This window comes from Triticum urartu, chromosome 2, assembly GCF_003073215.2.
Source record: "Triticum urartu cultivar G1812 chromosome 2, Tu2.1, whole genome shotgun sequence".
Classification (NCBI taxonomy): domain Eukaryota; kingdom Viridiplantae; phylum Streptophyta; class Magnoliopsida; order Poales; family Poaceae; genus Triticum; species Triticum urartu.
In genome coordinates this window covers 602,759,872-602,831,960 of record NC_053023.1, presented here as the reverse complement: position 1 = coordinate 602,831,960, position 72,089 = coordinate 602,759,872, and the positions used below count along the sequence as shown (strand labels likewise).

At 44.9% G+C, this 72,089-nt stretch overlaps 1 protein-coding gene and 1 pseudogene across 1 annotated transcript in view; one reads left to right on the top strand and one right to left on the bottom strand.

Annotated features, from left to right (window-relative positions):
• Positions 1 to 613, bottom strand: part of LOC125533757 (gibberellin 2-beta-dioxygenase 6-like) — a 2,298-nt gene extending 1,685 nt beyond the window's left edge. Inside the window, exon 1 of the mRNA XM_048697116.1 lies at positions 102 to 613. Within this exon, the coding sequence (XP_048553073.1) occupies positions 102 to 589 (488 nt within the window). The 5' untranslated portion in view covers positions 590 to 613. The remainder of the gene's footprint in view (positions 1 to 101) is intronic.
• A 50,054-nt stretch (positions 614 to 50,667) lies between these two features.
• LOC125537471 lies at positions 50,668 to 62,524 on the top strand (annotated as a pseudogene).
• The last annotated feature ends 9,565 nt before the right edge of the window (positions 62,525 to 72,089 follow it).

Genomic DNA, 72,089 nt, shown 5'->3' with positions numbered 1-72,089 from the left:
ATGTAACTAATTATAGTCAAGCACGTTCGCTAATTGTCTGACAGAGTAAGCAGGGTAACAAGAACAGGCATGCATATGGGCGGGCGTACGTAAGCACGTACCTCAAGGAGCTGAGCTTTCCGTAGTCGCAGTCCTCCCGGGAGATGCTGGCGAGCGGAACGTGGAAGGCCTCCGACCACGAGAGGTGCCGGAGCGACGTAGCCGTCGGGTTGCCCCACCGGTACGAGCCGTTGAGGAGCCCGGCCTTCTCCTTGGTGTCGAACGGCAGGCGGAACAGCCGCGCCTGCTCGCGCCGCATCTCCTCCAGGAGCTTCCGCCCCACGCCGTGGTTGATCACCTGGAAGAAGCCCCACTCCGACGCCGCGCGCGCCATGGCGTCCGCGCACGCCTTCCTCTCCCCCGCGTCGCCGCTCGTCAGGCGCTTCAAGTCGATCATCGGCAGGTCGCGCTCCAGCACGGCCACGCTCTCCGGCACCGCCGGCGACAGCGCGGGCGCAATGCCGCCGCGGCGGAGCTGGTCGGTGCGCAGCAGCGCGCGGTAGCTGTCCGCCAGAGGCGGATCAATGGCTGGCTCGGCGAAGGCCGGCATGGTCGGTCGACGGAGGAGATGGGTAGCTTAGACACGTGCGAGCGTGCGTCTAGCTAGCGCGCTAGTGATGGACCAACCGGTCGTCGTGTCACACGCAGTGCACACTCACTTGCTTAGCTTAGCTACGCTACCACTGGGCCGCTCGCTGGGCAGTGGCTATGGCGAATCGCGCTGCTACGAAAGATCTCGGGAGCGAGAGGCCTATATAGAGAGAGAGGAGGGCCGGGCGCGCGGCGCTAGCTAGTGGTTGCCCGGTGGGCGGAGAGCTGGACATGTGCTCGATCGCACGTTCTTTCTTGCATGGGGCGCTCGCCCGGCCGCCTTTACTTAGGGACGGTGGATCCGGGAATACCCTAGCCGTTTCGAGCGATCCTCTGAGGCGTCGCGCGATTAAGACCGAGCGACACTTGTGTGGGGGCGCAGCAAGTTATGGGGGCCCTGTCTTTGACCGCGCAACTTGTGGCTCCATTCAATGCCAAAAGTGTTTTTGAAGAAGCGGAAGCTCCGGGTAGACTCGGTGCATTGCATGCGTGCGCGACGTTGCAAAAGGTCCTAATTCATAGCTACTCGTTGTTTCTTGAGATGCACATCACGCAATATTGTCCTTCTTCTCCATGGCACTTGCTCTAATGTTGATGTACTACTGTATGTATCGTGTGGGTGCATGTATGACTCAATTAATGCAATTTCTGACGACAGGTAGTAAGTGCAATTTTGATCATTCCGTGCATCACCATTCTTGGTACTAGTACTACTCGCACAGCTTCTACGTAGCTGGCTCTATCTCGAGCGGTTAATTAGATGACGAGCTCAAGCATGATGGTTGCACCACCATATATAGTGTTAATTAGCAGCAGGGACAAAGGTACTACGTCATGACCCGTTTGCATCTTGCCGTTCAATTTTGAGCAATGCTACATGCAGCATGCTGGGCCCTTGTAGGCGGGTTGACAGCCGACAGAGATTACTCTTTAGACTAACGATTTCCATTAGATCCGTCTTTTGGTTGAATTAGCTAGAGTATACACTTCTAGAAGGAATAACTAATTACTTGAAGAAGCCAAGTGAGATTTTTTGTCGACCTCGCTTGGAGAGAAGAGAAAAGCAGCAGGGACAAGGTAGTACGCCATGACCCGTTTGCATCCCGCTGTTCAATTTTGAGCAATGTTGCATGCAACATGCTGGGACCTCGTGGGTGGGCTGACACCTGACAAAGGTTGCTCTTTAGACTTACGATTTGCCATTAGATCGGTCTTTTGGTTGCATTAGCTAGAGCATGCACTTCTAGAAGGAATAACTAATTACTTGAAGACGTTAAGTGCCTCGTTTGGAGAGAAGAGTGAAAGCAGCAGGGGCAAGGTACTATGCCGTGACCCGTTTGCATCCCGCCGTTCAATTTTGAGCAATGATGCATGCAGCATGCTGGGACCTCGTTGGCGGGCTGACACCCGACACATGTTGCCCTTTAGACTTACGATTTGCCATTAGTTCAGTCTTTTGATTGCATTAACTAGAGCATGCACTTCTAGAAGGAGTAACTAATTACTTGAAGAAGTTAAGTGAGATTTTGTTGACCTCGCTTTGGAGAGAAGAGAGAAAGCAGCAGGGACAAGGTAGTATGTCGTGACTCGTTTGCATCCCGTTGTTCAATTTTGAGCAATGCTGCATGCAGCATGCTGGGCCCTCGTGGGCGGGCTGACAACCGATAAAGGTTGTTCTTTAGACTTACGATTTGCCATTAGATAGGTTTTTTGGTTGCATTAGGTAGAGCATGCACTTCTAGAAGGAGTAACTAATTACTTGAAGAAGTCGATTTTGTTGACCTTGGTTGGAAAGAAGAGAGAAAGCAGTAGGGACAAGGTAGTATGTCGTGACATGTTTGCATCCCGCCGTTGAATTTTGAGCAGTGCTGCATCCAGCATGGTGGTCCCTCGTGGGCGGGCTGACACCCGACAGAGGTTGCTCTTTAGACTTACGATTTTCCATTAGATCGATCTTTTGGTTGCATTAGCTAGAGCATGCACTTTTAGAATGAGTAGCTAATTACTTGAAGAAGTTAAGTGAGATTTTGTCGACCTCGCTTGGAGAGAAGAGAGAAAGCAGCAGGGACAAGGTAGTATGCCGTGACCCGTTTGCATCCCGACATTCAATTTTGGGCAATGTTGCATCCAACAGGCTGGGCCCTCGTGGGCGGGCTGACACCCGACAGAGGTTGTTCTTTAGACTTATGATTTGTCATTATATCGTGTTTTTGGTTGCATTAGCTAGAGCATGCACTTCTAGAAGGAGTAAATAATTACTTGAAGAAGTAAAGTGAGATTTTGTCAACCTCGCTTGGAGAGAAGAGAGAAATCAGTAGGGACAAGGTAGTATGTCGTGACCTGTTTGCATCTCGCCGTTCAATTTTGAGCAGTGCTGCATGCAGCATACTGGGACCTCGTGGGCGGGCTGACACCCGACACATGTTGCTCTTTAGACTTACGATTTGCCATTAGTTCAGTTTTTTGGTTGCATTAGCTAGAGCATGCATTTCTAGAAGGAGTAACTAATTACTTGAAGAAGTTAAGTGAGATTTTGTTGACCTCACCTTGGAGAGAAGAGAGAAAGCAGCAGGGACAAGGTAGTATGCCGTGAACCGTTTGCATCCCGCTGTTAAATTTTGAGCAATGCTGCATGCAGCATGCTGGGCCCTCTTGGGCGGGCTGACACCCGATAGAGGTTGCTCATTAGACTTACGATTTGCCATTAGATGGGTCTTTTGGTTGCATTACGTAGAGCATGCACTTCTAGAAGGACTAACTAATTACTTGAAGAAGTTAAATGAGATTTTGTTGACCTCGGTACGAAAGAAGAGAGAAAGCAGTAGGGACAAGGTAGTATGTCGTGACCTGTTTGCATCCCGCCGTTCAATTTTGAGCAGTGTTGCATGCAGCATGATAGGCCCTCGTGGGCGGGCTGACACCCGACAGAGATTGCTCTTTAGACTTACGATTTGCCATTAGATCGATCTTTTGGTTGCATTCGCAAGGGCATGCACTTTTAGAAGGAGTAGCTAATTACTTGAAGAAGTTAAGTGAGATTTTGTCGACCTCGCTTGGAGAGAAGAGAGAAAGCAGCAGGGACAAGGTAGTATGCCGTGACCCATTTGCATCCCGACGTTCAATTTTGAGCAATGTTGCATGCAACATGCTGGGCCCTCGTGGGCGGGCTGACACCCGACAGAGGTTGCTCTTTAGACTTACGATTTTCCATTAGATCAGTTTTTTTGTTGCATTAGCTAGAGCATGCACTTCTAGAAGGAGTAAATAATTACATGAAGAAGTAAAGTGAGATTTTGTCGACCTCGCTTGGAGAGAAGAGAGAAAGCAGTAGGGACAAGGTAGTATGTCGTGACCAGTTTGCATCTCGCCGTTCAATTTTGAGCAGTGCTGCATGCAGCATGCTGGGCCCTCGTGGGCGGGCTGACACCCGATAGAGATTGCTCTTTAGACTTACAATTTTCCAATAGATCGTTTTTTTGGCTGCATTAGCTAGAGCATGCACTTCTAGAAGGAGTAACTAATTACTTGAAGAAGTTAAGTGAGATTTTGTTGACCTCACTTTGGAGAGAAGAGAGAAAGCAGCAGGGACAAGGTCGTATGCCGTGACCCGTTTGCGTCCCGCTGTTCAATTTTGAGCAATGCTGCATGCAGCATGCTGGGCCCTCGTGGGCGGGCTGACACCCGGTAGAGGTTGCTCTTTAGACTTACGGTTTGCCATTAGATAGGTCTTTTGGTTGCATTAGGTAGAGCATGCACTTCTAGAAGGAGTAACTAATTACTTGAAGAAGTCGATTTTGTTGACCTTGGTTGGAAAGAAGAGAGAAAGCAGTAGGGACAAGGTAGTATGTCGTGACATGTTTGCATCCCGCCGTTGAATTTTGAGCAGTGCTGCATGCAGCATGATGGACCCTCGTGGGCGGGCTGACACCCGACAGAGGTTGCTCTTTAGACTTAAGATTTGCCATTAGATCGATCTTTTGGTTGCATTAGCTAGATCATGCACTTTTAGAAGGAGTAGCCAATTACTTGAACAGGTTAAGTGAGATTTTGTCGACCTCGCTTGGAGAGAAGAGAGAAAGCAGCAGGGACAAGGTAGTATGTCGTGACCCGTTTGCATCCCGACGTTCAATTTTGAGCAATGTTGCATGCAACATGCTGGGCCCTCGTGGGCGGGCTGACACCCGACAGAGGTTGCTCTTTAGACTTATGATTTGCCATTAGATCGGTTTTTTGGTTGCATTACCTAAAGCATGCACTTATAGAAGGAGTAAATAATTACTTGAAGAACTAAAGTGAGATTTTGTCGACCTCGCTTGGAGAGAAGAGAGAAAGCAGTAGGGACAAGGTAGTATGTCGTGACCTGTTTGCATCTCGCCGTTCAATTTTGAGCGGTGCTGCATGCAGCATGCTGGGCCCTCGTAGGCGGGCTGACACAAGATAGAGATTGCTGTTTAGACTTACGATTTGCCAATAGATCGGTTTTTGGTTGCATTAGCTAGAGCATGCACTTCTAGAAGGAGTAACTAATTACTTGAAGAAGTTAAGTGAGATTTTGTTGACATCACTTTGGAGAGAAGAGAGAAAGCAGCAGGGACAAGGTAGTATGCCGTGACCCATTTGCATCCCGCTGTTCAATTTTGAGCAATGCTGCATGCAGCATGCTGGGCCCTCGTGGGCGGGCTGACACCCGATAGAGGTTGCTCTTTAGACTTACGGTTTGCCATTAGATAGGTCTTTTGGTTGCATTATTAGAGCATGCACTTCTAGAAGGAGTAACTAATTACTTCAAGAAGTTAAATGATATTTTGTTGACCTTGGTTGGAAAGAAGAGAGAAAGCAGCAAGGACAAGGTAGTATGTCGTGACCTATTTGCATCCCGCCATTCAATTTTAAGCAGTGTTGCATGCAGCATGATGGACCCTCGTGGGCGGGCTCACACCCGACAGAGGTTGCTCTTTAGACTTACGATTTGCCATTAGATCGATCTTTTGGTTGCATTAGCTAGAGCATGCACTTTTAGAAGGTGTAGCCAATTACTTGAAGAAGTTAAGTGAGATTTTGTCGATCTCGCTTAGAGAGAAGAGAGAAAGCAGCAGGGACAAGGTAGTATGCCGTGACCCGTTTGCATCCCGACGTTCAATTTTGAGCAATGTTGCAAGCAACATGCTGGGCCCTCGTGGGCGGGCTGATACCCGACAGAGGTTGCTCTTTAGACTTACGATTTGCCATTAGATCGTGTTTTTAGTTGCATTAGCTAGAGCATGCACTTCTAGAAGGAGTAAATAATTACTTGAAGAAGTAAAGTGAGATTTTGTTGACCTCACTTGGAGAGAAGAGAGAAAGCTGTAGGGACAAGGTAGTATGTCGTGACCTGTTTGCATTTCGCCGTTCAATTTTGAGCAGTGCTGCATGCAGCATGCTGGGCCCTCGTGGGCGGGCTGACACCCGATAGAGATTGCTCTTTAGACTTACGATTTGCCAATAGATCGGTTTTTTGGTTGCATTAGCTAGAGCATGCACTTCTAGAAGGAGTAACTAATTACTTGAAGAAGTTAAGTGAGATTTTGTTGACCTCACTTTGGAGAGAAGAGAGAAAGTAGCAGGGACAAGGTAGTATGTCGTGACCAGTTTGCATCCCACTGTTCAATTTTGAGCAATGCTGCATGCAGCATGCTGGGCCCTCGTGGGCGGGCTGACACCCGGTAGAGGTTGCTCTTTAGACTTACGGTTTGCCATTAGATAGGTCTTTTGGTTGCATTAGGTAGAGCATGCACTTCTAGAAGGACTAACTAATTACTTGAAGAAGTTAAATGAGATTTTGTTGACATCGGTTAGAAAGAAGAGAGAAAACAACAAGGACAAGGTAGTATGTCGTGACCCGTTTGCATCCCGCCGTTCAATTTTGAGCAGTGTTGCATGCAGCATGATGGACCCTCGTGGGCGGGCTGACAACCGACAGAGGTTGCTCTTTAGACTTACGATTTGCCATTAGATCGATCTTTTGCTTGCATTAGCTAGAGCATGCACTTTTAGAAGGAGTAGCCAATTACTTGAAGAAGTTAAGTGACATTTTGTCGACCTCGCTTGAGAGAAGAGAGAAAGCAGCAGGGACAAGGTAGTATGCCGTGACCCGTTTGCATCCCGACGTTCAATTTTGAGCAATGTTGCATGCAACATGCTGGGCCCTCATGGGCGGGCTAACACCCGACAGAGGTTGCTCTTTAGACTTACGATTTGCCATTAGATCGGTTTTTTAGTTGCATTAGCTAAAGCATTCACTTCTAGAAGGAGTAAATAAGTACTTGAAGAAGTAAAGTGAGATTTTGTCGACCTCGCTTGGAGAGAAGAGAGAAAGCAGTAGGGACAAGGTAGTATGTCGTGACCTGTTTGTATCTCGCCGTTCAATTTTGAGCAGTGATGCATGCAGCATGCTGGGCCCTCGTGGGCGGGCTCACACCCGATAGAGATTGCTCTTTACACTTACGATTTGCCAATAGATCGGTTTTTTGGTTGCATTAGCTAGAGCATGCACTTCTAGAAGGAGTAACTAATTACTTGAAGAAGTTAAGTGAGATTTTGTTGACCTCACTTTGGAGAGAAGAGAGAAAGCAGCCGGGACAAGGTAGTATGTCGTGACCCGTTTGCATCCCGCTGTTCAAATTTGAGCAATGCTGCATGCAGCATGCTGGGCCCTCGTGTGCGGGCTGACACCCGATAGAGGTTGCTCTTTAGACTTACGATTTGCCATTAGATAGGTCTTTTGGTTGCATTAGGTAGAGCATGCACTTCTAGAGGAGTAACTAATTACTTGAAGAAGTTAAATGATATTTTGTTGACCTCGGTTGGAAAGATGAGAGAAAGCAGCAAGGACAAGGTAGTATGTCGTGACCTGTTTGCATCCCGCCGTTCAATTTTGAGCAATGCTTCATGCAGCATGATGGGCCCTCGTGGGCGGGCTGACACCCGACAGAGGTTGCTCTTTAGACTTACGATTTGCCATTAGATCGATCTTTCGGTTGCATTAGCTAAAGCATGCACTTTTAGAAGGAGTAGCCAATTACTTGAGGAAGTTAAGTGAGATTTTGTTGACCTCACTGTGGAGAGAAGAGAGAAAGCAGCAGGGACAAGGTAGTATGCCGTGACCCGTTTGCATCCCGCTGTTCAAGTTTGAGCAATGCAGCATGCAGCATGCTGGGCCCTCGTGGGCGGGCTGACACCCGATAGAGGTTGTTCTTTAGACTTACGATCTGCCATTAGATAGGTCTTTTGGTTGCATTAGGTAGAGCATGCACTTCTAGAAGGAGTAACTAATTACTTGAAGAAGTTAAATGATATTTTGTTGACCTCGGTTGGAAAGAAGAGAGAAAGCAGTTGGGACAAGGTAGTATGTCATGACCTGTTTGCATCCCACCGTTCAATTTTGAGCAGTGCTGTATGCAGCATGATGGGCCCTCGTGGGCGGGCTGACACCCGACAGAGATTGCTCTTTAGACTTACGATTTGCCTTTAGATCAATCTTTTGGTTGCATTAGCTAGAGCATGCACTTTTAGAAGGAGTAGCTAATTACTTGAAGAAGTTTAGTGAGATTTTGTCGTCCTCGCTTGGAGAGAAGAGAGAAAGCAGTAGGGACAAGGTAGTATGCCGATACCCGTTTGCATCCCGACGTTCAATTTTGAGCAATGTTGCATGCAACATGCTAGGCCCTCGTGGGCGGGCTGACACCCGACAGAGGTTGCTCTTTAGACTTACGATTTGCCATTAGATCGGTTTTTTGGTTGCATTAGCTAGAGCATGCATTTCTAGAAGGAGTAAATAATTACTTGAAGAAGTAAAGTGAGATTTTGTCGACCTCTCTTGGAGAGAAGAGAGATAGCAGTAGGGACAAGGTAGTATGTCGTGACCTGTTTGCATCTCGCCGTTCAATTTTGAGCAGTGCTGCATGCAGCATGCTGGGCCCTCGTGGGCGGGCTGACACCCGATAGAGATTGCTCTTTAGACTTACGATTTTCCAATATATCGGTTTTTTGGTTGCATTAGCTAGGGTATGCACTTCTAGAAGGAGTAACTAATTACTTGAAGAAGTTAAGTGCCTCGCTTGGAGAGAAGAGAGAAAGCAGCAGGGACAAGGTAGTACGCCGTGATCCGTTTGCATCCCCCCATTCAATTTTGAGCAATGTTGCATGAAGCATGATGGGCCCTTGGGGGCGGGCTGACTCCCGACACATGTTGCTCTTTAGACTTACGATTTGCCATTAGTTCGTTCTTTTGGTTGCATTAGTTAGAGCATGCACTTCTAGAAGGAGTAACTAATTACTTGAAGAAGTTAAGTGAGATTTTGTTGACCTCGCTTGGAGAGAAGAGAGAAAGCAGCAGGGACAAGGTAGTATGATGTGACCCGTTTGCATCATGTTCAATTTTGAGCAATGTTGCATGCAGCATGTTGGGCCCTCGTGGGCGGGCTGACACCCGATAGAGGTTGCTCTTTAGACTTATGATTTGCCATTAGATAGGTCTTTTGATTGGATTAGCTAGAGCATGCACTTCTAAAAACAGTAGCTAATTACTTGAACAAGTTAAATGAGATTTTGTCGACCTCGCTTGGAAAGAAGAGAGGAAGCGGCAGGGATAAGGTAGTATGTCGTGACCTCTATGCATCCTGCCGTTCAATTTTGAGCAGTGCTGCATGCAACATGCTGGGTCCTCGTGGGCGGCTGACACCCGACAGAGGTTGCTCTTTAGACGTATGATTTGCCATTAGATCGGTCTTTTGACAACATTAGCTAGAGCATGCACTTCTAGAAGGAGTAATTAATTACTTGAAGAAGTTGAGTGAGATTTTGTCGACCTCGCTTGGAGAGAAAAGAGAAAGAAGTAGGGACAAGGTAGTACGCCGTGACCCGTTTGCATCCCGCCGTTCAGTTTTGAGCAGTGCTGCATGCAGCATGCTGGGCCCTCGTGGGCGGGCTGACACCCGAGAGAGGTTGCTCCTTAGACTTACGATTTGCCATTAGATTGGTTTTTTGGTTGCATTAGTTAGAGCATGCACTTCTAGAAGGAGTAACTAATTACTTGAAGAAGATAAGTGAGATTTTGTCAACCTCACTTGGAGAGAAGAGAGAAAGCAGAGGGACAAGGTAGTATGTCGTGACCCGTTTGCATCTCGCCTTTCAATTTTTAGCAGTGCTGCATGCAGCATGCCGGGCCCTTGTGGGCGGGCTGACACCCGACAGAGGTTGCTCTTTAGACTTACGATTTGCCATTAAATCGGTATTTTGGTTGCATTCGTCAGAGCATGCACTTCTAGAAGGAGCAACTAATTACTTGAAGAAATTAAGTGAGATTTTGTCGACCTCGTTTGGAGAGAAGAGAGAAAGTAGCAGGGACAAGGTAGTATGCCGTGACCCGTTTGTATCTCGCCGTTCAATTTTGAGCAGTGCTGCATGCAGCATGCTGGGTCCTCGTGGGCAGTTGACACCCGACAGATGCTGCTCTTTAGACTTACGATTTGCCGTCAGATCGGTCTTTTTTTTTTGCATTTGCTAGAGCATGCACTTCTAGAAGAAGTAACTAATTACGTGAAGAAGTTAAATGAGATTTTGTCGACCTTGATTGGAGAAAAGAGAGAAAGCAACAGGAACAAGATAGTACGCTATGACCCGTTTGCATCCTGCCATTCAATTTTGAGCAGTGCTACATGCAGCATGCCGGATCCTTGTGGGCAGGCTAACACCCAGACAGAGATTGCTTTTTAGACTTACGATTTGCCATCCCTGTCTCCAGCCTCGCAGAAGGCACAACAAGCTGGGCAGGTGCACATGAAGAGAAACAGGAACGCAGAGCAGCCCAGAATTAACCAATTCTCAGATTTGCTACTCTAACCGGATTTTAATATCCAAAATAGTATACTTAGTGGCCCCCGGTACTGCTCCAGTATGTTCGAGCCCAGTAGCTGGACTAGAGTAGACAAGAGTATTTTGTTGTGCCAAACAACTGTACATATTAAATACTGAAATAATGTGAGATATTTGCATTTTCTATAGTTGTATAGTGGAGTAGGAGTATATTTTATGATGCCGACTACAGGAATTCAACGGCTTCACACGCTGACACGCACAGTAGGATCACGTGTAGGCTTCGTCGTTAGTACTATATTTTAGGGGCCAACTGCTTTACCAATGCACAAGAGAAGGAGCTGGAAGAAGCCTGACATCGCACGAACACGCCATGTTCCACCGCTAGAAAGGAACATGTACGTACGCGCGCCGCCATACTTGTACTTGATGTGCTCTAGCTAGCCTGCCATATAGGAGTAGCAACAACTGGCACCTCGCCCTTCTGAGATTCTGTACAGCGATGTGAAAAATATCTCTAGGGAGTAGTAGTAGCTAGATACTTCTAGACCCCAGAGGGCAAATCTGCCTCGCAGCTCATGACGACCGAGGTGAGTGGTGGTCTGCACGAAAAAGAATATCTGAAATATTATCCTCCAGTTGTTCTGCAGTGTGAAATGATCAAACGATCGAGCGAGCAAAAAATCACAAAAGTGTGACTAGACAGATATACACGCAGCCGGGGATTCATGTGCTACAGTACTCCCGAGACACGTCAGCACTAGATATGTTATCTATCGGCTTAGTCATACTTCGTTTCTTCTTCTCTTGTTCACTCGGTCACTCCTACTACAAGACTGATGGATACATACAGTTCAAGTTAATACAGTTCAAGAGTGATGGGTATGTTATCTATCGGCTGAGTCAGACTTCGTTTCTTGTTCACTTATGGGAACCACTAGGCATCAGAATGTCCTGCATCCACCAGACTAGCCGCTTGCTGTTGGATTAGTAATTTGTGATGCGTCCGATGAATGAATAGAATGGCTTGAGGTAACGTGGGCCTAGATAATTAGCGTACATGCATGGTCTACTAGTAATTGAGTTTTGCTTCCTTCCAACTACTTCCCTGAAGTACGTGGGATCGATGCTTCGTGTTTTTTTTCCGCAACAGGGATAATTGGATGGAGAGTTTATTTGAAAAAAATGGATGGAGAGTTATTTGAAATATAACAGTCTGTTTCGAACATAGCAAACTTTACTTCCATCACGATTGGAATTTTCTTCAATCTGATTTTTTGGATTTAACGGTTTGTTTTCAACACGGCAAAACAATTGTTCCCGTAGATACAAGAATTTGCTTCAATTGCGACTGAAATTTGCTTCAATTTGACAGAACCTTTTGCCTTATGTAATGGTATATTTTATTTTCAAAAAATCACAAATATTGTTTCGCCAGAATAATGAATACAAATACAAATGTGCTCAGTTTGCTTCCATCATACAAAAATCAAGCTTCCAACACAACAAACCGTGCTTCATAATCCGTAGTCATTTTTTCTCCAAACGACCATGCGAGTATGGTTAGTTTGCTTCCAAGCGGATTACCCTAATACTCAGCAGTGAGATGCATGATCACACGCCGCACGTCATGCCCATGATTGACCACCGTGTTATCCTCACCATAGGCAAAAGCATGTTTTTTCGCTCCCGCCAACCTTGCAAAAAATTAGAATTTAGAAGTATGTCATGTTTGATGTGTACACAAACATTATTCGCACGATACAAATAAAGCAAACCAAATAAATGTGGAAGCACAAGCGTGAAAGATATGAAGCAGACTATGCACAGTGAAGAAGCATAACTATGTGGCGTATGAAACAAATTGTACACCATGAAGAAAAGTATGATTCATATGAAGCATGAAAGTTTGAATGCATCATATTCATACAATCTAAACATAATTTCTACATAGTGGAAGCACTTTTTTGTTTCTAAATGAGAATACAAAAGATATCTACGTAGTCATTCAAATTAAGTTCCGAAAGGGGTGAAAAGGTGAATTTCTTGTGCATAATATATGTGAAATTTAGAAAACATGTGTTAGTTTTCAATTAAGTAAATACATGACGTTTGAATACATACACAAATTATGCAGATGAAGAAAAACTAAACCCATTATAGAAGCACAAATTTGAAATGTACAAAGCAAACTAGGCTCAATGAAGAGGCATATATGTATGGAGTGGAGCTGATACGGACGTCCGATGCAAAAAATACAATATGTATGAAGCATGCACGGGAACGGTTATAAGCATGGTCACAACCTAGATCAGATGGAGGCTGATTCGTACAACCTGCCGCAACATGGGATAAACAAAGATATTGACGTAGATATAGGTCACACAAATTTTAGAACACAATTATGCCCAAAACCAACTAGCAACGCATGTATTGGAAAGTATTATGAGTAGAAAACTAAAACCCTGGGTCATATTGGGATGGGGTGGGCGTAACCTTCAGTAATCCACTTATGGTGGCTTCATTCCCAAATAGACGATGCTCTGGCGACCGCATGCCACAACTGCAAGTGGATCAGGGTCGAATCTTTGTGGAGATAAACACGATGACTATGCAGTTTGCGAGGTCATTAACAAGCAGTCTATGGGCCAGTCCCGGGGCATCCACTGGGCGGCACACTTGCGATATGGAGGGGAGACCGGGCGGCGAAGGTGGATGACAAGGACGGTGCAGAGAAGGGGCGGGTGCGTGAGAGATGGGGACCAGATGAGATGAGTTGATTTTGTCAAGTTAATTCGAGATACAGAGTGATTACCGTAGGGGGTGACTCGGAAAACAATTTTAGGGCATCACTCAGCCGTGAGATCCAACAGGGATTGACTATATGTGGCTGGTCTGACGAATCCTTCTTTGCAGACGTCTGGACAAAAGTGTTTCCCTTCTCTTATTCACTACTACTCCCTCCGTCCGAAAATACTTGTCCTAGTATTTCCGGACGGAGGAAGTACTACAAGAGCGATATATAAAGCTCAAGTTAATACTACAACCTCCATCCTGATTTATTAGTCTTCCTTTGTATTTTGGGTCATACTTTGATCATGTTTTAAATTAATAAAATATACTCCCTTCGTCTTGGTGCATAGGGCATGTGCATAGTCCTAGGTCGCTGATTTGACTAATTAAAAATGTGTTATATGTCATCAAAAGCATATCATTGGGTTCATAAGCGTATGTAGTTTATAAATATATTTTCTGTTATGTATAGTACATATTTAGCTATTTAAATTCATGACCTAGAACTACACGCATGCCATATGCACCGTGATGGATGAGTAAGTTATACGTAGCAAAAATAATATCATTGAAGACTACGTTCAAATATGAATTCAACAATATAAGTTTTCATGACATGCATTAACATTCATAAGCTTTAGCCATCATTAAACTTCTCCAAAATTTTAAGCTGGCTAAGACCAGTAGGTGGGCGAATGAGGTGGCACATTAGATTGCTAAGTTTAGTTTTGATAATAGAGCGGAGGGTACTCTTTGTAATAGTTTCCCGTCGTGTGTGGCGAATGTGTAAGAAACGATAGTAAGAACCATTCGTTAAGTTGATATATGTGATGTATTTTCACAGAAAAAGAGAACAACGTTGCAGGCTATGATATTTCGTAAGATCAATAAGTAGGTCTAGACGGGGGTGAAGACTACATGCTTCGGAGGATACATGCACAATTTTAGGAGTGTTTGCCTTGGCTTTTGTTAATTGTGATACTATAACAAAGACGAACAGAAATTTGGCCTCACGTAAAGTGAATGAACATTTGGTACTCGATGTGTTCAACACAACTCAAGGAATACAAACACGCTGGCCTTTGTTAGTCCTTGTAATGACCTCACCTGCAAATACTCTATCTCCAATCCATGTAACAAATAAACATGTCCCATTGCATAAACCCAATTGTTGGTTCATACTCCTCATGAGCATAATGGGAACATATACGCTTTGTGCAAATGCTTGTAGCCCATAGAAATCTTTCACCTTAATTAATAGTGATGATTAATCACTACAATTGAGCAGACATAGATATTTTCATTTGTAGTGAACTACTCCCTTCGTTCCATAATATAAATCTTATTATATCCAATATACTCATATATTGGATGTAATATGATCTTATATTACAGGACGGATGGAGTATTTTTCAAGCAGCTGAAGGGAAAAAAAATTCTCAACCTAATGTAGTACTATTTGCAAATGGATTTTTGGGGTACAATAAAATCCTACCAAAAGCAAACAATTGATTGTAGATAACCTTAGATTAAGGGAAAACATAGGAAAAATCTTAAAGAAAAAATAGAAGAATAATGACAACAAAATAAGAAGAAAAAAACTTTAATGAACTAGTTGGCCTCAAAATATCCATTGGCTCAAACTAGTAAAGCAGCAAAGCCACTCTCAGTAACGCATGGACAGTGGCCTCTTTGCAGTAAATTCATCTAGTTTATATTATAATGCATGCCTGAAAGACTAAAAGTATATGGATTTGGAGTTTTAGAAATACGAGAGTATAGCTCAATAAGTTTTTTTCCCTCACGGTGGATTTTGTTATGCTTTATGTGCTTGATTTGCTTGGTCCTCATGATGTGCTTCTTCTCGCCGATGCACTTCGTGCTCTTCATCTTGGGAGGCGACACTCTTCTTGTTGACGTCGCCGTTCTCCTTCTAGACAAAAGTTGTTGTGCCCGGTCGTCTTGGGCATGTTGCTCATGAGCTTCACGTTAACGGTCAACTATGCGGTCTTGAAGTCAGTTGCCTCGATGGTGTGGTGGAATTTGTTCTTGATGGTGGTGATGACGTCGAGACCTATCTGTACTGCGTCAGATGGTAGCTCGGACGCATGTGTACTTGAGTCGTTGAGAGTCGTCTGGAGGATGATGAAGATGGTGATGATTTGCGATTGTTGAACATGTCTTGAATGCGGTCCATTTGCGCGTCCAACTTGGCGTCGAGATAGTCCTTGTTGTTAGTTTCGGTTTCATGCAACTCGGCATGTAAGTCGGAGGTGAGGTTATCAGTACACTCGTCCAAGATGGTATTGGCACGCCATTTATAGCTCATTGAGGGCCAAAGTGGTCAGACTCTAAGATGTAGTCTCTCATGAAGGAAATATGCCCTAGAGGCAATACTAAAGTTGTTATTTTATATTTCCTTATATCATGATAAATGTTTATTATTCATGCTAGAATTGTATTAACCGGAAACATGATACATGTGTGGATTCATAGATAAGACACAGTGTCCCTAGTAAGCCTCTATAAGACTATCTCGTTAATCAAAGATGGTTAAGTTTCCTAATCATAGACATGTGTTGTCATTTGATGAACGGGATCACATCATTAGGAGAATGATGTGATGGACATGAAATATCCATTAGCATAGCATATTGATCACTCAGTTTTATTGCTATTGCTTTCTTCATGTCATATACATATTTCTTTTTGACTATGAGATTATGCAACTCCCGGATACCGGAGGAATACCTTGTGTGCTATAAAACGTCACAACGTAACTGGGTGATTATAAAGATGCTCTACAGGTATCTCCGAAGGTGTTTGTTGGGTTGGCATAGATCGAGATTAGGATTTGTCACTCTGAGTATCGGAGAGGTATCTCTAGGCCCTCTCGGTAATACACATCATGAGAAGCCTTGCAAGCAAAGTGACTAATGACTTAGTTCTAGGATGATGTATTACGGAACGAGTAAAGAGACTTGCTGGTAATGAGATTGAACTAGGTATGAAGATACCGACGATCGAATCTCGGGCAAGTAACATACTGATGGACAAAGGGAATAACATATGTTGTCATAACGGTTCGACCGATAAAGATCTTCGTAGAATATGTAGGAGCCAACATGAGCATCCAGATTCCGCTATTGGTTATTGACCGGAGAAGTGTCTTGGTCATGTCTACATAGTTCTCTAACCCGTAGGGTCCACACGCTTAACGTTCGATGACGATTTTGTATTATATGAGTTATGTGATTTGGTGACCGAATGTTCTTCGGAGTCCCAGATGAGATCACGAATATTATGAGGAGTCCCTAAATGGTCGAGAGGTAAAGATTGATGTATAGGACAATGGTATTCAGACACCGGAAGTGTTTCGGAGGGTACTGGGTACTTATCGGGTCACCGAAAGGGGTTCCGGGCACCCCCGACAAAATATATGGGCCTTATGGGCCAAGAGGGAAAACACACTAGCCACAAGGGGCTGGTGCCCCCCCATATGGGTCGGCCTAAGTGTAGAAGGAAAAGGGGAGGAGGAAAGGAAAGAGAGGGAATAGGATTCCCCCTTCCTTCCCCCTCTCCTCTCTTTCCTTCCCCCTTCCGTCTATAAGGAAGGGGGGAGGACGAATTGGAGGAGCCCCCCAAGTAGGATTCCTCCCACTTGGGGTCCCCTCTTGCTGCTCCCCTCCCCCTCCCACCTATATATATGTGGGGAGGGGGCGCCTAGAACACACACCAACAACTATTAGCTGTGTGCGGCGCCCCTCTCCACAGTTTACGCATCCGTTCATATCTTTGTAGTGCTTAGGCGAAGCCCTGCGCGGATCACTTCACCATCACCGTCACCACGCCGTCGTGATGATGGAACTCTCCCTCGACACTTTGCTAGATCATGAGTTCAAGGGACGTCACCGAGCTGAATGTGTGCAGAACTCGGAGGTGCCGTACGTTCGGTGCTTGATCGGTCGGAATGAGAAGAAGTTCGACTACATCAACCGCGTTGTCAAACGTTTCTGCTTTCGGTTTACGAGGGTACGTGGACAGATCTTGCGTGAGCGTATGATTTTTTTTGAAATTTCATGCTACGTTTCCCAACAGTGGTATCAGAGCCAGGTTTATGCGTAGACGATATGCACGGATAGAACACAAAGAGTTGTGGGCGGTGATCGTCATACTGCTTACCACCAATGTGTTATTTTTATTTGGCGGTATTGTTGGATGAAGCGGACCGGACTAACCTTACATGAACACGTTCATGAGACCAGTTTCACCGACAGATATGCAACTAGTTTTGCATAAAGATGGCTGGCGGGTGTCTGTTTCTCCAACTTTAGTTGAATCGAATTTGACTGCGGCCAGTCCATGTTCAAGGTTAAAACAGCAAACTTGATAAATCACCGTTGTGATTTTGATGCGTAGGTAAGAACGGTTCTTGCTAGAAGCCCGTGGCAGCCACGTGAAACTTGCAACAACAAAGTAGCTGACATCTAACTTGTTTTTGCAGGGCATGTTGTGATGTGATATGGTCAAGACATGATGTGATATACGTTATTGTATGAGATGATCATGTTTTGTAAAAGTCACTAGCAACCGACAGGAGCCTTATGGTTGTCTCTTTATTGTATGAAATGCAAACACCATGTAATTGCTTTACTTTATCACTACGCGTTAGCAATAGTTGTAGAAGCAATAGTTGGCGAGACAACCACGACGCTACGATGGAGATCAAGGTGTCAAGCCGGTGACGATGGAGATCATGATGGTGCTTTGGAGATGGAGATCAAAAGCACAAGATGATGATGGCCATATCATGTCATATATTTTAATTGCATGTGATGCTTATCTTTTATGCATCTTATTTTGCTTAGTACGGCGGTATCATTATAAGATGATCCCTTAAATAAATTTCAAGGTATAAGTGTTCTCCCTGTGTATGCACCGTTGCGACAGTTCGTCGTGTTGAGACACCACGTGATGATCTGGTGTGATAGACTCTACGTCCAAATACAACGGGTGCAAGACAGTTATGCACATACGAAATACTCGGGTTAAACATGATGAGCCTAGAATGTACAAACATGGCCTCGGAGCACTGGAGGCCGAAAGGTCGAACATGAATCATATAGTAGATATGATCAACATACAGATGTTCACCATTGATGACTACTCCATCTCACGTGATGATTGGACATGGTTTAGTTTATTTGGATCACGTATCATTTAGATGACTTGAGGGATGTCAATCTAAGTGGGAGTTCTTAAGTAATTTGATTAATTGAACTTAATTTATCACGAACTTAGTCTTGATAGTATTTGCATGTCTATGTTGTAGATCAATATCTCGCGTTGTAACTCCCCGTTTATTTTGAATATGTTCCTAGTGAAAAATAAGTTGAAAGATGATAGTAGCAATAAAGCGGACTGGGTCCGTGATTTGAGGATTATCCTCATTGCTGCACAGAAGAATTATGTCCTTGATGCACCGCTAGGTGACAGACCTATTACAGGAGCAGATGCAGACGTTTCGGATGTTTGACAAGCTTGGTATGATGACTAATTGATAGTTTAGTGCACCATGATTTACGGCTTAGAACCGGGACTTCAAAAACGTTTTGAACACCATGGAGCATATGAGATGTTCCAAGAACTGAAAATTGGTATTTCAGACTCATGCCTGAGTCAAGAGGATGAGGCCTCTGACAAATACTTTGCCTACAAGTTGGAGGAGAATAGCTCAACCAGTGAGCATGTGCTCAGAATGTCTGAGTACTACAATCACTTGAATCAAGTGAGAGTCAATCTTCTAGATAAGATAGTGATTGACAAAGTTCTCTAGTCACTACCACCAAGTTACTGGAACTTCGTGATGAACTATAATATGCAAGGGATGACGAAACGATTCCCGAGCTCTTCGTGATGCTGAAATCGACTAAGGTAGAAATCAAGAAAGAGCATCAATTGTTGATGATTAACAAGACCACTAGTTTCAAGAAAAGGGCAAAAAAGGTAACTTCAAGAAGAACACCAAACAAGTTGCCGCTCCCATGAAGAAACCCAAAGCTAGACCCAAGCCTGAAACTGAGTGCTTCTACTACAAAGGAGATGGTCACTGGAAGCGAAACTGCCCTAAATACTTGGCGGATAAGAAGGATGGCAAAGTGAACAAAGGTATATTTGATATACATGTTATTGATGTGTACTTTACTAGTATTCATAGTAGCCCCTGGGTATTTGATACTGGTTCAGTTGCAGAGATTAGTAACTCGAAATAGGAGTTACAAAATGAACAGAGACTAGTTAAGTGCGAGGTGACGATGTGTGTTGGAAGTGATTCCAAGGTTGATAAGATCACCATCGCACACTCACTCTACCTTTGGGATTAGTGTTGAACCTAAATAAATGTTATTTGGTGTTTGCGTTGAGCATGAATATGATTGGATCATGTTTATTGCGATACGGTTATTCATTTGAGACAAAGAATAATTGTTGTTCTATTTACATGAATAAAACCTTCTATGGTCATACACCCAATGTAAATGGTTTATTGAATCTCGATCGTAGTGATACACATATTCATAATATTGATGCCAAAAGATGCAAAGTTGATAATGATAGTGCAACATATTTGTGGCACTGCCGTTTAGGTCATATTGGTATAAAGCGCATGAAGAAACTCCATACGGATGGATTTTTGGAATCACTTGATTATAAATCATTTGATACTTGCGAACCATGCCGCATGGGCAAAATGATTAAAACTCCGTTCTCCGGAACAATGAAGCGAGCCAATGAATTCTTGGAAATAATACATACCGATGTATGTGGTCCGATGAGTGTTGAAGCTCGCGGCGGGTATCTTATTTTCTGACCTTCACAGATGATTTGAGCATATATGGGTATATCTACTTGATGAAACACAAGTCTGAAACATTTGAAAAGTTCAAAGAATTTGAGAGTGAAGTGGAGAATCATCGTAACAAGAAAATAAAGTTTCTACAATCTGATCGCGGAGGCGAATATTTGAGTTACGAATTTGGCCTTCATTTAAAACAATGTGGAATAGTTTCACAACTCACGCCACCTGGAACACCACAACGTAATGGTGTGTCCGAACGTCATAACCGTACTTTATTAGATATGGTGCAATCTATGATGTCTCTAATCGATTTACCACTATCGTTTTGGGGTTATGCATTAGAGACAGCTGCATTCACGTTAAATAGGGCACCGTCTAAATCCATTGAGATGACACCGTATGAACTGTGGTTTGGCAAGAAACCTAAGCTGTCGTTTCTTAAAGTTTGGGGTTGAGACACTTATGTCAAAAGGCTTCAGCCTGATAAGCTCGAACCCAAATCAGAGAAGTGCATCTTCATAGGATACCCTAAGTGTTGGGGATATTACTACTGGACGTAAACCGGCCAGGAGTAGCCGGATTAACCCTATGAAGATTAGAAGCCCATGAAGACGTGAGGATGGTGGCGCTTTACGAAGGCCCAAGGCCCAAAGGCGGGTTAAGGCCTGTAGATGTAAACCGACTTTCGCATGCTACTTGTATTATAAGATAGGAAGGATAAAGACCGAGTTGGACACATTGATGATACGGCCTCGGGACTCTGCAAACCGGCGAGCGTCGGCCTATGTATATAAAGGGACGACCCGGCGGCGGTTTAGGGACAAGAAACAACAACCCGAGAGCCAGGCAAAGCGGATTCGCTCCCTGGTCATCGAAACCCAAGCAATACCATCACAACTAGACGTAGGCTTTTACCTTCATCGTAAGGGGCCGAACTAGTATATAACACTTGTGTCCCCTGCCCGGTTTAACCCCTTCAAGTCAACCCATAGCGATGGCTCCACGACTAAGTCTTTTCACAAAGACATTTGCCGTGACAAAACCACGACAGTTGGAGCACACCGTGGGGCTATCACATGATGGTTTCAAATTCTTGAAGGGCGGCTTCGAAGGACTCAAGGGATACGCTGTGGGCCGGATGACTAAGAGTCGTCGCGGCAAGCTCTACATCGACGATGCAGGATGGGGTCCCAAAGTCGGTTCAATTGAATACGGGTACCAGGTCCCCTTTGATGAAATTCACGTCTTCATCGGCAAGATCGGCGAACCGGACCCTGAGCCGGACATCTGCACCGACACCATCGAAACAGCTCAGCTTGCAAGCTCTGCCCTGGTTTAGCCTGCTGTAAAGCATGTCTTCGTAGGTGTCATCCACAGAGCGGAATATGATGATGGATCGGCGTCTGGTGGTGAAAACGTTGTCTGCTCCGATGACGAGTCTTCAACCGGAGAGACCGAGTCGCTATATTAGTTACAGGATGGCCGGATTAGTGGAGGTTCCAATGGCAACAGTATTCGGGACCCCCTTGATATGCCAAACCGAGTCACGGTCTTCATGGCCGGTACACAGCCAGCACAGCCCTCTTCTACCGTTGCGGCAATGATCTCCGTTTCAGCAAAAACAACGCCAGCAGGGGCAGGGAGCTCTGTGCTACCTCTTGAGCACTTGCGTTGGTTTTCCCTTGAAGAGGAAAGGGTGGTGCAACAAAGTAGCGTAAGTATTTCCCTCAGTTTTTGAGAACCAAGGTATCAACCCAGTAGGAGGATACATGCCAGTCCCTCGCACCTACACAAAACAAATAAATCCTCGCAACCAACGCGATAAGGGGTTGTCAATCCCTACACGGTCACTTCCGAGAGTGAGATCAGATAGATATGATAAGATAATATTTTTGGTATTTTTATGATAAAGATGTAAAGTAAAATAAAAGCAAAGTAAAAAAGCAAAGTATTGGAAGATTTAATATGATGAAGATAGACCCGGGGGCCATAGGTTTCACTAGTGGCTTCTCTCAAGAGCATAGATATTTTACGATGGATGAACAAATTACTGTTGAGCAATTGACATAATTGAGCATAGTTATGAGAATATCTAGGTATGATCATGTATATAGGCATCACGTACGAGACAAGTAGACCGACTCCTACCTGCATCTACTACTATTACTCCACACATCGACAGCTGTCCAGCATGCATCTAGAGTATTAAGTTCATAAGAACATACTAACGCCTTAAGCAAGATGACATGATGTAGAGGGATAAACTCATGCAATATGATGAAAACCCCATCTTGTTATCCTCGATGGCAAAAATACAATACGTGCCTTGCTGCCCCTACTGTCACTGGGAAAGGACACCGCAAGATTGAACCCAAAGCTAAGCACTTCTCCCATTGCAAGAAAGATCAATCTAGTAGGCCAAACCAAACTGATAATTCGAAGAGACTTGCAAAGATAACCAATCATACATAAAATAATTCAGAGAAGATTCAAATATTGTTCATAGATAAACTTGATCATAAACCCACAATTCATCGGTCTCAACAAACACACCGCAAAATAAGATTACATCGAAAAGATCTCCACAAGAGAGGGGGAGAACTTTGTATTGAGATCCAAAAAGAGAGAAGAAGCCATCTAGCTAATAACTATGGACCCGAAGGTCTGAAGTAAACTACTCACACTTCATCGGAGAGGCTATGGTGTTGATGTAGAAGCCCTCCGTGATCGATGCCCCCTCCGGCGGAGCTCTGGAACAGGCCCCAAGATGGGATCTCGTGGATACAGAAAGTTACGGCGGTGGAATTAGGGTTTTGGCTCCGTCCCTGATCGTTTGGGGGTACGTAGGTATATATAGGAGGAAGAAGTACGTCGGTGGAGCAACAGGGGGCCCACGAGGGTGGAGGGCGCGCCTGGGAGGGGGGTAGGCGCGCCCCCTACCTTGTGGCCTCCATGTTGGTTGCTTGACGTAGGGTCCAAGTCTCCTGGATCTTGTTTGTTCCAAAAATCACGTTCCCGAAGGTTTCATTCCGTTTGGACTCCGTTTGATATTTCTTTTCTTCAAAACCCTAAAATAGGCAAAAAAACAGCAATTCTGGACTGGGCCTCCTGTTAATAGGTTAGTCCCAAAAATAATATAAAAGTGGATAATAAATCCCAATAATGTCCAAAAAAGAAGATAATATACCATGGAGCAATCAAAAATTATAGATGCGTTGGAGACGTATCACTCTGCGCCGCCTCCGGCTCAGATTTTGTCCGATTTATTCGACGCTTTAGCAACGTTGCTGGCAGCAAAGGTGGATGCGGCAAACCGGGATCAGCACAATGCAGAGATTGCAAAGGTGAAGGATCAGATAGCTCAGGCCAAGGCGGACCTGGCGGTAGAGAACGCCAGGATGGCTACCGAACGGGCTGAGTTGGAGACTCAAGCTTACCGGCTTAGGCTGGATCAGAGTGCCTCAGATGATGTCATGAGGAGGAGATGCCGGTCGCACCTTCCGCCGAGTTATGAGCCAAGAAACCTCTTCAATACGCCAAGAGCAGGAACCAGGAACCAGCGAGTGGTAAACCGGACAGAGGCACCGGTAACAGGAGCGCCGGTTCAGCCACGCATGATGGACCCACTTCGTCAGAACAACGTCTTATCACAACACGATCCAACACCCCCGGGTCATTACTCCAACCCATTGGATAATATTGTGGCCGCCGCTTCACGATTGGCTGCCCTCCCAATCGGCGGCGAGTCACCAGTGGCGATTGAGACACGACGGGCCAGAGAGCTCCTTCAAACAGCTTTAACCCAGCAGCAGGCTTATTCGTACAATCGCGAAAGGATTCACTCCACCCCTCGTCCGAGTCGGAGCTACATCAGGCACTTCGATGAACCGACCGTGTCAAGCAGTGCGTGTCACCGTAACTCGCCGCGAGGGCATAACCCGGCGGGTGGTGGTGCTAATTTGCAGGATGTGGTCGATCATGGGCATGCACATCGAGAAGCCGAGTTAGCAGCACAGCATGCAGCTCGTCAGCTTACTCCGGTTCGTCCTACCATGTTAGTGGAGCCAGGTGTGGTCTTCTGTTCTTTAGTGGTGCCGTGCCTCACCCCCGCTTTGCATAACGTGCGACTACCCAAGGATTTTAAAGGCCCTCGCAAGGTGCCCAATTACACTGCTGATTTACCCCCTGAGTCGTGGGTTGAGAGTTATGAGATGGCGATGGAGATGCTGGATGTGGATGAAGCGGTGTGTGCTAAGTACTTCACCATGATGTTGGAGGGAACAAGTCGTACCTGGTTAAAGAGCTTACCGGTTAACTTCGTCGGGTCATGGGCCGAGTTAAAAAATCAGTTTATCCAGAATTTTAAGGATACGTGTAAGCAGCCTATGTCGATTGTGGACCTGGCCGCTTGTGTTCAAGAGGATGGAGAGTCTACAACCTATTGGGTTAAGTGAGTCTCAGCTATTATGCATTCATCAGACCACATCAACGCGGATACAACAGTTTTAACATTGGAAGGCAATTGCCGGTTTATGCCATTAAAACTGAAGTTAGGAAGGCTCAAACGTCACTGCAATGACATGTCAACCCTTATGGACGCTTTGGTGAAATATGCCGATTCAGATAGTACCAAAGACCCTGAGTCTGAGGATGACAAACCGGGGAAAGGGAAAAAGAACGGCGGTGCCAAGGGGCAGCAGCATAATCTAGCAGGGCAGGGGAACAATGGTAAGCGCAAGGCGGACAATATCTTGGACTTTGTGGCTAACACCAATGTTCAGGATAATGGTCAGCGTCGCAAGGGTAAATAGCCCCAGGGGGTGGAGGGTCAGGTCCCAATCTGGAACCACTCCTAAATCAGCCTTGCCCAAAACATGGATCGAAGGAGAGGCCAGATTCACATCTTTGGAAGGATTGTTTCATTATGTGGGAGTTCAAAAATTCTAATCAATTTCAATATGGCAATGGCCCGCCTGGTGGTTCAGTAGGTGGTTTTCACGGGCCGGGTTATGGAGGTAACAACTCCGGTTCAGAGTTCCAGGGTAATCAAACCGGACATGGTAATCAAGGCAATCAGGGTAATCAGGGAGGTTATAACCATCAGGGGAATCAGCAGCAACAATCGGGTTATCAGAGTAATCCGAAGCAGTTGAATAGTGGGGAATATTAGGTCTTCACCACTAGCTTGTGTAAGCGCAACCAGAAGCTTCATAAAAGGGCCGTGAACTCTGTTGAACCGGCAGTGCCTCAGTATCTGCGCTGGTTTGAACAACCCATTTTATGGAGTCGAGAGGATCACCCACCTCGGGTTGATAATCCGGGTCATCTGGCCTTAGTGGTGGCACCTCAAGTTCGGGGTATAAATTCACCAAGGTTCTTATGGATGGGGGAAGCAGTATCAATATCCTCTACTATGATACCTTCCGCCATATGGGACTGACAGATAAGAGTCTTAAACCGTCGAACACCGTCTTTCATGGTGTGGTGCATGGTAAATTGGCATATCCAGTTGGCAAGATAGCCCTAGAGGTGGCTTTTGGAGATGATCATGATTCGAGGTCAGAGACATTGACTTTTGAGGTGGTGAAAAATCAAGAGTTCATGGCGAGGCCGTATTATGTTTATCTGCGGCTTAAGATGCCGGGTCATAAGGGGACCATCATGGTACATGGGAGCAGGAAGATTGCTTTGGAATGTGAAGAGGGTGATGCGGCTTATGCTGAGTCGGTTTGTGCCACGGAGGAGCTGAAGATTTATAAGGACAATGTTGATCCGGCGGATATGACTTCTCTGAAAAAACCAACTACGGAGCATGATCCGCCGTTGAAGTTTAAATCGCCTGCGGACACTAAGGTGGTTGATTTTGTTCCTGGCGATTCATCGAAGCAGTTCAGCATCAGTGCTAACCTGGATCCTAAATAGGAAAGCGCGCTCATCGAGTTCATCCGTGAGAACCGGGACATCTTTGCATGGAAGCCTTCTGACATGCCAGGTGTACCGAGGGAGCTCGCTGAGCACACACTTAATATAGATCCTAAGTTAAAACCGGTCAGGCAGTTTCTCCGCCGCTTCAACGAAGAAAGGCGTAAGGCTATTGGTGAGGAGGTAGCTCGGCTGTTGGTTGTAGGGTTTATCGTGGAGGTCTTTCACCCTGAGTGGTTGGCTAATCCGGTGCCGGTTCTTAAGAAAAACAACACTTGGCGTATGTGTGTGGACTACACAGACTTGAACAAGGCTTGTCCAGCTGATCCCTTTGCCCTCCCCCGTATTGATCAGATTATCGATGCTACTAGGGTTGTGACCAATTGTGCTTTCGGGGTGCTTACTCTGGTTATCATCACATCAAAATGGCAGTTAAGGACCAGGAGAAGACAACATTTATAACTCCCTTTGGAGCCTTCTGCTATGTATCTATGCCTTTTGGGCTTAAGAGTGCCCAGGCGACTTATCAGCGATGTGTTCAGAATTGTCTTCATAAACAGATTGGGCATAATGTTCATGCATACGTGGATGACATCGTGGTGAAGTCTAGAAAGGAGGAGACATTGATAGATGATTTGAAGGAAACCTTTAATAACCTTCGGGTTTATAAGATGATGCTTAATCCGGCCAAATGTGTCTTTGGTGTTCTGGCAGGCAAGCTCTTGAGTTTTCTGGTGTCTAACAGGGGTATTGAGGCTAATCCGGAGAAGATCACAACTATCACCTCACTGGCTAAACCAGCGTGTATTAATGATGTTCAGTGTCTGGCGGGCCGGATTGCGGCTTTGAGCCGGTTTATCAGTCATCTTGGAGAGAAGGCTATCCCTTTATATCAGATGCTGAAGAAAACGGATGACTTTGTCTGGAGCGACGCAGCTAATAAGGCATGAGGATTTGAAGAGACAGTTAGCTGAACCGCCCGTCCTTGCGGCTCCAGTTGATAAAGCGTCTTTATTGCTATATGTGTCTGCTAATGCCCGAGATGTTAGTGTGGCTATTGTTATGGAGCGCAAGGAGGCTGGAAAGGACTATCCGGTTCAGCGGCTGGTTTATTATATCAGTGAGGTGCTCATCGAATCAAAGCAGAGGTATCCGCATTGGCAGAAACTGGTGTATGGGGTTTTTATGGCAAGCCAGAAGCTCAAGCATTATTTTCAAGGTCATCCTATCACGATGGTTAGTTCAGCCCCTCTGGGGGATATCATCCACAACAGAGAGGCGACTAGCCGGATTGCTAAATGGGCTATTGAGCTTGGACCTCACGGGATAAAATATACGCCTCGCACAACAATCAAATCACAAGCACTTGTGGACTTCATCAACGATTGGACAGAGTTGCAGGCACCGGAGGAGAAGCCAGATAACACGTATTGGACTGTTCATTTTGATGGGTCCAGACAATTGGAGGGCTCGGGGGCTGGAGTATTAACTTCCCCATGAGGTGACAAGTTTTGTTATGTTCTCCGCTTAATGTTCGCTTGTACTAACAATGCAGCTGAGTATGAGGCCTTGCTCCATGGCATTCAGATGGCTAAGGAGATGAACTTAAGCCGAGTTAAGTGCTTCGGTGACTCAGACCTGGTGGCTCAGCAGGTATCTGGCACTTGGGATTCTAAAGATCCACTCATGGCTGCATATCGACGAGAGGTGGATATAGTGGCTGGTCATTTCAAGGGTTATCAAGTTGACCATATAGACCGGCGAAAGAATGAAGCAGCGGATGCTTTAAGTCGCCTAGGCTCTCAGCGTAAACCGGTGCCACCTAATGTCTTCCTCGATGTACTTCATAATCCGTCGGTCAAGATTCCCACAGAAGAGGAGTTGGCCATTCCTGACCCGGAGGCCCAGTTGGTGGTAGCACTTCATGTTATACTGGATTGGACAATCCCATACTTGGCCTATATGAACCGGGGCGAGTTACCAGGCGATGAAACCTTGGCCCGGCAGATAATCCAGCGATCCAAGTCAATGACCATTATCAATGGAGAGTTACATCGTTACAGCGTGACAGGGGTGATTCAGCGTTGTGTGTCTCCTCAAGAAGGTTTTGAGATTTTGCGAGAGATCCACGAAGGTGATTGTGGTCACCATGCCGGTTCAAAGTCTTTGGTGGCTAAGGCTTTTCTTCACGGTTTCTATTGGTTAACGGCTCATGCTGATGCTGAGGATTTGGTAAAGAGGTGTGACGGTTGTCAAAAGTTTACACGCCGTGCTCATATTCCGGCTCAGGAATTAAGAATTATTCCAATTACTTGGCCATTTGCAACTTGGGGGCTAATATGGTCGGACCCTTTAAGAGGTCCAAGGATAAGAAGACCCATCTATTGGTGGCGGTTGATAAGTTTACCAAGTGGGTAGAGGCAGAACCGGTCAGCAAGTGTGATGCGGCCACGGCGGTTCAATTCATCAAAAAGGTGATATTCCGGTTTGGCTTTCCACACAACATTATAACTGACAATGGTACTAATCTGTCCAAGGGTGCCATGGAGGAATTTTGTCAACGTGAGCACATCCGGCTTGATGTGTCATCAGTGGCTCACCCTCAATCTAATGGTCAAGCAGAAAGGGCAAATCAAGAGATTTTGAGAGGAATCAAACCCCGTCTTATGGTTCCTTTAAGGCGGACGTCGGGTTGTTGGGTGGAGGAGTTACCTTCTGTGTTATGGAGTATCAACACCACACCAAATAGATCAACGGATTACATGCCTTTCTTCATGGTTTATGGAGCAGAGGCGGTTCTCCCCAGTGACATCCGTCATGACTCGCCCCGAGTGATGGCTTATGTTGAAGCTAATAATGAGAAGGCATGTCAGGACTCACTGGACTTGTTAGATGAGGAGCGTGATCTTGCAGCAGCACGTTCGGCGATTTATCAACAAGATCTCCGATGTTATCACAGCCGCCGAGTTAAGACCAGAACTTTTCAAGAGGGTGATCTGGTGCTTCGACTCATCCAAGATCAGACTGATATGCATAAGTTATCCCCACCTTGGGAAGGACCTTTTGTGGTCAGCAAAAATCTACACAACGGGTCATACTACCTTATCGATATTCGAGAGCACAAAGACTCACGCAAATCGGAGGAGGAGACCCAGCTGCCATGGAATATAGCTCTTCTTTGGCCTTACTATACTTGAGCCACGGGCTCTTCTTATGTACATACTTATGACAATGTATATATTATATAATAAACTGTAGCCTCAGCTAAAGAGGGGTCTCTGTTCTTTTTACATCATGTGTGGTTACATGGGAGTTTCTACTCACAAAGCGGAGTTCTGTTAACCCGGCCTATAAGGCCACACGGATACTAAGGAAATCATTAGGGGGCTTGGTCGTATTTGAACCATAGCTATACCTCTTGATCGGCTTAAGACCAAAAGGGGACATCACTAGGGGGCTTGGTTATATTTACACCGTAGCTACACCTCTTGATAGGCTTAAAGCCAGAAGGAAATTATGTGGAACCAAAGAGAGTCTGTTGCATAAAGCACAACTCAAACATAGGTAACCACTGAGCATAGCTCAAATATTACTTGGGGGGCTCCTTGCTTCTCAAAGAACAACGAGCTTGCACCCTTGTAATAGGCTATCAAGCCAGGCTTGGAAGCCAGGTGTATTCACCTAAAACCCCGGGTTATCCTGCCTCTTTAAGTAAGTCACTCCGTCCAGGTAAACCTGGTATGAACCATCAAACGTTTGACAAGTCAATCTCATAGACCCTGAACTTGTCAAAGTTAAAACGATGATTGATTAAAGATTGAGGTCCATCTTAAAAGGCTTTGAAAAATGGTTTAACTCAGTGGCCTGGCAGCCCATGAAAAGCCTCGATTTAGGGCCTGGCAGCCCATGAAAAGCCTTTCATATTTTTCTTATATTTGTTGTAAATGTTTTAACCTATTTTGATAAAGGGATTTATGGATATTTTCTGATAAACCGGTGTTTATTACAACCCGGCATGACTTTCAACGCTAAGTTGTCAGTACATGGTCAGTTTTAATCGGGTGTTTGTTGCTCTGGTCTGGTTTTGACTATAAGTCACTAGCATGGTATAAACAGGTGTTTATCATAACCCGGACGGTTTGGATATAAGCTGGCAAAGACAAAAGGAGTCATCAAGATTACATACTGGTGTTATCACCCTTGTTATCACAACAGTTGGTAAGCCAACAAGATATACCACAGGTATCATCTGTTTTATATCCAATTGTTACAACCTTGGTTTGACACTCAGGTTATGGATATATTTTGGGTATCATAACCTGTCCAGCGGTAAACCGCTAGGATATTTTCAAATTTCTTGTGTGCAGGAACAAGTTAAAATAAAGCAACTATGGGTTATGCATATAATAGATCTCAAAAGCCACGACACTAAGGAAACAATTGGGTACACCTTCTATCACAGATCCGAAGGCAAGATCTTTGTTGCCGAGAATGGAACCTTTCTAGAGAAGGAGTTTCTCTCGAAAGAAGTGAGTGGGAGGAAAGTAGAACTTGATGAGGTAATTGTACCTTCTCTCGAATTGGAAAGTAGCACATCGGTGAAATCCGTTACCATGATGCCTAAACCAACTAGAGAGGAAGCTAATGATGATGATCATGAAACTTCGGATCAAGTTACTACTGGACCTCGTAGGTCGAACAGAGCACGTTCCGCACCAGAGTGGTACGGTAATCCTGTCCTGGAAGTCATGTAATTAGACCATGGCGAACCTACAAACTATGAAGAAGCTATGATGAGCCCAGATTCCGATAGATGGCTTGAGGCCATGAAATCTGAGATAGGATCCATGTATGAGAACAAAGTGTGGGCTTTGGTGGACTTGCCCGATGATCGGCAAGCCATTGAGAATAAATGGATCTTCAAGAGGAAGACGGACGCTGATAGTAGTGTTACTATCTACAAAGCCCGACTTGTCAAAAATGGTTTTTGACAAGTTCAAGGTGTTGATTACGATGAGATTTTCTCACTCATATCGATGTTTAAAGTTTGTCTGAATCATGTTAGCAATTGCCGCATTTTATGAAATTTGGCAAATGGATGTCAAAATTGCATTCCTTAAAAGATTTATTAAAGAAGAGTTGTATATGATGCAACCAGAATGTTTTGTCAATCCTAAAGGTGCTAACAAAGTGTGCAAGCTCCAGCAATCCATCTATGGACTGGTGCAAGCATCTCAGAGTTGGAATATATGCTTTGATGAGGTAATAAAAGCATATGGTTTTATACAGACTTTCGGAGAAGTCTGTATTTACAAGAAAGTGAGTGGGAGCTCGATAGCATTCCTGATATTATATGAGGATGACATATTCTTGATTGGAAATGATGTAAAAATTTTGGATAGCATAAAAGGATAATTGAATAAAAAAATTCAGTGAAAGACCTCGGTGAAGCTGCTTATATATTAGGCATCAAGATCTATAGAGATAGATCAAGACGCTTGATAGGACTTTCACAAAGCACATAGCTTGATAAGGTTTTGAAGAAGTTCAAAATGGATCAGTCAAAGAAAGGGTTCTTGCATGTGTTACAAGGTGTGAAGTTGAGTAACACTCAAAACCCAACCACGGCAGAAAATATAAAGAGAATGAAAGTCATTCCCTATGCCTCAGCCATAGGTTCTATAAAGTATGATATGATGTGTATCAGACCTATTGTGTACCTTGCCATGAGTTTGTCAAGGGGGTATGATAGTGATCTAGGAGTGGATCACTGGACAACGGTCAAAGTTGTCCTTAGTTACCTAAGAGGACTGAGGAAATATTTCTCGATTATGGAGGTGATAAAAGAGTTTGTCGTAAAGAGTTACAAGATTTTACACCGATTCGGATGACTCTGAGTCTCAATTTGGATACATATTGAAAGTGGGAGCAATTAGCTAGAGTAGCTCCATGCAGAGCATTGTAGACATAGAAAATTTGCAAAATACATACGGCTCTGAATGTGGCAGACCCTTTGACTAAACTTCTCTCACAAGCAAAACATGGTCACACCTTAGTACTCTTTGAGTGTTAATCACATAGCGATGTGAACTAGATTATTGACTCTAGTAAACCCTTTGGGTGTTATTCACATGGCAATGTGAACTATGGGTAATAATCACATAAATATGTGAACTATTGGTGTTAAATCACATGACGATGTGAACTAGATTATTGACTCTAGTGCAAGTGGGAGACTGAAGGAAATATGCCCTAGATGCAATAATAAAGTTGCTATTTATATTTCCTTATATCATGATAAATTTTTATTATTCATGCTAGAATTGTATTAACCGGAAACTTGATACATGTGTGGATACACAGACAAAACACCGTGTCCCTAGTAAGCCTCTACTAGACTAGCTCGTTAATCAAAGATGGTTAAGTTTCCTAACCATAGACATGTGTTGTCATTTGATGAATGGGATCACATCGTTAGGAGAATGATGTGATGGATATGACCCATACGTTAGCATAGCATATTGATCGTTCAATTTTATTGCTATTGCTTTCTTCATGTCATATACATATTCCTTTGACTATGAGATTATGCAACTCCCAGATAACGTAGGAATACCTTGTGTGCTATCAAACGTCACAGCGTAACTGAGTGATTTTAAAGATGCTCTACAGGTATCTCCGAAGGTGTTTGTTGGGTTGGCATAGATCGAGATTAGGATTTGTCACTCCGAGTATCGCAGAGGTATCTCTGGACCCTCTCGGTAGTACACATCATGAGAAGCCTTACAAGAAAAGTGACTAATGAGTTAGTTGCAGGATGATGTATTACGAAACGAGTAAAGAGACTTGCTGGTAACGAGATTGAACTAGGTATGAAGATACCGACGATTGAATCTCGGGCAAGTAACATACCGATGGACAAAGGGAATAACATATGTTGTCATAACGGTTCGACCGATAAAGATCTTCGTAGAATATGTAGGAGCCAACATGAGCATCCAGGTTCAGCTATTGGTTATTGACCGGAGAAGTGTCTCGGTCATGTCTACATAGTTCTCGTACCCGTAGGGTCCGCACGCTTAACGTTCGATGATGATTTTGCATTATATGAGTTATGTGATTTCTTGACCGAATGTTGTTCGGAGTCCTGGATGAGATCACGGACATGACGAGGAGTCTCGAAATGGTCGAGAGGTAAAGATTGATGTATAGGACAATGATATTCGGACACCGGAAGTGTTCCGGGAGGTACCAGGTATATATCGGGCCACCGGAAGGGGTTCCGGGCGCCCCCGACAAAAGATATGGGCCTTATGGACCAAGAGGGGAAACACACCAGCCACAAGGGGCTGGTGCGCCCCCCCCCCATATGGGTCGGCCTAAGTGGAGTAGGGAAAGGGAAGGAGGAAAGGAAAGAGAGGGAATAGGATTCCCCCTTCCTCCCCCCTCTCCCCTCTTTCCTTCCCCCTTCCATATACAAGGAAAGGGGGAGGCCGAATTGGAGGAGGCCCCCAAGTAGGATTCCTCCTACTTGGGGCGCCCCCTTGCTGCTCCCCGCCCCCTCCCACCTATATATACGTGGGGAGGGGGCGCCTAGAACACACACAAACAATTGTTAACCGTGTGCGGCGCCCCCCTCCACAGTTTACGTCCCCGTTCATATCTTCGTAGTGCTTAGGTGAAGCCCTGCACGGATCACTTCACCATCACCGTCACCACGCCATCGTGCTGACGGAACTCTCCCTTGACACTTTGCTGGATCAAGAGTTTGAGGGACGTCATCGAGCTGAACGTGTGCAGAACTCGGAGGTGTCGTACGTTCGATGCTTGATCGGTTGGAACGAGAAGAAGTTCGACTACATCAACCGCGTTGTCAAACGCTTCCGCTTTCGGTCTACGAGGGTACGTGGACACACTCTCTCCCTCTCTTTGCTATGCATCTCCTAGATAGATATTACGTGAGCGTAGAATTTTTTTTAAAATTGCATGTTACGTTTCCGAACAATTCGCCTCTACTTGGCCGTCGAAGACCGCACCAGAGTACCTTTCTCTATCCATAGTTACCAAAGTTATTTCTTTGCAATGTTGGTGAAGGGCCAAGTGGGCTCACACTTCTCAATGTAAAAAGAGTGCACTTGTATTGACCCTTGTCCAAGATCTCACACTTCCATAAAAACCCTGTAGTGTAGCTTGGTATGGGTTAGTGGCATATGTGCACCTAATTTTGTTGTATGGATCAAAAAGACAACTAACTTTGGAAGAAAGGATGCACTGAAGCGGAGCCCAGATTAGATTTAGTCGTGGATGAACTAAATTTAGTTGTGGAGGAACAAAAATTACAACTCTTGTCGTGACTTAATTAGTAGCCTCGCCTCAGATGCGCGAGATGGTGACAGGAGGGTTTTGATTTGTTGTTGAAAAATCTCGCTCTTGCGCTCATTCGAGATATTTGAGGCTACGAGCATGATAAGAGAGGCCACTCTTTCCCCTGCCTATACCAAAAGCGTGGGGATGCCTTTGCCTAAACCAGTAGAATTACGTAGCAAAGGGGTGATGCATGAGTGAAACTTTCCCTTGCTGCGGCCTGGTCGGCAGTTGCAACAAAGTGGCCCATGTTTTCCCGTCGATCGGAGGCTGTGTCACGCCGCTGTTTATGCTGCCGTGGGCTAGGTATTCAGTTGGGGAAACCGGAAAGGGACGCGGCTGCCGTGGGCCGGACGCGCACAACCCCTTGTCCCCCCCGGGTCGGCGCTCTGGACTCGCCGGCGCCCACGGACACGCGACAGAACCGATCGAGCTGATCAGCTCTCGTGGCAGCAGGGAGTCCATTGCTTTGATGGATCTCTCTCTCTCTCTCTCTCCGGTGTACTCGTTTGCTCGGCAAAGCTGGAGGCAGCACCCACTGGCGTTCTTGACATTTTGGTCTGCCTCAAGTCCCAACACTAATTAGCCTCTTTTGAAATTATGAGAAAGAAAGCATCGTATAGCAACACTATCGTGTTAGGGTGTCTTCGAGTTGTAAGAAGCAGGTCAAATTTTTGTGGCCAGAAAAGCAAACAAGTCAAAGACATCGCGGAGGAACCGGAACTACTGAAGCGGCAATGCTACACGCACGGGCCGATGACTACGGAATCAACGGACTCTGATTAGCTGGCATGGTTTAATTGGAGATTAAGGGTGAAACGGGCCCACCTCCTTGAAAATCAGGGGGCGGAGGTTAATTAGTGAGAATATTCCCCTAATCCGTCCGTGATTGTCCGTGTGTCTAGGATTTTCGCTACTGAAGGGTCTGACGCCCTGACAGTGGGGCAGTGACTCGCTGTACAAAATCTGGCCGGACAAGGAATCCCTACGCTCCTACCGCAACTAACTCTGACGTACCGTACAAAATCTAGCTGGACAAGGAAGCATGCCTCACGGGCACGCGTGTTTGACTGCCGCCATCGGGTTCTGGATGGATCCCTGTACAAAACCAGAGCCTCTCACATAGTTTGATCTTTATGCCTTTAGCATCCTAAACACAATCGGACTAGGAAGCTACAAAAGACACGAGATCAGTCACATCACACAGATAAATGCAGCACGCACAGTACAGAGTACTCCACATTGACGAGCCATTGGCGGTGGACCGGTGACATGCCGCTGACAGAAAATTGACAGTGCTCCCCTCCCGTGGGACGGCGAGGGGACTCGGAGTTATCTATGGAGTTAAAAGCACGGGGAGTCCTACAACTTATGCAGAATGTGATAGTTTGGTCCTAAAACTTGCATTTTGACCCTATCCAGTCCCAAAACTTGCATTAAATGTGCAAATTTGGTCCTGACCAATCACAAAGCGACAAGTGGACGCCTGATACCGACCCGGTCGGCACACAACATTTTGCAAAGAGACCCTTGTTAGGTTGATCTCTCCACCGAGTGGGCTCAACGGCCCATCGGGCCCTGATCTATTCGCGCCCTGATCGGGGGCGCCCAACCGTTCTATGGTTGATGGGCCCCTGTGACCTGCGATATATAAAGAGGTGGGGGCCGGGGCGCACGGTACGAGGTTCACTGCGCCGCCACACTCCCCACCAATATCCCCTTCCGATCTAGGGCAATCGCAGTGCTCATGGGAAGCACCACTGCCACCTCTCCATCTCGATCCCTCTGCGATCACCGGCCCCTACATCACCATGGCCGGCTCTGGATCGAGCTCATCCGCACCCAAGGAAGGTAGGTTACCGGAAAGATCTAGCCTACCACGATCCATAGGATCTATCAATGGTATCAGGCCATCTTGGTTAGATGTTTTTGGGTAAAAAGATAAAACAAAGAAAGAAATAGAGATCCCCTCCCCCCAAGAAGCCTAGACAGGGCAAAGAACGAATCCTTCAAGGAAACGGAAAAAGTAGCGCCGCCGCAAGGCCGCGCCGTTCCTCTAGATCTCGATGCGCATCGGCAAGCCGAGGCATCGAGAAGAAGAACACCACCCCTTTTCAGGGGCAAAGATCACCACCACCGATCCATTCGACGACGGCGCGCTCACCGCAAGGGGAACGCGCGACCGGCGAAGGGGTCGGCAGGGGCGCAGCTGCTCCGTCCATCTAGGTCGCCGTCGTGCGGCAGTTGCCTCTCTTTCTCTCTGTGGAGAGGTGGTGGATGGAGACAGTAAAAAGAAAAGAAGGGGAAGGGGAAAAGAGTGCTCGCGCGGCGCGGTGGCGCGTTGTCGTCGCTGGCGGCTGGCGGAGCCCCGACCCGCTGCATCACAGACCAGGCGAGGAGACAGATCGGAGACGGGCTCCTCTCTCTCTTTCTGCCACGGGAGGCTCACGCAAAGAGAAGGAAAGGGAAGGGAGAGGCACGCGCAGTGCGGTGGTAGACGCTGTCGCCGGCGGCCGGTGCTCTCGCGCGGTGGCGCTCGACGCCGTTGCCGGCAAAGTCCCGTGCGGGACAGAGGCGAGCGGCGTGTGCGAGGTGAAGAGGAGAGAAAGAGTGGCGCTAGGTCTCGGTCGGGCCAGCTGCCGGTGATTTTGTTCGACCGAGGAGCACAGGCGATCGTCCGATCGCGTTCAACGGTCTGGATTGAAAACCTAGCGCTGGGATGGGCCACTGGGCCGAAAGTGGTCTCGCGCGGCTGGGCTCTGGTAGGCTGGCGCGCTGAACAGGCTGCGAGCGGCTCAGAGAGCAGGCCGTGGGCCGCTTTCCTTCGCTGCAGGCCTCGCGCGCCAGGCCGACGCAGGGGCTCAGTTGCTGTTTTCTGTATATAAATTTCCAGTGCTTTTGTCCATATTTTGGGTAGATTTACAATAGTTTTTTCTCTACAATTTTTTCCAACGAAAATTTTGTTTAGAAAATAGAAAAGTAAACAGAAAAATTTTCTGAAAATGAAAATAGAAAACTTTTAGAAAAAGAAATGTTCATGAATTTTTATAAAAAAAATAATAAAGTTCATGAATTTTTAAAGGAAAAGATTCTGTAAAGAATTAAAAGTTCATGAATATTTTTCCGCTGCATAAATAATTAATGCTCTTTTACACAGAAAATAAAAGTTTATATAGTATTAAGTTTTTTTAAGAGCATGTTAAAGTGATTATTAAAATGAATATGATTATGTTATTTTTTATGACCAATGTTGTTTAATGACATGATCATGTTTTATTATTGTAATTTAAAGGTGCATTTATTTCTAATATTTTGCCCAACGGTAATATAGATTTAATTGCATAGACAATTATATGTTTAATTTGACCAACGTTAGATTAATGCATATGATTGTTATATTGATGTCACTTAAATTGTGATTTCAGGAGGCTTTCACTTGATGAGTTGCCTAAAAGAAGTTCCGACACTCAGAGGTGACAACCACACTGAGTTGAGGAAGAAAGTTGAACTGGCGTTTGTTTGTGCTGATCTGGACTGGGTTCTGGATGAACCACAGCCGGTCAGACCTACAGAGCCAGTAAGAGAGTCTACTGAGGATGATGCAGCATGGGCTAAAAAGAGGGGGGGGATTATGCTCCTTTGGAGATTTCCTACATCATAGACAACCAAAAGTGGGTCAATGCAAATAAAAAATGCATGGCCTTTATAAAAATACAATTGAGAGCACCATTGTGGGCTCCATTGCAGAGTGCACTTCCGCAGGGGAGTTGCTGAAAAAAATAAAGAGCCAGTTCACTGGCTCTTCAAAGATATATGCCACCCAGGTGTTAAAACAACTTGTGACAGAACAATACACAGGTGGTGGAATAAGAGAGCACATCCTGAGGATGAGCAATATGGAAGCAAAGTTAAAGCCCATGGATGAGGATCTGGAGATCAAACCAAAGCTCCTAGTCCATCTGGTCATGGCTTCACTGCCAAAGGAGTTTGAAACTTTTGTTGTGAACTATAATATGTCACCTGGAACATGGGACATAGAAAAGACAATTGCTATGTGTGTCCAAGAAGAGGACAGACTAAAAGCTTCACATGGTGGAACACTCAACTATGTGAAGGATCATAAGAAAAAGAACTACAATCAAAAAAAAAGTTCTCCTTCAAAGCCACAAGGAAAAGCTCCCTATCAGCATCAGCGTCAGCAACAGTCTTTCCCAGTGGACAAAGACCAATGTCTCCACTGTAAGCAGACCGGGCATTACAAGAAAGACTGCCTTGTTTGGCTGAAGTCCTTAATGGCAAAGCAAGGTAACAACATTGTTTCCTTAGTTAATGAATCCTTGTACACACATTTTTCGAAATCTACTTGGTGGATTGACTCAGGGGCAACTGTTCATGTTGCAAATTGTTTACAGGGATTCCATTCGACCCAGACTACGCTAAGAAGAGAAGGAGGCATTGAAGTAGCCAATGGAATAAAAGCGGAAGTTGAAGCTATCGGCGACATCTCCTTGGAGTTAGCTGATGGATTCAATCTTCTACTTAGAGATGTTCTTTATGTTCCTTCTGTTGGAAATATGCCCTAGAGGCAATAATAAATTAGTTATTATTATATTTCCTTGTTCATGATAATCGTTAATTATCCATGCTAGAATTGTATTGATAGGAAACTCAGATACATGTGTGGATACATAGACAACACCATGTCCCTAGTAAGCCTCTAGTTGACTAGCTCGTCAATCAATAGATGGTTACGGTTTCCTAACCATGGACATTGGATGTCATTGATAACGGGATCACATCATTAGGAGAATGATGTGATGGACAAAGACCCAATCCTAAGCCTAGCACAAGATCATGTAGTAGACTGGATTCGTATAGTAGAACAGTTATTTGGAATAGCTCCAAATGTAGCGTAGTAGTTGCATCTACAAGATGACATAGAAATTTGCGCGAAGTACATACGGATCTGAAAGATTCAGACCCGTTGACTATAACATCTCTCACAAGCATAACATGATCAAACCCAGAACTCATCGAGTGTTAATCACATGGTAATGTGAACTAGATTATTGACTCTAGTAAACTCTTTGGGTGTTAGTCACATGGGGATGTGACCTTGAGTGTTAATCACATATCGATGTGAACTGGATTATTGACTCTAGTGCAAGTGGGAGACTGTTGGAAATATGCCCTAGAGGCAATAATAAATTAGTTATTATTATATTTCCTTGTTCATGATAATCGTTTATTATCCATGCTAGAATTGTATTGATAGGAAACTCAGATACATGTGTGGATACATAGACAACACCATGTCCCTAGTAAGCCTCTAGTTGACTAGCTCGTTGATCAATAGATGGTTACGGTTTCCTGACCATGGACATTGGATGTCATTGATAACGGGATCACATCATTAGAGAATGATGTGATGGACAAGACCCAATCCTAAGCCTAGCACAAGATCATGTAGTTCGTATGCTAAAGCTTTTCTAATGTCAAGTATCATTTCCTTAGACCATGAGATTGTGCAACTCCCGGATACCGTAGGACTGCTTTGGGTGTGCCAAACGTCACAACGTAACTGGGTGGCTATAAAGGTACACTACAGGTATCTCCGAAAGTGTCTGTTGGGTTGGCACGAATCGAGACTGGGATTTGTCACTCCGTGTAAACGGAGAGGTATCTCTGGGCCCACTCGGTAGGACATCATCATAATGTGCACAATGTGATCAAGGAGTTGATCAACGGGATGATGTGTTACGAAACGAGTAAATAGACTTGCAGGTAACGAGATTGAACAAGGTATCGGGATACCGACGATCAAATCTCGGGCAAGTATCGTACCGCTAGATAAAGGGAATTGTATACGGGATTGATTAAGTCCTTGACATCGTGGTTCATCCGATGAGATCATCGTGGAACATGTGGGAGCCAACATGGGTATCCAGATCCCGCTGTTGGTTATTGACCGAAGAGTCATCTCGGTCATGTCTGCATGTCTCCCGAACCCGTAGGGTCTACACACTTAAGGTTCGGTGACGCTAGGGTTATAGAGATATTAGTATGCGGTAACCCGAAAGTTGTTCGGAGTCCCGGATGAGATCCCGGACGTCACGAGGAGTTCCGGAATGGTCCGGAGGTAAAGAATTATATATAGGAAGTGCTATTTCGGCTATCGGGACAAGTTTCGGGGTCATCGGTATTGTACCGGGACAACCGGAAGGGTCCCGGGGGTCCACCGGGTGGGGCCACCTGCCCCGGGGGGCACATGGGCTGTAGGGGGTGCGCCTTGGCCTATATGGGCCAAGGGAACCAGCCCCAAGAGGCCCATGCGCCAAGAGAAGAGGGAAAGGAAGAGTCCTAAAGGGGGAAGGCACCTCCGAGGTGCCTTGGGGAGGAGGGACTCCTCCCTTGGACGCACCCTTCCTTGGAGGAAGGGCCAAGGCTGCGCCCCCCCCCTCTCCCTTGGCCCTATATATAGTGGGGGGAATGGAGGGCAGCACCAACCTAAGCCCTGGCGCCTCCCTCTCCCTCCCATGACACACCTTCCTCCTCCCGCAGCGCTTGGCGAAGCCCTGTTGGAATCCCGCTACTTCCACCACCACGTCGTCGTGCTGCTGGATCTCCATCAACCTCTCCTCCCCCCTTGCTGGATCAAGAAGGAGGAGACGTCGCTGCTCCGTACGTGTGTTGAACGCGGAGGTGCCGTCCGTTCGGCGCTAGGATCATCGGTGATTTGGATCACGACGAGTACGACTCCATCAACCCCGTTCTCTTGAACGCTTCCGCACGCGATCTACAAGGGTATGTAGATCCACTCCTCCCTCGTTGCTAGATGACTCCATAGATAGATCTTGGTGACACGTAGGAAAATTTTGAATTTATGCTACATTCCCCAACAGTGGCATCATGAGCTAGGTCTATGCGTAGTTTCTATGCATGAGTAGAACACAAAGTAGTTGTGGGCGTTGATTTTGTCAATTTACTTGCCGTTACTAGTCTTATCTTGATTCGGCGGCATCGTGGGATGAAGCGGTCCGGACCAACCTTTCACGTACGCTTACGTGAGACCGGTTCCACCGACTGACATGCACTAGTTGCATAAGGTGGCTGGCGGGTGTCTGTCTCTCCCACTTTAGTCGGATCGGATTCGATGAAAAGGGTCCTTATGAAGGGTAAATAGCAATTGGCATATCACGTTGTGGTTTTTGCGTAGGTAAGAAACGTTCTTGCTAGAAACCCATAGCAGCCACGTAAAACATGCAAACAACAATTAGAGGACGTCTAACTTGTTTTTGCAGGGTATGCTATGTGATGTGATATGGCTAAAAGGATGTGATGAATGATATATGTGATGTATGAGATTGATCATGTTCTTGTAATAGGAATCACGACTTGCATGTCGATGAGTATGACAACCAGCAGGAGCCATAGGAGTTGTCTTTATTTATTGTATGACCTGCGTGTCATTGAACAACGCCATGTAATTACTTTACTTTATTGCTAACCGATATCCATAGTAGTAGAAGTAATAAGTTGGCGAGACAACTTCATGGAGACACGATGATGGAGATCATGGTGTCATGCCGGTGACAAGATGATCATGGAGCCCCAAGATGGAGATCAAAGGAGCTATATGATATTGGCCATATCATGTCACTATTTGATTGCATGTGATGTTTATCATGTTTTTGCATCTTGTTTACTTAGAACGACGGTAGTAAATAAGATGATCCCTCATAATAATTTCAAGAAAGTGTTCCCCCTAACTGTGCACCGTTGCGACAGTTCGTTGTTTCGAAGCACCACGTGATGATCGGGTGTGATAGATTCTAACGTTCACATACAACGGGTGTAAGACAGATTTACACACGCGAAACACTTAGGTTGACTTGACGAGCCTAGCATGTACAGACATGCCCTCGGAACACAAGAGACCGAAAGGTCGAGCATGAGTCGTATGGTAGATACGATCAACATGAAGATGTTCACCGATGATGACTAGTCCGTCTCACGTGATGATCGGACACGGCCTAGTTGACTCGGATCATGTAATCACTTAGATGACTAGAGGGATGTCTATCTGAGTGGGAGTTCATAAGATGAACTTAATTATCCTGAACATAGTCAAAAGGTCTTCGCAAATTATGTCGAAGCTCGCACTTTAGTTCTACTGCTTAGATATGTTCCTAGAGAAAATTTAGTTGAAAGTTGATAGTAGCAATTATGCGGACTAGGTCCGTAAACTGAGGATTGTCCTCATTGCTTCATAGAAGGCTTATGTCCTTAATGCACCGCTCAGTGTGCTGAACCTCGAACATCGTCTGTGGATGTTGCGAACATCTGACATACACATTTTGATGACTACATGATAGTTCAGTGCGTAATGCTAAATGGTTTAGAATTGAGGCACCAAAGACGTTTTTGAAACATCGCAGAACATATGAGATGTTCCAAGGACTGAAATTGGGATTTCAGGCTCATGCCCACGTCAAGAGGTATAAGACCTCCGACGATTTTCTTAGCCTGCAAACTAAGGGAGAAAAGCTCAATTGTTGAGCTTGTGCTCAGATTGTCTGAGTACAACAATCATTTGAATCGAGTGGGAGTTGATCTTCCAGATGAGAAAGTGATGTTTCTCCGAAGTCATTACCACCAAGCTGCTAGAGCTTCGTGATGAACTATAATATATCAGGGACATATATGATGATCCTTGAGATATTCGCGATGTTTGACACCACAAAAGTAGAAATCAAGAAGGAGCATCAATTGTTGATGGTTGGTGAAACCACTAGTTTCAAGAAGGGCAAGGGCACGAAGGGATACTTCATAAAACGGCAATTCAGCTGCTACTCTAGTGAAGAAACCCAAGGTTGAACCCAAACCCGAGACTAAGTGCTTCTGTAATAAGGGGAACAGCCACTGGAGCAGAATTACCCTAGATACTTGGTAGATGAGAAGGCTGTCGACAGAAGTATATTGGATATACATTATATTAATGTGTACTTTACTAGTACTCCTAGTAGCACCAGGGTATTAGATACCGGTTCGGTTGCTAAGTGTTGGTAACTCGAAATAAAAGGCTATGGAATAAACGGAGACTAGCTAAAGGTGAGATGACGATATGTGTTGGAAGTGTTTCCAAGGTTGATGTGATCAAGCATCGTACGCTCCCTCTACCATCGAGATTGGTATTAAAACCTAAATAATTGTTATTTGGTGTTTGCGTTGAGCATAGACATAATTGGATTATGTCTATCGCGATACGGTTATTCATTTAAGGAGAATAATGGTTACTCTGTTTATTTGAATAATACCTTCAATGGTCTTACACCTAAAATGAATGGTTTATTGAATCTCGATCGTAGTGATACACATGTTCATGCCAAAAGATAGTAATGATAGTACCACCTACTTGTGGCACTGCCACGTAAGTCATATCGGTATAAAACGCATGAAGAAGCTCCATGTTGATGGATCTTTGGACTCACTCATCTTTGAAAGGTTTGAGACATGCGGACCATGTCTATTGGTGTATATGCATGAAGAAACTCCATGCAAATGGACCATTTGGACTCACTTGATTTTGAATCACTTGAGACATGCAAATCATACCACATGGGCAAGATGACTGAAAGCCTCGTTTTCAGTAAAATGGAACTAGAAAGAAACTTGTTGGAAGTAATAAATTTTGATGTGTGCAATCCAATGAGTGCTGAGGCATGTAGTGGATATCGTTATGTTCTTACTTCACAGATGATTTGAGTAGATGTTGAGTATATTTACTTGATGAATCACGAGTCTGAATTATTGAAAGGTTCAAGTAATTTCAGGGTGAAGTTGAAAGATCGTCGCGACAAGAGGATAAAATATCTATGATATGATCATAGAGATGAATATCTGAATTACGAGTTTGGCACAGAATTAAGACATTGTGGAAATTGTTTCACAACTAATACAGCCTGGAACACCATAGTGTGATGGTGTGTCCGAACATCATAACTGCACCCTATTGGATATGATGCATACCATGATGTCTCTTATCGAATTACCACGATATTTTATGGGTTAGGCATTAAAGACAACTACATTCACTTTAAATAGGGCACCACGTAATTCCGATGAGATGACACCATATGAACTATGGTTTAGAGAAACCTAAGCTGTCATTTCTTAAAAGTTTGGGGCTGCGACGCTTATGTGAAAAAAGTTTCAGGCTGATAAGCTCGAGCCCAAAGCGGATAAATGCATCTTCATAGGACACCCAAAACAGTTGGGTATACCTCCTGTCTCAGATTCGAAAGCAATAAGGGATTGTTTCTAGAATCGGGTCCTTTCTTGAGGAAAAGTTTCTCTCGAAAGAATTGAGTGGGAGGATGGTGGAGACTTGATGAGGTTATTGAACCGTCTCTTCAACTAGTGTGTGGCAGGGCACAGGAAGTTGTTCCTGTGGCACCTACACCAATTGAAGTGGAAGCTTATGATAGTGATCATGAAACTTCAGATCAAGTCACTACCAAACCTCGTGGGATGACAAGGATGCGTACTACTTCAGAGTGGTACGTAATCCTGTCTTGGAAGTCATGTTGCTAGACAACAATGAACCTACGAGCTATGGAGAAGCGATGGTGGGCCCGGATTCCGATAAATGGCTCAAGGCCATAAAATCCGAGAAAGGATCCATGTATGAAAACAAAGTGTAGACTTTGGAAGAACTACTTGATGGTCGTAAGGCTGTTAGGTACATATGGATTTTAGAAGGAAGATGGACAATGATGGTAGGTATCACCATTAAGAAAGCTTGACTTGTCGTTAAGATGTTTTCCGACAAGTTCAAGGAGTTGACTACGATGGGACTTTCTCACTCGTAGCGATGCTAAGAGTCTGTTGGAATTATATTGGCGATTACTGCATTATTTATGAAATCTTGCAGATAGGATGTCAAAACATTGTTTCCTCGACGTTTTTTTGAGGAAAGGTTGTATGTGATACAAACCGGAAGGTTTTGTCAATCCTGAAAGATGCTAATAAGTATGCAAAGCTCCAGCAATCCTTCTAGGGACTGGAGTAAGCATCTCGGAGTTGGAATGTATGCTTTGATGAGATGATCAAAGATTTTGGGTGTATACAAAGTTTATGAGAAACTTGTATTTCCAAAGAAGTGAGTGGGAGCACTATAGAATTTTTGATGAATATATGTTGTTGACATATTGTTGATCAGAAATGACGTAGAATTTCTGGAAAGCATATAGGGTTATTTGGAAAGTGTTTTTCAATGGAAAGCCTGGATTAAGATACTTGAACATTGAGCATCAAGATCTATAAGGATAGATCAAAACGCTTAATGGTACTTTCAAATGAGCACATACCTTGACATAATCTTGAAGGTGTTCAAGATGGATCAGTCAAAGAAGGAGTTCTTGCCTGAGTTGTAAGGTATGAAGTTAAGACTTAAAGCTCGACCACGACAGAAGAAAGAGGAAGGACGAAGGTCGTCCCCTATGCTTTTATCATAGGCTCTCTACAGTATGCTATGCTGTGTACCACACCTGAAGTGTGCCTTGCCATGAGTTAGTCAAGGGGTACAAGAGTGATCCAAGAATGGATCACAGGACAGCGGTCAAAGTTATCCTTAGTAACTAGTGGACTAAGGAATTTTCTCGATTATGGAGGCGGTAAAAGAGTTCGTCGTAAAGGGTTACGCCGATGCAAACTTTGACACTAATCCAGATTATTCTGAGTAGTAGACTGGATTCGTATAGTAGAACAGTTATTTGGAATAGCTCCAAATGTAGCGTAGTAGTTGCATCTACAAGATGACATAGAAATTTGCGAAGTACATACGGATCTGAAAGATTCAGACCCATTGACTATAACATCTCTCACAAGCATAACATGTTCAAACCCAGAACTCATCGAGTGTTAATCACATGGTAATGTGAACTAGATTATTGACTCTAGTAAACTCTTTGGGTGTTAGTCACATGGGGATGTGACCTTGAGTGTTAATCACATATCGATGTGAACTGGATTATTGACTCTAGTGCAAGTGGGAGACTGTTGGAAATATGCCCTAGAGGCCATAATAAATTAGTTATTATTATATTTCCTTGTTCATGATAATCGTTTATTATCCATGCTAGAATTGTATTGATAGGAAACTCAGATACATGTGTGGATACATAGACAACACCATGTCCCTAGTAAGCCTCTAGTTGACTAGCTCGTTAATCAATAGATGGTTACGGTTTCCTAACCATGGACATTGGATGTCATTGATAACGGGATCACATCATTAGGAGAATGATGTGATGGACAAAGACCCAATCCTAAGCCTAGCACAAGATCATGTAGTTCGTATGCTAAAGCTTTTCTAATGTCAAGTATCATTTCCTTAGACCATGAGATTGTGCAACTCCCGGATACCGTAGGAGTGCTTTGGGTGTGCCAAACGTCACAACGTAACTGGGTGGCTATAAAGGTACACTACAGGTATCTCCGAAAGTGTCTGTTGGGTTGGCACGAATCGAGACTGGGATTTGTCACTCCGTGTAAACGGAGAGGTATCTCTGGGCCCATTCGGTAGGACATCATCATAATGTGCACAATGTGATCAAGGAGTTGATCACGGGATGATGTGTTACGAAACGAGTAAAGAGACTTGCCGGTAACGAGATTGAACAAGGTATCGGGATACCGACGATCGAATCTCGGGCAAGTATCGTACCGCTAGACAAAGGGAATTGTATATGGGATTGATTAAGTCCTTGACATCGTGGTTCATCCGATGAGATCATCGTGGAACATGTGGGAGCCAACATGGGTATCCAGATCCCGCTGTTGGTTATAGACCGGAGAGTCATCTCGGTCATGTCTGCATGTCTCCCGAACCCGTAGGGTCTACACACTTAAGGTTCGGTGACGCTAGGGTTATAGAGATATTAGTATGCGGTAACCCGAAAGTTTTTCGGAGTCCCGGATGAGATCCCGGATGTCACGAGGAGTTCCAGAATGGTCCGGAGGTAAAGAATTATATATAGGAAGTGCTATTTCAGCTATCGGGACAAGTTTCGGGGTCACCGGTATTGTACCGGGATCACCGAAAGGGTCCCGGGGGTCCACCGGGTGGGGCCACCTGCCCCGGGGGCCCACATGGGCTGTAGGGGGTGCGCCTTGGCCTATATGGGCCAAGGGCACCAGCCCCAAGAGGCCCATGCGCCAAGAGAAGAGGGAAAGGAAGAGTCCTAAAGGGGGAAGGCACCTCCGAGGTGCCTTGGGGAGGAGGGACTCCTCCCTTGGCCGCACCCTTCCTTGGAGGAAGGGCCAAGGCTGCGCCCCCCCCCTCTCCCTTGGCCCTATATATAGTGGGGGGAATGGAGGGCAGCACCAACCTAAGCCCTGGCGCCTCCCTCTCCCTCCCATGACACACCTTCCTCCTCCCGCAGCGCTTGGCGAAGCCCTGTTGGAATCCCGCTACTTCCACCACCACGCCGTCGTGCTGCTGGATCTCCATCAACCTCTCCTCCCCCCTTGCTGGATCAAGAAGGAGGAGACGTCGCTGCTCCGTACGTGTGTTGAACGCGGAGGTGCTGTCCGTTCGGCGCTAGGATCATCGGTGATTTGGATCACGACGAGTACGACTCCATCAACCCCGTTCTCTTGAACGCTTCCGCGCGCGATCTACAAGGGTATGTAGATCCACTCCTCCCTCGTTGCTAGATGACTCCATAGATAGATCTTGGTGACACGTAGGAAAATTTTGAATTTATGCTACGTTCCCCAACACCTTCATGTAATAGAAACTTATTTAGCGTTTCATGTTTGGACAAAGAAAATTATGAGTGTTATTTTGGACATGACAAGTGTGCCATCTGGTATAATAATGCTTATGTTGGTAATGCTTTACTACATGATGAGCTTTATTTGTTATCACTTCGTGAAAAAGTGCATTATGTATGCAATGTGAATGAACATGTTTCCTTGTCGAATAAAGTACAAAATAAAAGAAAGAGAACATTCGACTCATCGAAATTATGGCACTGTCGCTTGGGCCATATTTCGAATGGGAGAATAGAAAGATTAGTCAAAAGTGAAATTCTTCCACAGTTAGAATTCTCAGACTTAGAACAATGTGTAGATTGCATTAAAGGAAAGTATATAAAACAAATCAAAAAAGGTGCAATCCATAGCACAAGCACACTAGAAATCATCCACACTGACATTTGTGGACCATTTTCGGTGAAAAGTGTGGATGGATACGACTCATTCATAACATTCACAGATGATTACTCTCGCTATGGTTATATTTATCCAATTAAAGAAAGATTTGAAGCATTGGATAAATTTAAAATATACAAAGCTGAAGTTGAAAATCAGCATGATAAAAGAATAAAGATAGTAAGGTCCGACCGTGGGGGAGAGTACTATGGTCGGCACACTCCATATGGCCAAGTCCCTGGACCTTTTGCAAAGTTCTTACAAGAGACTGGCATAGTTGCCCAGTATTCAATGCCGGGTGAACCTCAGCAAAATGGGGTAGCTGAAAGGCGCAATCGTACACTTATGGATATGGTGCGTAGCATGATGAGTTATTCCAACTTACCATTGGGATTATGGATGGAGGCGCTTAAAACCGCCATTCACATTCTCAATAGAGTACCAAGCAAGTCGGTGCCCAAAACACCGTACGAGCTATGGATAGGAAGGGTGCCCTCCCTACATCACTTCAGGGTGTGGGGGTGTCCTGCTGAGGCCAAAATGTTTAATACAAACATTGCAAAGTTAGATCCCAAAACAGTAAGTTGCCACTTCATTAGCTATCCAGACAGATCAAAAGGTTTTCGTTTCTACTGCCCAGACAGATATACAAAGTTTGTAGAAACGAGACATGCAGTCTTCTTTGAGGACGAAATGATGAGGGGAGCTTGGTAGCTCAGAAAATTGATCTTGAGGAGAAGAGGGTGCATGCACCTAATCCGATGATTCAGGAGCCATTTTTCTCACTACCAGTTGCAACTCCACCCATGACAACTATGGGGGTAGACTCGGAACCTGTCCGTCAGGAGCCGACTGAACCCGTTGTTGAGCATGAAAGGGATGTGCAACAGCAAATTTTAGAAGAAGTGCCAGAAGTTGAGGCACAGAACGTGCCAGAAACTAAGGCCCTTAGAAGGTCTACAAGACCAACAAAGCCAGCTATTTCTACTGACTTTAAAGTTTATAACACAGAAATGGTTCATATGGAAAAAGATCCCACCTCACATGAAGAAGCCATGAGAAGCTCTCATTCATCGAAGTGGATGAAGGCAATGGAAGACGAGATGAAATGATGAGTTCCAAAGATGTTTGGGACTTAGAGGAAATTCCTAAAGGAGCCAAAATAGTAGGCTATAAATGGGTCTACAAAATTAAGTATGACTCTAAAGGGAATATAGAAAAGTATAAAGCATGACTCGTGGCAAAAGGATTTACACAAAGAGAAGGGATAGATTACAATGAAACATTTTCTCCAGTCTCATGTAAGGATTCCTTCAGAATCATAATGGCGTTAGTTGTTCATTTTGATTTAGAGTTACATCAAATGGATGTTAAGACGGCATTTCTGAATGGTGAATTAAAAGAAAATGTCTACATGAAACAGCCTAAGGGTTTTATCATGGAAGGCAAGGAAAATATCGGATGCTGCCTGAAGAAATCCATTTATGGATTAAGACAAGCCTCTCGACAGTGGTATCTAAAGTTTAATCAAATGATTAAAAGTTTTGGATTTAAAGAAAATATTGAGGATAATTGCATTTTATGCAAAGTTTAAAAATGGGAAATATATTTTCCTAATCTTGTATGTGGATGATATCCTGCTTGCTAGCAGTGATGTTAGTCTACTACAAGAAACAAAGAAATACTTATCCTCAAATTTTGACATAACAGATCTTGGTGAAGCATCATATGTTTTGGGCATAGAAATTCACCGAGATAGGAACAATGGAGTCTTAGGACTATCGCAGAAAGCATATTTAGAAAATGTTCTTAAAAAGTATAATATGCATGCGAGTAAAGCCACACCTGCTCCTATAGTCAAGGGCGATAGTTTTGGGAAATTCCAATGTCCCAAGAACTAGTACAAGATCGATCAAATGAAAGCAGTACCATATGCTTCGGCAGTTGGCAGCTTACAGTATGCACAAGTGTGCACTCGCCCTGACTTAGCTTTTATCACCGGGGTACTCAGTAGATATCAAGAGAATCCAGGCATGGAGCACTGGAATATGGTAAAGAAAGCATTGCGTTATGCTCAAGGCACGAAGGATTACATGCTAATATACAGGAGACGTGATTCCTTAGAGATAATAGGGTATTCAGACGCAGATTTTGCGGGGGACAGAGATGATAGAAAATCCACGTCAGGATACGTCTTCACTCTCGCTGGGGGAGCTATTTCGTGGAAAAGATCCAAACAGTCAATAGTTGCATCATCCACGATGTATGCAGAATTCAAAGCATGCTTTGAAGCCACGGGGCAGGCGATATGGCTAAAGAAATTTGTACCCGACTTGAAAGTGGTAGATTGTATTCACAAACCACTAAAGATGTACTGCGACAACCAACCTGCGGTATTCTATGCTCACAACAACAAGTCGAGTAATGTTGCCAAAACAATAGAGATAAGGTATTATGTTGTGAAAGATAAAATCCAGGATCAAACTATAAGTCTCGAGCATATAAGAACAAAGGATATGATTGCGGATCCGCTAACGAAAGGCTTACCACCCAATGTGTTCAAGGAACACATAGCTGGCATGGGTTTAAGGGAAAGCCTTATGATTCCTGGATAGGCCCAAAAGGAACAGAATTTGCTTCTGATCATAACGTATGTTGTAGCTGAATGATTCTAACGGCAATTAAGCTGTGACGATGAAACATGCTCTATGTACCAATATGTGATGAAACAAATAAACTAGAAAGTATAAGGTTAAAAGTAAAAGTTGAGATCAAGGGGGAGAATGTTAGGTTGATCTCTCCACCGAGTGGGCTCAATGGCCCATCGGGCCCTGATCTATCCGCGCCCTGATCGAGGGCGCCCAACCGTTCTATGGTTGGTGGGCCCCTGTGACCTGCGATATATAAAGAGGTGGGGGCCGGGGCGCACGGTACGAGGTTCACCGCGCCGCCAGACTCCCCACCGATATCCCCTTCCGATCTAGGGCAATCGCAGTGCTCACGGGAAGCACCACTGCCACCTCTCCATCTCGATCCCTCTGCGATCACCGGCCCCTACATCACCATGGCCGGCTCTGGATCGAGCTCATCCGCACCCAAGGAAGGTAGGTTACCGGAAAGATCTAGCCTACCACGATCCATAGGATCTATCAACCCTTGCCTTTGGTTTGAATCTACCCGCACTACAGCAACGGTGAACACCTGAGTGGAGTGGAGTGTTGCTTGCAAGCTAGGACTGGAACGGCTTCTGTTGTTTTTTGACCAAAATTCCTAGTAGTTAGTTAACATGATGGCTACTAGTACTACCATGCACGATGAGTGTTGGGTGTTGTTATCATGAAATTTTTGGTTGAAGATTCGATTCCGCAATGGAGTATTTGGGCTGAAGAGTTTCAATTTTGGGGATGGGGTGCTCGAGTGTTTCTAAAGCATGGTTATGCTTGTCTAGTTTTACACATCCTTTTCTATCCAAGACACATTTTAGACGCCGCTGTCAGTTCAATTCATTTAGATGCTGCTGTCGATTGACGATGGTGGTATATAGCATTATAGTTTTGTTTGTTTAATGATGCTTTCTAATGTTTCACGCTCCTAAATTATTGTTCAAGCAGAGGACTAGAGGGGGGGGCAAGGTAGGATTCATTTTGAGATAATCCTGAATCAGGGAAAATATTGACTGATCTGTGCAACTATGATGAATTTTGAATCAAATTTTAGCTCATTTATTTGATTTGTATGCGTGTTTGCAGGTGTATCAGCAATCCATTGGAGTTGTCTGCAATCTAGACTGGCCGAGATCGAATTTCTTGGTGCAGGTGCTCGATGATTCTGACGATGCTGCAACTTCTGCTCTTATCAGAGAGGAGGTTGAGAAATGGCAACGGGAGGGTGTCCGGATATTGTATCGGCACTGGGTGATCCGTGATGGCTACAAGGCTGAAAATCTCAAGTCTGCCATGAACTGCAGCTACGTGAAAGACTATGAGTTTGTTGTTATCTTTGATGCTGATTTCCAACCACAAGAAGATTTCGTGAAGCTAATTGTGCCCCATTTCAAGGTACAGTTGAAAATTACACACTCCCGCGGGGCATTATTATCTAATGATGATGAGCCCATGAAAGTTCTATCATCTGACTAGCTGCGTGTGTGACTTTCATGGCAAAGAGGATGTTGGACTAGTTCAGGCAAGGTGGTCTTTTGTAAACAAGAATGAGAACTTGTTAACTAGGCTACACAACATAAATATGTGCTTCCACTTCAAGGTGGAACAACAGGTTAATGGGGCATTCCTCAATTTTTTCAGTTTCAACGGAACCGCGGGAGTGTGGAGAATTAAGGCGCTCGAGGACTCTGGAGGATGGACGAAGAGAACAACAGTTGAAGACATGGATATTGCTGTTCGAGCACATCTAAAGAGATGGAAGTTTCTCTATCTTAACAATGTTGAGGTACTGGAATAATGTCTCTTATGGTTCATGAATCTTCTGTATGGTACTCAAATCTTTACTGATCATTCAAACTGTGATACACGAATTTCCCTTTCAGTGCCAGTGTGAATTGCCGGAGTCATATGAAGCATACAGAAAACAATAACATCGATGGCATTCTGGTCCAATGCAGTTGTTTAGACTCTGCTTTGTGGACATTATCCACAGACTCCGAACCACCTGCGCCCGTGCCTATCGAATCCGGCTCGGCGCCGATCATGGAGTTTACCTCCGCAGATATCTTTCAGCACTCACCCCTTGGCGAAATACTGAACTCATTAGGGTCTCTCTCCTTGTCAGGAGAATCCTGGATGAACTACGTTCGGCAGGATTGGGATGCGGATGACGAAGAAGCTCACCGCCCACCCGCCATCCACTTAATAGCCACTGTCGATGACTTAACCGACATGCCGGACCTCGACTCCGAAGACATCGACGGTATGGACGATGATGCAGGAGACGAACAGGAACCACTGCCCACAGGGCACTGGACGCCCACTTCATCATATGATGTATACATGGTGGACACACCCAACGAAAACGACGACGAGGAACGGAAGGACGCAGCGAAGGGTTGTTCCCTTGAGAAGCAGTCAAAGCGGCGGCGTAAATGCCGCTCTAAATCCCACCTCGGCGGAAACAATAATCATATAGACCCAGTGTTAGAGTAGGGTGAACCATCACCAAACCACGACAACAAGGAGAATCAAGCCAAACAACCCAACCTCGTCGAAGATAACAATCCGGACGACATCACACCGGACAGGCACCCGGAGCAACAGAATGCCCATCAAAGGCTGGTTGCCACTGCAAGGAGTTTGAAAAAGCAGAAGCAAAGGCTCAGGGCTGCACAAGACACACTCAAAATCAGATGGAGTGAAGTACTTGACACTGCAACGAAGTACGACAGTAATCGCCACACCAAGAGCTATCCGAAGCGAAAGTTGCTACCCGAATTCGATGAGGAGGCCTTAGATCCTCTGCAATTAAAAAATAAAATGGCCATCCGGTCGGATAGACGACCTCATAGCCAACATAAAGCGGCAAACGGCGCCGCACATAAACCAGTACGCGATCCGCGTAAGGGCTCGCATCAAAAGGACGGCACAACCAGATCCATCTATGGACCACGCAGGCGCGCTCCAACATACACTGCAACACAACAAACATCCGAACACCACGGCACACCCAAATACAAGGGTGCCGCACACCCCCTATGTTTCACCGACGAGGTGCTGGACCATGAATTTCCAGAGGGATTCAAACCCGTAAACATAGAGGCATACGACAGAACAACAGACCCTGGGGTCTGGATTGATGACTACATCCTCCATATCCATATGGCTCGAGGAGACGATCTCCACGCCATCAAGTACTTACCCCTCAAACTCAAAGGGCCAGCTCGCCACTGGCTTAAAAGCCTCCCCTAAAACTCCATTGGAAGTTGGGAAGAGCTTGAAGACGCTTTTCGGGCAAATTTTCAAGGGACTTATGTCCGACCACCGGATGCAGATGATTTGAGTCATATAACTCAACAGCCCGGAGAGTCAGCCAGAAAGCTTTGGAACAGGTTTCTTACTAAAAAGAACCAAATGGTCGACTGTCCGGACGCCGAAGCCTTAGCAGCTTTCAAGCATAGCGTTCGCGACGAATGGCTTGCCAGACACCTCGGCCAAGAAAAGCCGAGAACAATGGCAGCATTAACAAGCCTCATGACCCACTTTTGCACGGGCGAGGACAACTGGTTAGCCCGATGCAGCACCAGCGACCCAAGTACATCCGAAGTCAGGGATGGAAACAGGAAATCACGACGCAGCAAAAATAAGCGCCGGAATAAAGAAGACAGCCCGAAGAGCACGGCGGTAAATGCCGAATTCAGAAGCTCTCGGCCGGGTCAGCAACAGTCGCCCTCCAAAGGCAACAAAGATGAACTGTGCAGCCTAAACAAAATTCTGGACCAAACATGTCAGATCCATAACACCCCCGGTAAATCCGCCAATCATACCCACAGAGAATGTTGGGTCTTCAAGCAGTCCGGCAAGCTCAACGCCGAACACAAGGGTCAGGAGTCACCAAGCGAAGACGAGGACGAGCCTCGCAAGCAAAGCACTGGGGAACAGAAGAAATTCCCACCAGAAGTCAAAACAGTAAACGTGTTACACGTGATAAAGGGGAGAAACAAAGCGGCACCCCTAGATAAATATTCCCCAGGGCCTATCACCGCGGAGTTCTGCCACTGGTCGTCCCAACCGATCACTTTTGATCATCGGGATTACTCAGCAAGTGTCCGGCGGGCAGGATGGGCTGCCTTGGTATTAGACCCAATAATTGACAGACACCACTTCACACGAGTTTGGATGGACGCCGGCAGCAGTTTAAACTTGATATATTAGGACACAGCACGCAACATGAGGATAGACCCAGCAAAAATTAGCCATAGCAATACTTCCTTTAAAGGAGTAACGCCAGGCCCAGAGGCTCATTGCACGGGCTCCCTGTTACTAGAGGTTATATTCGGCTTCCCCGATAACTTCCGTAGCAAAAAATTTAACCTTCCAAATTGCTCCGTTCCAATGTGGCTATCAAGCACTACTCGGACGCGAAGCTTTCGCTCGCTTTAACGCAATACATCATTACGCTTCCCTCGTGCTTAAGATGCCCGGTCCACGCGGCATCATTACAGTCAATGGAAATATTGAGTGCTCCTTGCATGCCGAAGACAGCGCGGCCGCCTTGGCAGCCGCACACTAAACGGCCTCACCAACTAAAGCATTTGACAGGTCGTTAAGACCACGAACGCGGTTAGACGAGTCCGGCACAACTATATGTAATTAATACAGGTTTGATGGCCATACCCCTAGTACAATACAAGGGGATCAACATGCGCAAACAAGTGGCAATTCAGCTCAATCTTACTCATTCTGAACTATATATTGTTTATTTAGTATAATTTACCTTTTGCACGGCAACTTTTCAATTAAAGTTCCTCTCTTTTACATATGATCATTGTGCTACACCCGTCTAGAATACGGCACAACGGAGACACATGCGCAGACGTGCAACAGGGACCTGTTCCAAGGATTCTTTTTAGATTAAGACCCTGCGTAAACCTTTTTTACTGTCTCTTGTTGATACACACCCCTCGGATTCTCAGTACAATTGAGAAGGATGCTGGCGTCTTGGCATGTGGCCACGTTAGAATAATGCACGTACCTGGACACTAGGGGCTTATTACAAAGGGCACTGTTTAGGCCCGGTTTACACCATAAAGACCGAATACCTTAGGGAGTGTTCGGTGTCGCGAGTTAGGCCTTATATGCATCAGCTCCGAATCATGTCTTTGGTCAAATGTTGGGTTTGCCCGGCTCCTGTGTTTTGCTGCCATACGTTCCGCTCCATCAGCTAAGGCGGCACCATGAGAACTACTGCGATTGTGCCCTGGTTCATCCGGACGAGCACCTCAGTAGAGAAAGCCGAAAACTGACTGTCATGATATAGCGTGAGACTGGTCAACCACTCGATGACCTATCGGAATCTTCGAGATTCCTCCGCCTTAACGAAGGGCCGTTTCCCGGCCAGGCATGTACGCACCCCGAATTCGGATGAGTGCGGAGCCACCAGGGGCTATATAGTAGCCCCACTGTCAAACTCCTCTGGCTAAGTGAAAGTGTTAAAGCATTATAGTCCGGTTGCCTCGTCCGCTGCGCTATCACCTCCATAATGGACCAAAACGTTGGGTTAAGTGTGAAAATGCGTCTTCTGCGAACACCCCCGCATTATATGTGTGGGGGCTGAAGCCGACGACTGCAATCTTTTAGGTTATATACATATATACGTAAACAGCCACACAGGAGGCATCATAATACTTTCGGGCAAAAGTATAAATACAACCTTGATAAACTTAATAAAACATTATTTTTACAATGGGAATACATGTCATTCAAACATAATATTCTTCGAGCACCGGGCCTCTATCGAACGAGCGCCTTCAAAAACATCTTCAAAATAGTGCTCGGCAGCCACTCGGCCTATGGCCGAACCTTGCGCCGTGACAGCGGTGGCATCCATCTCTGCCCAGTATGTTTTAACACAGGCAAGGGCCATCCGCGAGCCTTCTATGCACGCCGACCTATTCATCGCATTAATGCGCGGCACCGCACCAAGGAACTGCTGCACTAAACTAAAATAGTTGTTCGGCTTCGGCCTTTCCGGCCACAGGTGATCCACAACAGACTTCATGGCAAGTCCGGACAATCTATTCAGTTCAGCCCATTCGGCAAGCCGATCAGCCAATGGAAGCGGACGCTCTGGAACATTAAATTGTGACCAAAATAGCTTATCCACTTCACGATTTGTTTGATCTCGGAAGTACTCGGCCGCATCGACAGCACTCGTCGCCAAGTCCATATATGCATCCGCCGAACTCCACAGCCGGTCCAGAGGGGCATACTGAGGATCTCCAAACTTTCTCCACAGCAGGAAGGGTTTCCCAGCCGTGATATCCCCAGCTTGACGCAGCTCCTCCTTCTTCGCTCTCATGGCGGAGCGGGTGTCTTTGGTCGCCGTGGCGGCCTTTTCCAGGTCCCTCGCCTTCGCCGGGTTTTCCTCTTCAAGAAGCTGGCAACGGTCGGCAGTGTCTTTTAACTTTACAGCCATCTCAGCCATTTTCTCTTTGCTCTCGCAATGTGCGGCCTTTTTGGCTCTTAACTCTTCGGTCGCCTTTAAAGCAGCCGCATTACTACTCCTCGCTTGCTCCTTGGCCATGGAAAGCTCCGCCCGAAGGGTCTCCACGGCGGCAGCCCCATCTGCAGTCACAACATATTAAAGATACCGGCATCATGCTGCTCTTACTATGAGACTTCACTAGAAAATTCACCTACCCTACGCCTCGTAAAGCCGCTTGTTAACAAGAACGATGTCGGCATCGGCCGCATCCAGTTGTTGCTTTAGTTCGGCAACCCTATCAGTCCGGCTAGACACTGATGCCTCCACCACCTGCACGTAAAGGCAGTCCGGTTATGACTGGGACTATGATCCTCTGTTTGCCGCCGTTTTCAGCGACAACTAGAGTCTCAGGGGCTACTATCTACACAGAGCACATCTAAAAATGTGCGGTACTTTCAAAAAAATATACATCATTCCACGTACTCAAAATCCGTCAGTAGACTCATAAAGGCTTCATGCAGCCCGCTTTCGGCGGACGAAATCCTTTCAATCACCGTACCCATCAAGGTGCGGCGCTCTTCTGAGATAACCGCCCTCTCCAGCAGATCCCTCCGTACATCCGACCGCATACCAGATGGTGCCGGACTCTTTTGATTGCTCTCTTCAAGAGCCGGATACGAGGGACTTCGGGTGGCCATAGGATTACCTTCTGGCCTTACCAGATCAGGAGAGACTCTCCATGACAACACTTCAAGGTCGCCCGCTTCTTGAGCTGGGGAGTCCGGGGGAGGCGTTTCGCTCTCCATCATCTCTGGAAGAAGATCCCCTGAAGACGAGCTCAGCTGAGAAGGGCTAAGATCCGAACTGCAAGATAAATGCTTCAGTTATTTTCCTCAGAAGTAAGGTAGGATATCCTCACTATCAAGTACTTTCTGATTACTTACAGCTCGTTAGAGGGCTGATCCCCGCGCATGCCTTGTACGGCTAAAGCACCCTCCGAGGCGGGGCCCTCTGGTGGAGATTTCCTCTCCCGCTTGGAAATCTTGGTTTCTGGATCTTCGGAGGTAGTCCTCTTGCTTCCCCGGGGCGAGCGGATGTCAGATCCTTCCCCTGGGTTATCCTCCTTCATGGAGGCGCTCATTCCCTCGGTTGGAATAGGTAGCGGTGGAGGCCTGCTTTCGCCCTCTTTATTCCCCCCTTCATCTTCCTTTGTGGGCACTAGGCAAGGTGCTAGATCAAGCATCTTTTCCAGCACCGGATTGTCCAAGCCTTCAGGAAGGGGGGCCGAACACCGGATCATCTTCGCCTTTGTTATCCAGTCCTGGTCAAAGAGCGATTCTTCAGAATGATGTCATGATAAATAAAAAGGACAGTGTGTTCAGCCAAGGGATTACTTACTTGGGCCGCGGTGCGGTTGCTGCTTAGGCCCACGTCCTCGGTAGTGTCCGGACACTCTATTTAAGGTCCGAAGAACGATTTGTTCATCTCCTCGTGCGTCAGGCCGAGGAAATTCTGAATGGCGCGCGGTCCTTCTGGGTTGAATTCCCATAGGCGGAGGGGCTGGCGTTTGCAAGGCTGGACTCGACGAACCAGCATGACTTGCATTACCATAACCAAACTGAAATCTCCCTCGAAGAGATCTCGGATGCAGCTCTGCAATATGGGCACGTCCTTGGCTGGACCCCAGCTCAGTCCCTTGCTGACCCATGACATCAGTTGTGGTGGAGGACCCGAGCGAAAGGTGGGGGCAGCCACCCACTTGGCACTTCGGGGAGCTATGATGTAGAACCACTCCTGTTGCCATAATCCGGACACCTCTGGAAAGGAACCCTTTGGCCATGGAGCATCAGCAATTTTGCTTATTAAAGCGCCTCCGCACGCTACATACTGTCCCTCGACCATCTTCGGCTTCACATCGAAGGTCTTGAGCCACAAGCCGAAGTGAGGGGTAATGCGGAGGAAGGCCTCACAAACGACGATAAATGATGAGATGTGAAGAAGGGAGTCCAGGGCCAGATCGTGAAAATCCAGCCCGTAATAGAACATAATACCCCTAACAAAGGGATCTAGAGCGAGGCCTAGTCCTCGGAGGAAGTGGAGACGAACACAACGCTCTCGTTGGGTTCGGGAGTAGGGACAACCTGCCCTCGGGCGGGCAGCCTATGCGATATTTCGGAGGTAAGATATCTGGCTTCCCTCAACTTCTTGATGTCCTCCTCCGTGACGGAGGAAGGCATCCACCGGCCTTGAAGGCTGGATCCGGACATGACTGAAGATCTGAAGCACCTGACCTGGGCTTTGGGTGTTAGAACTCGAGGCTGGGGAAGGATTCGATTGAGCACGAGAGCGAAAAAGTAAAAGCCTTGCCCCTTTATAAAGAGGGTGAATATCAAGCGTCCTCCTCGTGGCCGTTTGGGACTTGCCTAAATCTAGGAGTCATAGGCACGGTTGGGTTACCCACATCCGTATTGATGAGAATCCCGTAATAAGGGGAACACGATCTCTACTTTGACAAGACGTGTCAAGAAACCGTCTCGCATTATGTGCGGAGCTGGTTAAGGAAAAACGGTTCGAATAATTACCGGGCCATGGCATAATGTCATGCTGCCAAAACGTGTCAGCGGATTGGATTTGTGGAAATATTATTCTCTCTATGGTGGTATGTGGAATTTATTTTGCAGGGTCAGACACTATCCTTGTATTCAAACTCTTCTGTGATGTATTCGGAGGAGGAACCCGCCTTGCAATGCCGAAGACAACACTGCGTGCCAGACTCATCATCATTGAAGCCTGGTTCAGGGGCTACTGAGGGAGTCCTGGATTAGGGGGTCTCCGGACATCCGGACTATATCCTTTGGCCGGACTGTTGGACTATGAAGATACCAGATTGAAGACTTCGTCCCGTGTCCGGATGGGACTCTACTTGGCGTGGAAGGCAAGCTAGGCAATACAGATATGTATATCTCCTCCTTTGTAACCGACCTTGTGTAACCCTAACCCCCTCCGATGTCTATATAAACCAGAGGGTTTTAGTCCGTAGGACAACATATAATCATACCATAGGCTAGCTTCTAGGGTTTAGCCTCTCCGATCTCGTGGTAGATCAACTCTTGTAATACTCATATCATCAAAAATAAATCAAGCAGGACGTAGGGTTTTACCTCCATCAAGAGGGCCCGAACCTGGGTAAAACATCGTGTCCCCTGCCTCCTGTTACCATCTGCCTTAGACGCACAGTTCGGGACCCCCTACCCGAGATCCGCCGGTTTTGACACCGACAGTAGGCATATTTTGAAAGATGAGTTTTCTTTTCGGGAAAAAAATATGAGTTTAACTGCATTATATAGAGCACACCCTTCAAAATTTAGTTCTATTGTAAGTATACTTGGTTTAGGTTTGTCCTTTTCTTGCGGTTGACAATATTTTAGTTGCACTCGGTTGGATAATTAAGTACAGTTTGATTAATATGACAAGTCACATCGGCAGGATGAATATTTACAGGGTTGATGATTTCCCAGGAAGCACAAGTAGGATGTATGTTTGCAAGTTTCCATGACTAAATTATAGAGTTATATACATTTTGTTCTGCTTGAAGTTCGGTCAATTAAAGTCATTTTGACTCGCCTATTGTTTAATGGTTCTATTTTGATCATATAATTAGCTTTACATTTTGACTTGCTCGCTTTGATAAATTCCATTCTTACCAAGGGTCATTGTTTATGCATTGCCTCCTCTTTTGCAAATTTCAATGAAGTTTAATTGGTAAAAAGTAACAGTACTATCAAATTTGGGGCAAACTCTATTAGTCTCGAAATAAACTGGTCATGTGTCGTTTGTACAAATGCGTGAATTCGTTTTGATCAGCATTCTTAGTTTCTTACACCTGATGAGCACCCTTAGTTTTCAAATTTTAGCCACATATATTTATGTACCACCGAATGACACATCACCTATCTTTGTTGCAGATTGGGTTCTGGAAGAAATTCAACCTGATATTCCTTTTCTTTCTGCTCCCAAAACTGATTCTGCCCTTCTATTCTTTCACTCTCTTCTGTGTCATACTTCCAATGACAATGTTTGCTCCTGAAGCTGAGCTACCTGCCTGGGTGGTGTGCTACATTCCAGCACAAAACCATGGCCGCTTGCTTGCTTGGCGGCGGCGGCTTGCTGGACGGCGGCGACGAGCTGCAGGTTTGAGCAGAGAGCAGAGCAAGAAACAGAGAGGGAGTGAGTTCGGGTTTGTCTGGATGGGGGGTGGGGGGTGGGGGGGTAGACCGTGCTCTCCTACCAAATTAATTCAGGTGTTTTGGTGTCCTGTGGGTATATTCAAACCAAAGGCAGGGGCCTCTTTGCAAAATGACGCGTGCTGACTGGGTCGGTACCTAGGCGTCCACTTGTCGCTCTGTGTGTCAGGACCAAATTTGCACATTTGATGCAAGTTCGGAACTGGATAGGGTCAAAATGTAAGTTCTAGGATTAAAACATCACATTCTGTGTAAGTTGTAGGACTCCCAATGCTTTTAACTCTTATCTATGAGAAGCACAAAGATTCACCTTGCACTTTGATGGATGCGTTTTTCTGCTTCATTTGTCATTTACTACTGAAACTCCGAGTTTGCGACAGCCGTTGCACATCTGCGTACCATCACTTTGACTGCGGGCATGTGGTCTCCGTATGGGTACACTGCATGGTCGTATGCTTTTGCACACGATTGAAACAGGTTGCTTGGTCTGTAAGTCAAAGGACTGTTACCGCCTTCACTTTTTATAGTACTACTATAAAATGCTGATAGTGTACTACTCTATATTTTCCCTCTATTTGCTGTTAGAGCAACCCTAGCAGACCCCGCATCTTCCTAGCCCGGAAAACGTATTTGCAGTTCGTGGAAAAACGTCTTTGAGGGTCGGCGCGGACGGCCGCAGTTGCAGACCCCGCATAATGGACCCGTAAAAAAGAATATTCTTGAAATATGCTTTTTACGGGTCGGCTTTGCGGCGTCTGATCTGGCGCAACTCCTCCCAACCCAGAAAACTTAAATTTGCACCTTAATTTGATGTAGCATAATGCATTTCTTTGCTTTTTCAACAACATTGGATACAAAAGACATCACCAAATCTTTGCTAGAATAGCAAGACAGAAAAACAAGAATCACAAGTATGCATTTGAGAAGATTTCCAACTTTCATAACTGCTCCCACAAGTTGGACTAATATCTTCTCCATGCATTCATTGTTTATCTGCGGATTCTTGATTTTGCATTCTTCTTTCTTCATCTTTGGTTCGAAAGAAGTAGATGTTCCCGCAAAAAAAAGTAGACGTTGCTTCCCCTCTAGTTGCACATGCAGTCGCATCATTGCCTTTGATTCTACTAAGGAGTGCACCAACATCTATTAAGTTTCTTTCTATCAATAAATCAATGTATTGGCCTTCCCAAAACCAAAATGAGCATTCATCGTCCTACACAAAAGAATAAGCAAGTTCGAAATGAGCTACTGCAATTGAACTAGAGAATGAGCTATCAAATGAGCTACCGCAAGTGCATGTACCCCGTCATTTTCGCATTTGAAGAACACCCATCCGGGGTGCTTCGGCGTGTCCGAAGTTAGTCACATCACTGTCCGCGTGCAGTCGTCGCACTGTATGAGCGACATCGGCAAGCCACAGAGACGCTGGGTGAGCGTCGAGCCCGGTGGACGGCCGGACGAATCCATGCCCGCAAACCGTCGGCGACGGCGGGTGGACGAACCCGTACCTGCATGCTGCGATGTGTCCTTGCCGGGGCTGCGGGAGAGGCTCCCCGACCACTCCATCGCTTGGCGCAGCAAATCGGTGGCCGGAAAAGCCAAATCCGGTGGCCCGTGATGAAGTGCCGCTGATCCGCAAATCCGGCGGCCCGCCGAGGCAGGGAGGAAGAGAGGGGAGGCCTAGTGCGTGTGGCGGCCTTTCGGCATGCTCCTGCCGGTTGCTTTCGCCAGAATCTTGGGCGGCGGCCGGGCGGCGATGCGAAGGGGGATAGGAGAGGTGGTTGGTGGGGAAAGCGCGGGCTGAAATGTCCCCCCACCAACCGCTTCCGCTTATATGCAGGGCACCGCAGCGGCAAGGGGAAAACCCACGAATAAACGGGTTGGGGCCAGGATTTTGCCGCGCCCCGTAAAAATATTTACGGGCCGGGGCGGGATGCGGGGTCTGATCGGGCAGATTTTTCCGCCCCGACCCGTATTTTGGCGGTTATTTTGCAGGTCGGGGCGGGATACGGGGTCTGCTAGAGTTGCTCTTAGTACTGTACTCTTATTGAATTATGTAACCTACAGCACATGCCTTTTTTTGCGAGGGTAACCTACAGCACATGCCAGTAAAGATTCTCTTAGAATTGAACAATTTTTTGGATTGCATATTGAATGATGAGTAGACTACAAGGGCCTTTGGATTCTAGGATTTTTCAAGGATTGAAATATGTAAGAATTTTCTCCAAAATGTTTTCTTTGCAATATATTTTAGAGATTTTAACATCCACTAAAACCTCTTAAAAAGATGAACATGACATTGCAATCCTATGTTTTTCCTATTTTTATGTTTTTTGAACCTTGCAAAAGAACCTCTAAAATTTGTAGCAGTTCACATGTCACAATGGTAGAATAGATCATTTTACTGTTATTTCATTAATATCCCCCTTGTATCAAAATATAAGATGTTTTTTGACATTATCATAGTATCAAAAAGCGTATTCTATTTTGATACGGAGGGAGTGCATTTTAAAGTAAAGTTTGCAAGTATACATGTATGGTAGATGGACCTTGGGTCCAAATAATCCACCTCAACAGTAGGAGAAGATCCTACGAAAGTAATACCGACGATTATGAACCAGACATGACCGATCGTCCTGGCACCGTGGCACGTAGCAGGTACAGTAGAGATGTTACGAATCGTTGGTGCAGAGGGACAAGCTGAGGTGCAGCCATGCAGGTGCAGGGCCGATCTTCCTGTCGGAAGAAGGCGCCAATATTTTGTTTCCTCCCGTTTTCGTGGAGCTCATGGGCCGGCGCTGCATCCCCGGGGGGCCGCAAGCTCGGACAACCGCCCCCTCCACAACACTGAGTTGCAACATGAGATGCATGCACGTACCTGCGCAATGCTCTCGGAGCGTCGAACACGCGGGCCATGGCTATCTCGATGGAGATCTCCGTGTCTTTCCTCGTTTCCCTGTCGGCGCGGCGATGCATGCACGCGTCCGACCGGCCGGTGACGTGACGGCGACCCCGGTGATCTGTTCCGGACACAAGGTCAGACTTTCTGTTCTCCAACACGGACACGGGAAGCCGTAAATGCCTTTCGGCTTCTTTAATTTGCACTCCAGTGTGATGTGCAGTGCACACTTTTCACTCGTGGGGCTGAACCGGCTAGAAGCAAGATGCGCGTATGTCGTAGTAAGTTCTAACATCTGATTTCTTTTTGAGCAAAAGTTCTGAGATCTGATGCCAGAAGGAACTGTGTAGACGACGCGGTGAATCTTCCCGTTTGTGCTGAATACGGGCCTACAATTCTATGAGCACGCCGGTAGATGTTAGCGCAAAGGTGAATCAATCTGTGGTTGGATGATTAGAGGGACTGTGGTCAGCCTATCAAGGTTTAAATCCTAATGCTCGCATTTATTTCAGGATTTTCGACGATGTGTATTTAACGGGAGGAGACGTTCGCGTCGACGACGAGGTGCCTACGGTGACTTAGTAAATTTCAAGATAATATGTCGGCTCAGTTTTTCAGAGGTACTCATTGGAGTAGAGTGTGCGTGTATGCGTTCATAGGGGTGAGTATATGCGCGTGTATATGAGTGCTTATGTTTGTACTGTATTAAAAAAAGATGTCAGCGCAAAGTCTCACTACTTTCAGTATACAGGTCGGGTAGTATACTTTGCTCATTTTTTTTTTCAAAAAAGGGTCATGTTTCCTTTCTTCAATTTTACGGTAAATTTTGCATCATTTTCTAGTCACATTTTTCAACTCAACTTATGGTTGGATGGTTAGGAGGATAGTGGTATCCCCAGCCCATCGGAGTTTAATTTCTAGACTTAACATTGATACTCGCATTTAATGAACTTATTTCAGGCCTTCCGACGGTGTGCGTTCAGTGGGAGGAGACATTCCCGTCGACTACGAAGGCATCTATAGTGACTTCGTCAATTTTAAGATAATGTGTCGGCTTAGTTTGTCGAAGGTGCTTATAAAGGTAGGATGTACATGAGTGCGATCATAGGATAAATGTATATCGTATGTATGAACGTCTGTATCTGTATTGTGTTCAAAAAAGTAAGTCACACGGAAATTTGTGTTCATGCGAAAGTTCTTTCTATTAGCTCACGGTGAACATTTTTTTAGTAGAAGCCGGCGTCGATTAACTGTCACGGGCTTCAAAGACCGAGCAAGGTAAATGTTTGATCTACCTAGCTATTGGTACTTCTTCTTTTTCAACATTACAAAAAAAACATTACCCAGTTTGTCAAATTGCACCAAGCGGCCTGTTATTGTTCTCTCTCGTTTGAGCAAGCCGAATCAAATCCCCGAATTTCTGATGGTAGATGGCGCATGTAGGTTGGGGAGCTCCTAATTCGCGTTTCAGCTGCAGTCCCCAACCTACACTCTCGCTTGTCGGCCGGCGCATATAGGCGAGCACTCGATCATTCCTAGTTTATTCCATCGATCGCAACCGTTGACTTAGGAAAAAAAAGAAAATGTTTGCGAATTCAAATGTGTTCATGGATTTTGAAACAAAGTTTACCAAATTTGAAAAAAAATCATGGATTTTTTAAAAAAAATTATCGACTTTGAAAAGAAGTTCGTGCAATTTGAAAAAGTTCATCGAATTTGCAAACAGTTCATCGCATTTGAAAAAAGATCATAAATTTTGAAAAATGTTTATCAAATTTGAAAAAAAAAGTTTTTCTCTTTTTAAAAAAATTCAAAAATTTGTAAAAGCTTTCATCCATTTTGAAAAAGTTCATAAATTTTCAAAAAGTCATTGGTTTTTCAAAAAAATCACAAAATAAACAATATCATCGATTTTTAAAAACATCACGCATTTAAAAAAGAAGAAAATAAAAAATAAAAGAAAGAAAACCCAAGTAAAACCGCCCTAGAAACTGACCAGCGAACCGGGAAAAAACAGGTTTGGGAAGGTTTTGAAAGCTTCCCAAAACCGATGTCTTCCCGCGATTGAAGAAAGAAATAAAACTAAAAAAAGAAGTTAGAAAGCACTAGTCTTTTGATGGCCTAGTAGTTACTGTCGTTGGCGCCGAAGGAACTGGTTGCAAGTTCAAACTCTGGCGTTGTACCTTTCTTGAACATTTAAATAGAAAAAACTGGAAAAATGGGCCAGCACAAAGTGAAAAGGGGGGATGCGCCCGATTGCAAAATGACTGTAAACTGGCGCTGAAGGCGTCATTTGGGAATTGCCTGTAGTGGACCTCCTAACCGGCGCCTTCAGCGCCGGTTTTCAGTTCTGGCGCTTACAGAGATTCGTAGTGGGCTTTGAATATGAAGCCCGTTCTTTTCCTAGGGGCATACTGTTTCTCTTCGTGTTCGAATACATTTTTTCCCGTTCATGTATGCTGTCATGTCTAATACTGTTTTCTTCATTCACGTTGCGTGAAATTTCCATGCTAGGAAACATTTGGAACAGAAAAAAAACTGTTTGAGAAAAAAACTGTGTCATGTTTTTTTCTGCAAAACTAGAAGGAAAAAAATGAATCCAGTTCTTATAAAAAAGGAAAGTTGGCAACAATTTCTTTTTGATTAAGAAATGGATACTATGAGAATGAACTGAGTAATATTATTTCTTACAAATTGTTTGAAGACCTAAAAATAAATATCCTGAATTCAGTTTCGATGAAGGAACAAGTTCGTTTAACAAGAACATGTTAAAAAAATGTTGAATTTATAAATTCATGTACAATGAGAATCCACCAAACAAAAATTGTTTTCAGTTGTAGAACAAATCCATTTGTGGGCAGAATGCGTCGTTCTTGTATGTTGATCCTATTACAAAATACAACCAAATTCAGGAAGTATGACGGAAAAAAACCACTGCTTGTGTTTTTTTAAAAAAGAAGCTTTTTCTTTTGAATTTTCTGTATTTGATTTGGGAATGATTTTCAATTTTTTATGGGATCTTACTTGCTGGAGTAAAGAAAGGTGATGTGGAAGCTGCTGAGAAGCCGAAATCTTTGTTTTTTACTTGAATAGCCAGAATCCCTATGAGAATAATGGAAAGAAATTTGGTTAGAAGTTTGCATCATACTAGTTTTAGTAGGATAATTTGTTTAAAAAAATATTTGTATTTGTAATTTGGATTACAAATACATAGTTGGAACTAACATGATTTTGCAGGAAAGCCTTGACTAATGGTAGTTGAACTTCCCCAATGGAGCAAATTGCAATTTCAAACAGGAAAATTTCCCTTAGAGCATGACGATCATGCTGCACATAAAAAAATCGCTTAGGCAGGATCAATCTTGTTGAGATATGTTTCGTAGTGTATTTTTTGGAGAAATAAAACATAGATCTCTCTCTATTGATTGTGAGTTAGAGCAGTTGGGAACTTACAGTCCCATTCCCCAGTATGTTTTCAAAATTTGCAAGACAAATATGCTTGTATCATATCTGCAGATAAGAAAAAAATTAGCAAATCCCCCAGAAAATTAAACAATAAGTATGCAAGGAAAAAATTGGAGTGAAAAAAATAGTTGTCCTTGGTAAAATAGAGTGGAAATGGAGTATTATGAAGTGGACAATATATGCTCTTTTTGTGTTACCTGAAATGAGTTCTTGGAACTGGGACGAACGCCAAATTATTTTATGTTGAATGCAATGCAATTGGGATATGTTTTCGCAAGTAAGGTCTTGAAGTTCGAAGTTACAACAGCAATAATTGAAGTGAATTTGTCATTGCCAGATCCATCGGGATTCATTATGTCAAAGAATCTCCTTGTACTTAAATTGACAGTGACTAGAATCCACTGCTTGTCATTGAAACAAGGTAGATGAACCTATTAGAGATATACAACATGAGAATATTAGAAAATTTCAAAATATTTCCTTGAATAGTGTATATTATAATTAGTTTTATTGAATGATTTGTTTCCAAGGATACGTCCTTACGAAGTTTGCAATCTGTAAGCTGAACCCTACAATTGCTTCACTTAATATGTCTGCACAAATTGGGTCTGAATGATTTAATATAGGTCTCATGAGAAGCTCATGGAAAAAAATGATGTGGTCAGTCAGTAGAGTTTCAGCATTGCTAGGACAAAATGAAAATGAAAAATGTGTTTATTTTATATTTGTTAAATTGTCCAGAAGGGAATAGAGAATAATTAGGAGTATTGAATGTTCTCATTTGATTGAAAAACTTGCAGTATCACAACACAAAAATAAAAAAATGCAGATGGATAAAAAGAAAAGTACCATGTCCTCAATGCCAACAATATGGATAATGGACTCATGCTTTGGGATTAGTCCCTGCCTTCCCCGAATTAGCTGCTCTGTGTTTAGCATTTTAGAATAGCAGTCCAATGTATGTGGGTTCATCCAGAAGCCAGGCCTCATAGAAACAGTCAATTTTTTATCAACCCACACATTATCAATCTGGAAGATCCTTTGGCTGTTGATTTCAGAATTTTGATTACGAACACTAAATTAAGGGGAAAAGCTTAGGAGAAAAACAAACAAGCTGAAGCAGTTGAGACATGTACCTCATGTCTATGTGAGGCAGAAGTGAGTACATCATCTTGAAGAATTCTGTTTGAGCAAGGGATGAGAAAATTACTTGATCTGAAGCCAGCCGAGTGGTTTTCTGAACATCTGTTGTCGTAGAAAACTTTTGGAATAATGGTTTGTCTGCTACTGCCTTTTATCTCAACAAACACTCATTTTCGTAATATTCTAGAACTTTGATCACTTGTTTTTTTCTTTCAAAAAAAGGTCATGTTTTCTTTCTTTAATTTTACGGTAAATTTTGCACCATTTTCTGGCCATGTTTCTCATGTTTTGCGACCCAACTTGTGGTTGGAGGGTTAGGAGAACAGTGGTATCCCCTGCTCACCAGAGTTCAAGTTTCAGACTTGACATTGGTGCTCACATTTAATGAACTTATTTCAGGCCTTCCGGCGATGTGCGTTCAGTGGGAGGAGACATTCCCGTTGACTACAAAGGCGTATGCGGTGACTTCGTCAATCTCAAGATGATGTGCTGGCTCAGTTTGTCGGAGGTGCTCATAGAGGTAGGACGTACATGTGTGCGATCATAGGATAAATGTATGTGCGTATGTGTTAGGACCGAGAGTATATCGACCAGAGGGGGGTGAATGGGAGATTCAAAAATTCTTGTGAATGTTTTGAACTAATCCCAAACATAGCAGCGGAAATAAGGTTCGGTAGAAACGAACTCAATCAAGCATACTATTGAAGAACAAAAGTATCGATGTAGGATGCAATAATGATGTGGGCGTAGGATACAACAGGCTTGATGATAGCAATGGTAATGCAGTATGCAAACAAATGTATGCGATAGATAACTTCGAGAAATAACTGCGATGAGGTAAATGTTCACAACACGGAAGATGACAAGGACTAAGACAACTTAATTGAATGATGAGAGTGCAACACTATGGAAACGAATTATAGTTGAAGGGAAAAAACAAAACAAAATGGAAACGAAAGATATGGAAAAGAGAATGAATTATCAGATAAACTATCATCACAGAGCATGAATAAAAACTGCTGAAAGTAATGCAGTGAAGTAAATTGAACCAGTAGTGCTCGATGGCGACAGAGAGATTTGGTAGACCAGTTTGCCCTTCTGCCAAAGGACTACGTTTGGTTGGAGGGGTTGTGACTTAACACGAAGGATAAACTCTCTTCGCCCTATTCTCCTTCAACTCAGAGTTGACCAGACTCTAGTTGATTTCACTCGTGGTAGATACTTGTCGGTGATCTCCAAACCTTCAGACGGCCTTCGTGAACCACAATCACTCTTGGTTGTTGAAGATCTTGCTCGGTGAAGAAAACAACTCTTCAACACTCGAGCCGACACCTATCCGTCTAGAGAGTGTGCAACTCTCAAGAGTAATTGGTACAAGAACTCTAACTCAGAATTACTGTGATGCTCAACCACTGTCTAAGTTTGGGCTCTTGATTTTTCTCTCGGTGGATCTTAAACTCAAATCACTCGGAGAGGGGATGCTCAAATCAATCTTCTCAGAAATCTTAAGCGGTGCAACCAATGAACAACGTTGGAGCGGGGCGGCTATTTATAGCCGCAACCTTCCCTGAAGGGAAATGACCAAATTGGACATGTAGAGCAGCCAATGGCCGAACAACGCGAGTCCAATTGTGGGAAATGGAGCACAACGGTAACATTACTTGTGGAGCAAGTAATGCTAACTCCTTAGTTCGAAGGATATCTCTTGTAGCACGAAGAACAACGTCTACTGCTGCCAGGTAATCATTCGAAGCATATAGAGATTTCTCTCGCATCTTTCATAGGTTTTGGGCTAAGCACCACAGCGGATCTAAGCTTCGAGAACCTATACCCGTCTTAATAGTACGGTGGTCCTGTGACTCAAATAAATGAAAGAAGAAGAACGAAATGAATACTACATCTTCACTTTGTCTTCGACTTCCATTCGCTGCAGTCAATTTCTTTGGACAACAACACCGAACCAATTGCTTCGCTTCAGCAATAACTTTCGAGGGGCTGAACTCCATCACATCAATCTTCTTGTCTTCAAATATTCAATAGATGTAGCTCGTTATTCTCTGCAACGCGGATACACTTCAGTGAAGTTCCATGAACTTAGCACCGGAGACAACATTCTCTTCGATTTTGTATGGACTATTTCTCTCTGTGTGCACTAGCAAACAAATCAGTCCATACCTGTTTCTCTCAACAATCTCCAAAACACGGGAAGGCAGATATTGCACCAACAATCTCCCCCTTTTTGGACGATTGTTGACAAAACAGAACACATCGAAGGATAGGTAATGAATGGAATGTAATGCGAAGGATAATGAAAGACGAGAGATAATTACGAAGATAAAACACGCTCCCCTTGAAGGTATGCATCAGATCATAAAATAAACCGGAAGGTAGCAAGGTAATTCTTCATATGAGTGACATTGACAAGTAATTGTTGGGAAACGTAGCATGCAATTTCAAAAAAATTCCTACGCTCATGCAAAATATATCTAGGAGATGCATAGCAACGAGAAGGGGAGAGTGTGTCCACGTACCCTCGTAGACCGAAAGCGGA